The sequence below is a fragment of the Triticum urartu genome, chromosome 3, assembly GCF_003073215.2.
Source record: "Triticum urartu cultivar G1812 chromosome 3, Tu2.1, whole genome shotgun sequence".
In the NCBI taxonomy this organism is placed as follows: Eukaryota; Viridiplantae; Streptophyta; class Magnoliopsida; order Poales; family Poaceae; genus Triticum; species Triticum urartu.
In genome coordinates, this window is record NC_053024.1 from 485,554,212 (window position 1) to 485,626,300 (window position 72,089).

Below are 72,089 nucleotides of genomic sequence, written 5' to 3' on the forward strand. Positions count from 1 at the left end.
CACCTTGCTGCACCTTATTTACTTTTTTTACTTGTTGCTCGTTACAATTTATCTTGTCACCAAATTATCTATTACCACTTATTTCAGTACTTGGAGAGAACACCTTGCTGAAAACCGCTTATCATTTCCTTCTGCTCCTCGTTGGGTTCGACACTCTTACTTATCGAAAGGACTACGATAGATCCCCTATACTTGTGGGTCATCAAGACTCTTTTCTGGCGCCGTTGCCGGGCAGTGTAGCGCTTCTGGTAGGTGGAATTTGGTAAGGAAAAATTTATATATTGTGCTGAAATTTACTATCACTTGTTACTATGGAAAGTAATTCTTTGAGGGGCTTGTTCGGGGTATCTTCACCCCGTCCAGTAGAGCAAAGAGTTGCTCCTCAACCTACTGAACCTATTGAAAATGAAACTCCTTTTGAATTTCCTTCGGGTATGATGGAAAAACTGCTAGCTAACCCTTTTATAGGAGATGGAAACAGGAGATGGAACAAAGCATCCTGATGAGCACTTAATATATGTGGATGAAGTTTGTGGATTATTTAAGCTAGCAGGTATACCCGATGATGTTGCTAAGAAGAAGGTCTTCCCTTTATATTTGAAGGGAGACGCATTGATATGGTATAGGCTATGTGATGATATGAGATCATGGAACTATAAAAGATTGAAATTGGAATTTCATAAAAAGTATTACCCTATGCATCTTGTTCATTGTGATCGCAATTATATGTATAATTTTTGGCCTCCCGAAGGAGAAAGCATCGCTCAAGCTTGGGGCAGGCTTAAATCAATGTTATATTCATGCCCCAATCATGAGCTCTCGAGAGAAATAATTATTCAATGTTTTTATGCTCGGCTTTCTGATAACAATCACACCATGCTCGATACTTCTTGTGCTGGCTCTTTTATGATGAAGACTATTGAATTTAAATGGAATTTATTGGATAGAATTAAACTCAACTCTGAAGATTGGGACCTCGACGAAGGTAAGGAGTCAGGTATGACACCTAAGTTTGATTGTGTTAAATCTTTTATGGACACCGATATTTTCCGTAAGTTTATCACTAAATATGGACTTGACTCTGAGATAGTAGCTTCTTTCTGTGAATATTTTTCTACTTATGTTGATCTCCCTAAGGAGAAGTGGTTTAAATATCATCCTCCCATAGAAGTAAAAGTAGCTGCACCTATTAAAGTTGAAGAAAAAACTATCACTTATAATGATCCTATTGTTCCTACTTCTTATGTTGAGAAACCACCTTTCCCTGTTAGAATAAAGGATCATGCTAAAGCTTCAACAGTTGTTCGTAAAAGCAATATTAGAACTTATACACCTCCTGAGCAAGTTAAAGTAGAACCTAATATTGCTATTGTTAAAGATCTCTTATCTGATAATATTGATGGGCATGTTATTCAGTTCAATGGTGAAACTGCTAGAATTGCTAAGCCTTGTGATAAAGATAAACATAGACTTGTGGTAGGCGTGCCTGTTATTTCTGTTAAAATAGGAGATCATTGTTATCATGGCTTATGTGATATGGGTGCTAGTGCTAGTGTTATACCTTATGACTTGTATAAAGAAATCAAGCATGAAATTGCACCTGCTGAGTTAGAAGATATTGATGTCACAATTAAACTTGCCAATAGAGATACTATTTCAGCGATGGGAATTGTTAGAGATGTTGAAGTCTTGTGTGGGAAAACTAAATATCCTGCTGATTTTCTTGTTCTTACTTCTCCACAAGATAGCTTTTGTTCCATTATATTTGGTAGACCCTTCTTGAACACTGTTAATGCTAGGATAGATTGCGAAAAGAATGTTGTTACTATTGGCTTGGATGATATGATTCATGAGTTTAATTTCTCTAAATTTAGTAAACAACATCGTGAGGAAGAATTGCCTAGTAAGGATGAAATTATTGGTCTTGCTTCTATTGCCGTACCTCCTAGTGATCCTTTAGAACACTATTTGCTAGACCATGAAAATGATATGTTCATGAATGAAAGAAGGGAAATAGATGAAGTATTCTTTAAACAGGAACCTATATTGCAACACAATTTGCCTATTGAAATTTTAGGGGATCCTCCTCCACCCAAGGGTGATCCTGTGTTTGAGCTTAAACCGTTGCCTGATAATCTTAAATATGCTTATCTTGATGAAAAGAAGATATATCCTGTTATTATTAGTGCTAACCTTTCAGAGCATGAAGAAGAAAGATTATTGAAAACTCCGAAGAAGCATCGTGCTGCTATTGGATATACCCTTGATGATCTTAAGGGCATTAGTCCCACTCTATGTCAACATAAAATAAATTTGGAAGTAGATGCCAAACCAGTTCGTGATCCTCAATGACGTCTGAATCCTAAAATGAAAGAAGTGGTAAGAAAAGCAATACTCAAGTTTCTGGAGGCAGGTATAATTTATCCCGTTGCTGATAGTCAATGGGTAAGTCTTGTCCATTGTGTCCCTAAGAAGGGAGGTATTACCGTTGTTCCTAATGATAAAGATGAATTGATCCCACAAAGAATTATCACAGATTATAGGATGGTAATTGATTTCCGCAAATTAAATAAGGCCAGTAAGAAAGATCATTACCCCTTACCTTTTATTGATCAAATGCTAGAAAGATTATGCAAACATACACATTATTGCTTCCTAGATGGTTATTCTGGTTTCTCTCAAATACCGGTGTCGGCTAGAGATCAATCAAAGACTACTTTTACATGCCCTTTTGGTACTTTTGCTTATAGACGTATGCCTTTTGGTTTATGTAACGCACCTGCTACCTTTCAAAGATGCATGATGGTTATATTCTCTGACTTTTGTGAAAAGATTTTTGAGGTTTTCATGGACGACTTTTCCGTCTATGGTTCCTCTTTTGATGACTGCTTGAGCAATCTTGATCGAGTTTTGCAGAGATGTGAAGAAACTAATCTTGTCTTGAATTGGGAAAAGTGTCACTTTATGGTTAATGAAGGTATTGTCTTGGGGCACAAAGTTTCTGAAAGAGGTATTGAAGTTGATAAAGCTAAGGTGGATGCTATTGAAAAGATGCCATGTCCCAAGGACATCAAAGGTATACGAAGTTTCCTTGGTCACGCCGGATTCTATAGGAGGTTCATGAAGGACTTCTCAAAAATCTCTCGGCCTCTGACTAATTTATTACAAAAAGATATACCATTTGTCTTTGATGATGATTGTGTAGAAGCATTTTAAATACTTAAGAAAGCATTAGTCTCTGCACCTGTTGTTCAGCCACCTGATTGGAATTTACCCTTTGAAATTATGTGTGATGCTAGTGATTATGCTGTAGGTGCTGTTCTAGGGCAAAGAGTTGATAAGAAATTAAATCTTATTCATTATGCTAGTAAGACTCTAGACAATGCTCAAAGAAATTATGCTACTACTGAAAAAGAACTTTTAGCAGTTGTATTTGCTTGTGATAAGTTCAGACCCTATATTGTTGATTCTAAAGTAACTATTCACACTGATCATGCTGCTATTAAATATCTTATGGAAAAGAAAGATGCTAAACCTAGACTCATTAGATGGGTTCTCTTGCTACAAGAATTTGATTTGAATATTGTTGATAGAAAGGGAGCCGAGAACCCCATTGCAGACAACTTGTCTAGGCTAGAAAATGTTCTTGATGACCCACTACCTATTAATGATAGCTTTCCTGATGAACAATTAAATGTCATAAGTACTTCTTGTAGTACTCCATGGTATGTTGATTATGCTAATTATATTGTTGCTAAGTTTATACCACCTAGCTTCACATACCAACAAAAGAAAAAGTTCTTCTATGATTTGAGACATTACTTTTGGGATGACCTACATCTTTATAAAGAAGGAGTAGATGGTGTTATTAGATGTTCTATACCCGAGCATGAACAGGAACAGATCCTACGCAAGTGTCACTCCAAAGCTTATGGAGGACACCACGCTGGAGACAGAACTGCACATAAGGTATTGCAATCCGGTTTTTATTGGCCTACTCTCTTCAAGGATGCCTGTAAGTTTGTCTTGTCTTGTGATGAATGTCAAAGAATTGGTAATATTAGTAGACGTCAAGAAATGCCTATGAATTATTCACTTGTTATTGAACCATTTGATGTCTGGGGCTTTGATTATATGGGACCTTTCCTGCCTCTAATGGATACACTCATATTTTAGTTGTTGTTGATTATGTTACTAAGTGGGTAGAAGGTATTCCAACTAGTAGTGCTGATCATAACACCTCTATTAAAATGCTTAAGGAAGTTATTTTTTCCGAGGTTTGGAGTCCCTAGATATTTAATGACTGATGGTGGTTCGCACTTTATTCATGGCGCTTTCCGTAAAATGCTTGCTAAATATGATGTTAATCATAGAATTGCATCTCCTTATCAACCACAGTCTAGTGGTCAAGTAGAATTGAGCAATAGAGAGCTCAAATTAATTTTGCAAAAGACTGTTAATAGGTCTAGAAAGAATTGGTCCAAGAAACTTGATGATGCATTATGGGCTTATAGAACTGCATACAAAAATCCTATGGGTATGTCTCCGTATAAAATGGTTTATGGAAAAGCATGTCACTTACCTCTCGAACTAGAACATAAAGCATATTGGGCTATTAAAGAGCTCAACTATGATTTCAAACTTGCCGGTGAGAAGAGGTTATTTGATATTAGCTCACTTGATGAATGGAGAACCCAAGCTTATGAAAATGCCAAGTTGTTTAAGGAAAAAGTTAAAAGATGGCATGACAAAAGGATACAAAAGCATGAGTTTAATGGAGGTGATTATGTATTGCTATACAACTCTCGTTTAAGATTTTTTGCAGGAAAACTTCTCTCTAAATGGGAAGGCCCCTACATTATCGAGGAGGTCTATCGTTCCGGTGTCATAAAGATCAACAACTTCGAAGGCACGAACCCGAAGGTGGTAAACGGTCAAAGAATTAAACATTACATCTTAGGTAATCCCATAAATGTTGAAACCAATATTATTGAAACCGTAACCCCGGAGGAATACATAAGAGACACTTTCCAGACCGTTTCAGACCCCGAAAAGGAATAGGTATGTGGTATGGTAAGTAAACCGACTCCAAAACAACTTTAAGGCAATATTTCTCCATTTTGGAATATTTAGAAAAATAGAAAAATAAGTAGCAGTCTGGGAAGGACACGAGGGCCCCACGAGGGTGGTGGGCGCGCCCCCCTACCTCGTGAGCACCTCGTGTGCCCTTCGGACTCCGTTTTCTTGCATGATACATATTTTGGTCGGTAAAAATTCATTATATAATCTCCCTAAGGTTTTGACTCCCATATCACGCAAATCTCCTCTGTTCTTGTTTTGAGCTGTTTTCTGTCAGGGTTTTCAAGGCTAGGCATCATGTCGTCCCCCTCCTCCAACAATGGTGACAACGATGCTTGGCTAATGAAGATAGATCTGAAGAGGGAAGAACCCATGAAGGCCAACAAGGATGAAAGGATCAAGAAGGCCACGGAGGATCAAGCTCCGGCAGCAAAAGACATCCTTCAACTTGATCATAACCTTCTTACCCCAACTGAGATCGAAGCTTTCAAGATGATTGAGTTAGCTCGTATACAGAACAAGTATCTCACACAAGAAAATATTTTGTTGAAGGAGCATATTGTCGCACTCAAGGGCACTATCCGCAAGCTGGAGGACCTCTTACGCTCGATGTGCGATTATCCATCACCACCACCTCCTTCACCGACAAAGGAGACATAATCACATGGGTATGGGCACTCCCCTTGGCAACTACCAAGCTTGGGGGAGGTGCCCCGGTATCGTATCACAATCACATCTCCTATCTTTACCGTTTTTCTTAGTTCGATCCTATTAGTAGTATCTTGATCTAGTAGAATAAAGTTATGGCATGATCTAGTTTTGAGTTTTGCTTTATGATCCCTTCTTTTTGATCTAGGAAGTAATAAGGAAAGAGAGGTTTCACATATAGATATATTATCATTGACATCTTTTATGATTGGGAGCACTCATTAAAATATGACATGCTAAAGAGTTGATGTTGGACAAGGAAGACAACGTAATGAGTTATGTCTTTCCTATATCTGAGATAAAGTATGTTGTCATGGATCCTCTAACTTGTTGAGCTTGCCTTTCCCCCTCATGCTAGCCAAATTCTCAGCACCAAGTAGAAATACTACTTGTGCTTCCAAATACCCTTAAACCAGTTTTGCCATGAGAGTCCACTATATCTACCTATGGATTGAGTAAGATCCTTCAAGTAAGTTGTCATCGGTGCAAATCAATAAAAATTGCTCTAAATATGTATGATTGATTGGTGTGGGAGGAATAAGCTTTATACGATCTTGTGATGTGGAAGTAATAAAAGCGACAGACTGCATAATAAAGGTTCATATCACAAGGGGCAATATAAAGTGACGTTCTTTCGCATTGAGATTTTGTGCATCCAACCATAAAAGTGCATGGCAACCTCTGCTTCCCTCTGCGAAGGGCCTATCTTTTATTATCTTCTACCTTATGCAAGAGTCACGGTGATCTTCACCTTTCCTTTTTCATTTTATCCTTTGGCAAGCTCAACATGTTGGAAAGAACATGATATATATATCTAATTAGATGTAGGGGAGCATGAATTATTATTGTTGACATTACCCTTGAGGTAAAAGGTTGTGGGGCAAAACTATAAGCCCCTATCTTTCTCTGTGTCCGATTACAACTCCGTAACCACAAGTATTGCGTGAGTGATAGCAATTACGAAGGACTAGATGATAGTTGAGTATGTGGACTTGCTTTTTAGCTCTGACATAGACTCTTTCCGATGTTATGATAAATTGCAATTGCTTCAATGACTGAGATTATAGTTTGTTGGTGCCCAATAAGGTTTCTGATTCATACTTTTGCATTGTGAGTAGATCATCACTTGAACATAAGTAATCATATGATAAAATCTATATATGTTGCAGTTGTGAGAATAATCATGATGCCTTCATGTCCGTATTTTATTTTTATCGACGCCTCTACCTCTAAACATGAGGACATATTTATTGTTATCGGCTTTTCGCTTGAGGACAAGCGAGGTCTAAGCTTGGGGGAGTTGATACGTCCATTTTGCATCATGCTTTTATATCGATATTTATTGCATTATGGGCTGTTATTTCACATTATGTCACAATACTTATGGCTATTCTCTCTTATTTTACAAGGTTTACATAAGGAGGGAGAATGCCGGCAGCTGGAATTCTGGGCTGGAAAAGGAGAAAATATTAGAGACCTATTCTGCGCAACTCCAAAAGTCCTAAAACTCCATGGAATATCTTAAAATAAATAAATAAAAATCCTCGCCAAAGATGAAGTCCAGGGGGCCCACACCCTGCTCACGAGGGTGGGGGGCGCGCCCCCCTCCTAGGGTGCGTCCCCTACCTCGTGGGCCCCCTGGTGGGTCTCCGACGTCCATCTTCTGCTATATGAAGTCTTTCGATGAGAAAAAAAAATAAAGGGGAACTTTTCGGGACGAGACTCCGCCGCCACGAGGCGGAACCTTGGTGGAACCAATCTAGAGCTCCGGCAGAGCTGTTCTGCCGGGGATACTTCCCTCCGGGAGGGGGAAATCATCACCATCGTCATCACCAACGCTCCTCTCATCGGGAGAGGGCAATCTCCATCAACATATTCACCAGCACCATCTCATCTCCAAACCCTAGTTCATTTCTTCTATCCAATTCTTGTCTCAAAGTCTGGGATTGGTGCTAGTAGGTTGCTAGTAGTGTTGATTACTCCTTGTAGTTGATGCTAGTTGGTTTATTTGGTGGAAGATCATATGTTCAGATCCTATATGCATATTAATACCCCTCTGATTATGAACATGAATATGCTTTGTGAGTAGTTACGTTTGTTCCTGAGGACAAGGGAGAAGTCTTGCTATTAGTAGTCATGTGAATTTGGTATTCGTTCGATATTTTTATAAGATGTATGTTGTCTAACCTCTAGTGGTGTGAACATCGACTACATAACACTTCACCATTATTCGGGCCTAGAGGAAGGCATTGGGAAGTAATAAGTAGATGATGGGTTGCTAGAGTGACAGAAGCTTAAACCCTAGTTTATGCGTTGCTTCGTAAGGGGCTGATTTGGATCCACATGTTTCATGCTATGCTTAGGTTTACCTTAATACATTTGTTGTAGTTGCGGATGCTTGCAATAGAGGTTAATAATAAGTGGGATGCTTGTTCAAGTAAGAACAACACCCAAGCACCGGTCCACCCACATATCAAATTATCAAAGTACCGAACGCGAATCATATGAACGTGATGAAAACTAGCTTGACGATATTCCCATGTGTCCTCGGGAGTGCTTTTCCTATTATAAGAGTTTGTTTCGGCTTGACCTTTGCTACAAAAAGGATTGGGCCACCTTGCTGCACCTTATTCACTTTTGTTACTTGTTGCTCGTTACAATTTATCTTGTCGCCAAATTATCTGTTACCACTTATTTTAGTACTTGTAGAGAGCACCTTGCTAAAAACCGCTTATCATTTCCTTCTGCTCCTCGTTGGGTTCGACACTCTTACTTATCGAAAGGACTACGATAGATCCCCTATACTTGTGGTTCATCACCTCCTGCTCCTCCCGCTCCGCGGCGATCTGCTCCTCCGCCTGCAGGTGCTCCTGGAGGAGATGGTGGTTGTAGGCGGCGTCGGCCTGCCCCTCCCGGAACTGCTCCTGACACATCTGCCTCACACTGTCCATATATTGGGCATGGGCCTCGCCGATGGTCATGGTGCAATGCACCGGCAAGGATGGCGCGGAGGAGGGGGTTGGCGCCGGATCGTCGACTACCATGTTCTCCATTGGGACGTCGTCGTCCTTCGGCTGCCTGCCGGCCATCCGGTCGGCAGCAATGGCTGCCATCTCCTTGTGGTCCCTCATCCGCCCGTCCCGAAGAGCGCTGGAGCGCGAGGAAGCCATGGTGGGCAGTAGTGGTGTGGACAGGAGAAAGGGAACGGATGCGGATGACTGCGGCTATGGCCGGCGCAGCAGTTTATATAGCAATGGTGGGTGGGCAGAGGGACGGACGTGTGGCGCCGGAGTAGCCGCCTTGGCAACCGTGTATCATTAATGTGGGTGGCAGATGGACGGACGGACGACACTTGTGTCGTTTGAAGGCCGAGCAATCGCCTGCATCGGGAAGCGGGGCGCGCGATGCTGACTGTTTCGGGCGGAAGGCATGCATGGGCGAGGAGATGACTTTACTTGGAGAGGATGACAATGGGGACCCACCAGGTCCATAGCCTCATGTATGCAAGTGCCTCCTTATTATATATATATATGTATAAAACTATACTCCCTCCGTCTAGGTGAATAAGTCATATTAGAAGGTGCATCCCGACCTAGGTGCAAGAAGATTGGTGGAAAAGAAGAATATTTCTCTCTTCTAAACACAACATTTAATCACAACAGTTAAGAGGATGCCTTATTAGGTACCCATGCAGGCCATCGTAATTCATAGCATGCAAAGCGCTTTTATTTCTTGCCTATTAACCGCATGGACGTGCTGCATGCATTGGTCCTTGCCCGAGCAAAAAAAGGGAGGAAAGGGGTTTCCACGGGAGACAACGAGGCAGAGGTGGAAGCGTTCGCTGGAGTAATTTATTTTGCTTCCTCCTGGTTTCCTGACATCACGGTCCCACACCATTGTCAACCTATGTAGTAGTCAATAAACGAGAGAATTGCACAAGAAGCGGCCGACAGCTAGGACCAAGCAGCTCGAGCAGTATTTGTGTTTTTGAGGTGTGAGCACTGCAGAGTTTTTCGATGTTTAGCCCTGATATTAATTTTTCTCCTCTGAACAACAACGAAAACATCGCTCCAGGTATTAACTGGGCGGGCTGTGGCCCGTCTAGCCCAGGCTAGATATCCAGCCCAGGCTAGATATCCAGCCCAGATATTAATTTTTTTCAAGCTGAAAATGGCTAGCCCAGCTATACTTTTTTTTAGGAATACCCAAGCAAGGTCAAGTTGTTATTCTCCGCCCCGCTGGGCTGCAAATCTTTCCTAGGAGGGATGCATTTGGCTTAACAAGAAAATGGGCTTTAAGAAATATTAAATTGGATGTAATTATAAAAACTGGGCAGTAACTATAAAAAAATGCACCAAACACGTGATTACTTTATAAAATATTATTTTTGGATATTGAAAATTTTAATTTCTTTAATTGTTGCGAGCGCAATGTTTCGTTGGATTTTTACGTAATATAAATTTATATTGAAATTGTATTTAATCTGACTAGAAATTTCGGGATAAAAATATTTTGGATCCCATCAAAATGTGGGAAATTTTATTGAATTCTGTTTTGAACGGTTGGTTGAAATGGGCTGTACTTTTAACAAACTGTAAATGGGCTGTAGTAAATTCCATTAGAATTCAAAAATGGGCTACACATTCTTACAAATCTCAAATGGGCTATAAGTTCTCTGCCACACACTTCTGGCCTTACTAAGTTGACGCGTCCCCTAAAAAAATAGAGTTGACGCGTATGCAAGGCTTTGTCAACTTATAGTCAACACACGGTTCTAGCAGCAGTGGCCGTTGGATGTCCATCCAACGGATGCCATGGTTCTTCTTCAATCTCGGATATTCTAGCTTCACCCACCTAAAAAATGATTCCTCCCACTGACATCTGGGGCGCACCGTTTCGGAAGCTGACCTGTGGGCCTACTAAGTTGACGTACCAAGGGCTTTATCAACTTAGTCAATATAAACGATTCTAGCTGCAGTGACCGTACGATGTCCATCCAAGGGCCGTAGTGCTTCTTCAACCTCTGGTCTTCTTGCTCCAGCCGCCCAAAGTAGCGCCGGTCATGCCGCCTGCTCCTGCCACCCATGGCCAGCTGTGCTGCCGCGGAGGCCTCACCGCCCCTACTATTCCCACTGCTGGCCAGGCCCTGCGGCAACGGCAGCCTCACACCGCAGCGGAACGAGTGAACCCTCATACTCCTCTCCGTGTGGGCTTCCACTACCGCATCTTCACCGGCTCCGCGTCGTCCCCTTCCTAGGCCTCGCTGTCGTTCACCGCCCTGGTGCTCTCGGTGCGTCGTGGTCAACGTGGTCAAGGAACGACTTCCATCCAACTGTACGTGGAGAGGCTAACAGCTAGGTCCACGATGGCAGTAAGGAAGTGCCTCCTTATTACGCGGAAAATAATGATTCCTCCACCTGACAGCAGGGACCCACCGGACAGGCCACCGTATTTCATGAAAAAATATTTCCCCCCTGACTGGTGGGACCCACCAGCTACACCTTCGCATGCAAGGAAGTGCGTTTGGGCAAAAAAAACAAAACAATTCCCCCCTTGACTGCTGGGACCCAGCAGCTACACCTTCGCACACAAGGAAGTGCGTCCGAGCAAAAAAAAACAATTCGCCCCCCTGACTGTTGGGACCCACCAGCTACATCTTCGCAGGCAAGGAAGTGCCTGACGGTCAGGACCCACCTGGTTGAAGCGTACGTAGCGTTGTCATTCTGCTCGCGAACGTGTACGTACATATATACTGGTCGATGTAGAGGCGCGCACGTGTCGTAGTAGTGGCGCGTACGTGTCGTAGTAGAGGCGCGCACGTAGCATGTACACGTACGTACAACGGCCAGGGTGCAAGAAAGAAAATACGACCACGTGCGTACATACGAGCAGGGTCTCGAATGCCTACTCGCACATACGTAGGCCAGGGCTCGTGTACATGGCTGGGTCGGAACGGAGAAACAGCGTCGTCGTCGTGTTCATGGGGAGGAAACGGAATGCATCGTGTTCATGGGGAGGCAACGGAATGCGTCGTGTTCATGGGGAGGCAACGGAATGCGTTGTGTTCATCGGGAGGCAACGGAATGCGTCGTGTTCATCGGGAGGCAGTGGAATGCGTGGGAGCCAACCGGCTGGGTCGGAACAAAATGCGTGGTCGTGTTCATCGGGAGGGCTTGGACGGAACAGGTGATGGAAACAAGGCCTGGCGTACCGCAGAACGGAGGAAACAGACCTCCTACGATCGAAACGGGGTCCTGTTGATCGGGAGGGGTGTGGCGTACCGCAAAACGGACGAAACGGACCTCCTACGGTCGAAACGGGGGTCCTGTTGATCGGGAGGGGTGTGGCGTACCACAAAATGGACGAAACGGACCTCCTATGATCGAAACGGGGGTCCTGTTCATCGGGAGGGGTGTGGCGTACCGCAAAACGGGACTCCTCGAGATACTGTTCATCTCCACCGTCGACGTCCTCCAGCCTCCACGGGCTCCTGTTCATCCAGCCTCCACCGCGCGCTACTCCACCGGCTACTGTTCAACCACCCCTCCACCGTCTACTGTTCATCCAGCCCTACACACCACGGGGTCCTGTTCAACCACCCCTCCACCGTCTACTGTTCATCCAGCCCTCCACACCACGGGGTCCTATTCAACCACCCCTCCACGGGCACCCCTCCACCGTCTACTGTTCATCCAGCCCTCCACACCACGGGGTCCTGTTCATCCACCCCTCCACGGGCACCCCTCCAGCGTCTACTGTTCATCCAACCCTCCACCACACCACGGGGTCCTGTTCATCCCGAGGCAACGCCACCGCTCACTGTTCATCGAAACCCCCCCGCAACGCTCACCGTTCATCCCATCGATCGGCTTCAGTTAGCAGTAGTAGCGAAGGAATCGCTCGATCGGGTTTAGTTAATAGCCATCAATCGATCGCTCGGATTCAGTAATGTGTTGCCTGCAGTGCAATCGCTCGGGTTCAGGTAGAGCCCAACGCCTCGCTCGGGTTCAGTTAGAGCCAACGCCTCGCACACACGCGCGTACGTGTACGAGAGAAACGCCCATCGCTCGGCCCCCGACCTCCCACCGTAATCGGGTACTCCCCGAAATTTTCCTCGCCCTCGCTTCTACCATGGTTTTTTCCGTCATGGACGGCCCAAAGAATGTCATGCAGCTGCGTCTCCGGCCCGCCCAGGACGAAAAGCCCATTTTCTGTCATGATTTTTTGTCATAGAAGTAGGAGCCCACCACATCTATGATGATACCGGGTTTTGTCACAATTATCGTCATAGAAGTGTCATATGTATGACAGAAAAAATTTGTTCGGCCCAAAATGTCACGGATGTGTCTTTTTTTGTAGTGGCCCCTGGTGCTCTGTTAGCGCGAAGAAAAGCCGAATATAGGATCGAATAATAACCACAGGAGTATAATCCAAATATGTCAATATGCGTGTGCAGGCTTCACTATTGGCCGCTGCCGCACATACTGCGGAGATCGCCGCACTAAAGCTGAACCTCGAGCGGTCCGAGGAAGAACTCAGCCATGCCAAAAAGCAGCTCGAGGATAAAAAAGGTAAGTAATACCTTGCCTATTTATATAAAAGAAATTTGGATGCAAAATAATAGGATCATCATGGATGTACCAGGGTCCACAACCGAAGTGGCGGCCCTGAAGCTGGCACTGTCCGAGGCCAAGGAGTGTATCGAGCGAGAAAAACAAGAGGCCCGAGCAGGCGAAGGGCAGCAAGAGCTCCGAGAACTCGTGAAGAAGCATGAGTCCTTGGAGCGTGACTCGAAGGCCCGAGAGTCCGAGCTTTCCAAGGCCCTCGAAAGCGCAAAGCATGCCAAGGCCAAAGCCCAAAAGGCCCTCCAGGAAATTGAGGCGGTGAAGAAGATAGCAGCGGGTAAGGCATTCATTATGCAAAGCAAGCATGCGAAATAAAATAGCCGATAGAGCGGAACGTAAGGCGGCCGAACACAGGAGCCAGGCAATCCAACATTTGACCAAAATCATGATTCGGAGCTGATGCATATAAGGCCAAACTCGCGACGCTGAACACTCCCGAAGGTATTCGGTCTTTATGAGAGCGGGCGAGGTAACGCTCTTAGGTATAAGCCCCTAGTGTCCAGGTAGGCGTAGGAATTCTGACGTGGCCACATGCCAAGACGCCAGCTCTCCTCCTTGGTCATAGAACCAGGGGATGTGTATCAACAAGAGACAGTAAAAAAGGTTTACGCAGGGTCTTAATCTGAAAAGAATCCTTGGAACGGGTCCCTACTGCACGTCTGCGCCTGTGTCTCCGTTGTGCCGTATCCTGGACGGGCAGGCGGCCGAACAGGCCATGAGGGGCCTTATAGCCCGGATGTGGCCTGGCAATTCCCTTCCCAACAGCTACTTCGGCTTGGTGAGGCGGCTTGTTGATGCATGCCCACGGCTGGAAGTCATAAAGCGGTCCGTCTGCATCGAGGGTGCCCGTAGGGCTTTTGCCTGTTCGAAGGTGCACTGGGCCAAGATGGACGCCGAGAAGCTGGTGAAGGAGGGGCCTCCGCAGGGCAAAGAGCATTGCCACCCTGAAATGTATTATGAGGGTGTCCTGAAGGGTGCCCGGCTTGTGGCAGACGAGTGTGCGAAGGATGTAATTTTTAAATAAACTTTCTCATGTGATCTTGTATTATGGAAACTAGTTCACCTGCACTATGCAATGCTTTCGAATTTAAAATATTACCTTCTGTGCGGCCGTATATAAAATCTGAGAGTTGCTAGTCGTCGGCTTCAGCCCCCATGCAGCTAGTGCTGGGGTGTTCGGGATAAATCTGGGCACTCTTTTTCCCATTTATGGGTCCTTCGAGGGAGGCAATCAGACTATAATGCTTTATCGCTCTCACTTAGCCATAGAAGTCTACAATTTTAAATTTTGGCAAAGCCCCTAGTATTCGGAGAGCCGAAGTTGGGGCGCTAGACACGCCTAAGCCAGATAAGGCCGACTCCTCGCCCGAAGCGGAAAAAGTCTTTAGGGACTTGAGACCTCGCGAACAGCGACCAGCTCTCGCCTCATCATGACAGTCAGTTTTAGCTTTCTCTACTGAGGTGCTCGGCCGGAAGAACCGGGGCACAGTCGCAGTAGTTCTCCCAATGCTACCTTAGCCGATACAGCGGAACGTAAGGTAACAAAACATGGGAGGCAGGCAAACCCAACTATTGACCCAACAAACATGATTTGGAGCTGATGCATATAATGCTATAAGTTCGGGGTGCCGCACTGTCGAAAGTGTTCAGACTTCTCACGCCGAATTATGGGGTATACGGAAGCCCCTGGTGTATTGGTCGTACCAGAGTGTACGGGTGCTGATTGTCATATATGAACATATATATGTAAAACAATATAGAATGCAATAATAGACTAGTGCTATGCATTGTTTATTTAAAAAGTGCGTCAAAGCATACTGATACAAGCAGTGCGATAAGCAAAAAGTAGGACTATTTGACATGTCTCGTCCAAGGGCAAGCTGCGAACTAGTATTTAAAGTAGGTATTTCACTCGTTATCAGAGACCACCTGGGGATTCCATTGTATGACGTAGCTTCCTGCCTCCTTGGGTGTTGTATCGTTTTTCCGGCTATCGTGCTGCCGGATAAGGCTTCCAGAGAGTGAAGTCCTGAAAGAGAGAGAATGATAACAGTAATAAGCCCCTAGTGCGGTTGAGCCGCATTGTGGGACGTGCCGTGCTCGTGCCCCCACCGATACCCATGGTATTTTCAATGCGTAGTTATGTACGCGTGGGACGGATTTAGCCGTTGTACTGAGACTAGGGTGGGGGCCGAATTTCTAGGCGAGATCTGAACGTGCCAGGCGATCCTGTTGCAGTTTACTCCGGATGCGCTTGACGGTGTCCGGGGGCTTGATCGCCGAACTGGTGGATTGCCTTAAAAGGCTGCTTTGTGCTTCTGTTGCGAGGGCCGCAGTGTGCTCCTCCATACGGAGCGAGCGCTCTGTGTTTCCTTTGACTGTGATGACCCCCTTAGGTCCTGGCATCTTGAGCTTGAGGTATGCATAATGTGGTACCGCATTGAATCTTGCAAATGCGGTGCGCCCGAGCAGTGCGTGATAGCCGCTGCGGAACGGGACGATATCGAAGATTAATTCCTCGCTTCGGAAGTTGTCCGGAGATCCAAAGACCACTTCCAGTGTGATTGAGCCCGTACAATGGGCCTCTACACCTGGGATGACGCCTTTAAAGGTCATTTTGGTGGGTTTGATCCTCGAGGGGTCTATACCCATTTTGCGCACTATATCCTGATAATGCAGGTTCAGGCTGCTGCCGCCGTCCATAAGGACTCGGGTGAGGTGAAATTCGTCGATGATTGGGTCTAAGACCAATGCGGCAGATCTGCCATGACGGATACTAGTAGGGTGGTCCCTGTGATCGAAAGTGATCGGACAAGAGGACCATGGGTTGAACTTTGGGGCGACAGGATCCATCGCATATACGTCCCTTAGTGCACGCTTCCGTTCCCTCTTGGGGATGGGGGTTGCGTATATCATGTTCATCGTCCTTACTTGCGGGGGAAACCTCTTCTGTCCTCCCGTGTTCGGTGGCCGGGGCTCCTCCTCGTCATCGCTGTGCAGCCCCTTGTCCTTGTTTCCGGCGTTTAACTTGCCGGCCTGCTTGAACACCCAGCATTCTCTATTGGTGTGATTGGCTGGTTTGTCGGGGGTACCGTGTATTTGGCACGAGCGATCGAGTATGCAGTTCAGACTGGACGGGCCCGGAGTGCTTCTCTTAAATGGCTTTTTCCGCTGACCGGGTTTAGAGCCTCTGAATCCGGCATTGACTGCCGCATCCTCGGCATTATCGCCATTATTGCGGCGCTTATGTTTGTTGCGACGTGGCCTGCCGTTGCCATCCTTGGCATCCGAAGTGCCAAGGTTTCTTGATATGTTGTTGCTGCGAGCCAGCCAGCTATCCTCTCCCGAGCAAAAGTGGGTCATGAGCATCGTGAGGGCTGCCATGGATTTCGGGTTTTCCTGGCCAAGGTGCCGAGCGAGCCACTTGTCACAGATGTTGTGCTTAAATGCCGCTAAGGCCTCTGCATCTAGACAGTCGACAATTTGATTCTTCTTGGTTAGGAACCGTGTCCAGAATTGCCTGGCCGATTCCCTTGGCTGCTGAATTATGTGGCTCAAGTCATCGGCATCTGGTGGCCGCACATAAGTGCCCTGGAAGTTATCGAGGAATGCGTCTTCCAGATCCTCCCAACAGCCAACGGAGTCTGTTGGCAAGCTATTCAGCCAATGCCGAGCTGGTCCTTTAAGCTTTAGTGGGAGGTACTTGATGGCATGTAGATCATCGTCGCGAGCCATGTGGATGTGGAGGAGGAAGTCCTCGATCCATACCGCGGGATCTGTTGTACCATCATATGATTCGATGTTTACGGGTTTAAAACCCTCTTGGAATTCATGATCCATTACTTCGTCAGTGAAGCATAGGGGGTGTGCGGCGCCTCTGTGTTGGGCTATCTCGCGGCGTAGCTCATATGAGTCTTGCCTGCTGTATTTGGCCCGGCCGGATTCACCTTTACTGTATCGGGTGTGACGGTCACCGTCCCGCGTAGGGGCATGCCCTCATGATCCGTAGATCGATCTTGCGTGTTTTGCCCTGTCTTCCAATATGTCTCGCAGGTCTCGCGTGTTCCCCGGTGCCTTGGTATTTTTGTTTGAGTGGCGGCGGGGTGCGGGCTGAGCTTTTGGCTGAAATGCCTCTCTGTCTCGGCCACGAGGTGGCCGATCAGCCGCGTCATACGCTGGTGATGTAGGTTTTAATGCTTCCTCCTCAAGTCGGGGTAGCAACCTGCGCTTTGGGTGACCCTTGGAGGTGCATTCGAGTTCGTATTCCTCGGCCGCAAGGACTTCAGTCCATCTATCTGCTAGCAAGTCATGATCAGCTCGAAGCTGTTGCTGTTTTTTCTTCAGGCTATTCGCTATGGCTATAAGCCGGCGCTTAAGCGCTCCTGCTCGACGGGATCCTTAGGTACGACAAATTCTTCATCGTCGAGGCTTACTTCGTCTTCGAAGGGAGGCATGTAATTGTCCTCCTCTCCCTCTGCCGCTTGGTCCGGAGGGCTGGCTTGTTCATCCTCTAGCTCTAGATACTGCTGCAGGGGATCGTCTTCGGCACTGTCCGGAGTACTGTTATCTCCTGTGCCGGTATCACCGCTTTTACTGTGGCGAGACTTAGAGCGGCGCTGCTGACGTCGGCGCTTGGGTTGCTTCTTGGAGGGGTCATCCTCCGCGGTCTTGTCACCATTGCCTTCTTCGGGTGTGTCCACCATATATATGTCATATGATGAGGTGGCGGTCCAGTGCCCCATGGGCAGTGGCTCCTGTTCGTCTCCTTCATCGTTGTCCATACCATCGATGTCTTCAGAGTCGAAGTCGAGCATGTCAGTTAAATCATCGACGGTGGCTACTAAGTGGGTGGTGGGTGGGGCATGAATTTCTTCATCGTCCGCATCCCATTCTAGCTGGACATAGTTCGGCCAAGGTTCTCCTGACAATGAGAGAGACCTTAACGAGTTTAGTACATCGCCAAAGGGCGAGTGCTGAAAAATATCTGCGGAGGTGAACTCCATGACCGGCGCCCAGTCGGATTCGACAGGCGCGGGTGCAGGCGGTTCAGAGTCTGTGGCCGGAGACGAGTCTATAGGTTCGGCATCACGACTCTCGTGAGGGGTAGGGTCAGTATCCGGCTCTATCACCGCTGATAGTGCGGCCTCCATGGCGGGGTCTATCCACCCAACCTCGGATGGTGCAATATGTTCCGGATTGAAGGCCGAAGTTGTTGCTGGTGCGATCTCCTGAACATCATCCAATGGCAGAGCTACATCATGCTCGTCGTGATCGTGCGGCGCACCTGGCATGGGCTCGAATCCGTCGAAGATCAAGTCTCCGTGGATGTCGGCCGTGTATTTCAAGTTTCCGAACCTGACCTGGTGGCCAGGGGGGTAGCTTTTGATCTGCTCCAGATGGCCAAGCGAGTTGGCCCGCAGTGCGAAGCCGCCGAATACAAAGATCTGTCCGGGGAGGAAAACCTCACCTTGGACCGCATCGCTGCCGATGATCGAAGGAGCCATCAGGCCGTATGGTGACGACATAGTGGAACTCTCAATGAAAGCACCAATGTCGGTGTCAAAACCGGCGGATCTCGGGTAGGGGTTCCCGATCTGTGCGTCTAAGGCGGATGGTAACATGAGGCAAGGGACACGATGTTTACCCAGGTTCGGGCCCTCTCTATGGAGGTAATACCCTACTTCCTGCTTGATTGATCTTGATGATATGAGTATTACAAGAGTTGATCTACCACGAGATCGTAGAGGCTAAACCCTAGAAGCTAGCCTATGGTATGATTGTATGTTGTCCTACGGACTAAACCCTCCGGTTTATATAGACACCGGAGGGGGCTAGGGTTACACAGAGTCGGTTACAAGGAAGAAGATCTACATATCCGTATTGCCAAGCTTGCCTTCCACGCCAAGGAGAGTCCCATCCGGACACGGGACGAAGTCTTCAATCTTGTATCTTCATAGTCCAACAGTCCGGCCAAAGGATATAGTCCGGCTGTCCGGAGACCCCCTAATCCAGGACTCCCTTAGCCCACTCAAGATATATAAGTCGACGCCAGTGCAAGAGCTGATATGAGAAGGATAAGGAAAAGGTCAGAATGGCTGGCGGGAAGGGCCGAGGCGGCGGAGCAAGCCGCCGGCAAGGCTCCTCAGAATAAAGGAAAACCCAGGGCGTAAGAAAGAGGATTGCAATGATGAAGAGTGAAGAGGAGATGAAGAGGAAACCAGTGAGCAGGAATTCCAGAAAGCCACTGACGCCCTGTGCATTGACGGGGGTGCATCGCTGCACTCCTCTCACCGCCAACTTAAACAGTGGGCGTGAAGTCAATGCCATGGAGCCAGCGGCAGATTCTTGGAAGCCGCTCAAGTGGTCCGCACGCCCATCATCTTTGACGAAGAGGACCACCCTGACCGCACCACTGCAGTAGGGTGCTTGCCGTTGTTGGTCTCACCAACAATCGCAACCTCAAAGTCACAAAGATGTTGGTTGACGGCGGGGCCGGGTTGAATCTGATTTCTCCAAAGGTCATCAGCAAACTCAGATAGCAAGACAAACTGACGTTACGTTTCAAGGAGTTAACCCCGGGAGGAGTCGCTCCTAATGGAAGATCACTTGCGGTGACTCTCAGCGAGAGTTGAACTGACTCGAGTTGTGACCACACAAATGTCATGGTTGCGCAGGTGGGAACGAGTCTGACAGTAAGAGTAGGAGGTACGTAGGAGGAGGCATCCTAGCTACGGCGAGCGATGTACACACAAATTTATGAGTTCAGGCCCCTCTCGGAGGAGGTAAAAGCCCTACGTCTCGGTGCTGAGGCTGGCCGACTGGATGTGTGTTGAAGTTACAGGGGGTGCGAACCCTTGTGCCAGAGGAGGGGGTGGCTTATATAGAGTGCGCAGGCCCCTCCAGCCCTCGGTTACACGGGTTCAATGTGAGTTAAGACTAGGGGCGTTACTGGTAACGCCAGCTATTAATGATCTTTATGACTACGGAGTGAATGCCTGCATTGCCATCCTGGGGTGACTGTAGGCCTTCTATGCTCCGAGTGTATTGTATGGTCGAGTGGAATTGGGATATCCGAGTGGAATCTCCGTCGAGTGGATTGCACTTCAGGTGATTTCAGTCGGTATCTTCCTTGTACTTTGTATGTCTTGACTTAGGGCAGTGTCCTTGGGTAGGGTGTCTAGGTCAGGCCTAAGACCCTACCCTAGGTACATGTCATCTCATTAGCCCCCGAATGGATTGAGGACCGAGTGAAGAAGGGTTGAAGTTGGTTCCGACTCGATTCAATGCTTTAGAGGCGTTTCATCAAAATCTTGAAAGCATACTGGTACTTTAACCCTGCATCAGTCGCCTGATCGATTCTGGTCTCTGAGATCCCGATGAATTATGCCTGAACAAGCTCGAGAGTTGGAATGTTATTGCCCAATCGAGTCATGGGTTGAAGGAAATATGCCCTAGAGGCAATAATAAAGTTGTTATTTATATTTCCTTATATCATGATAAATGTTTATTATTCATGCTAGAATTGTATTAACCGGAAACTTAGTACATGTGTGAATACATAGACAAACAGAGTGTCACTAGTATGCCTCTACTTGACTAGCTCGTTAATCAAAGATGGTTAAGTTTCCTAGCCATAGACATGAGTTGTCATTTGATGAACGGGATCACATCATTAGAGAATGATGTGATTGACTTGACCCATCCGTTAGCTTAGCACTATGATCGTTTAGTTTATTGCTATTGCTTTCTTCATAACTTATACATGTTCCTATGACTATGAGATTATGCAACTCCCGAATACCGGAGGAACACTTTGTGTGCTACCAAACGTCACAACGTAACTGGGTGATTATAAAGGTGCTCTACAGGTGTCTCCGATGGTACTTGTTGAGTTGGCATAGATCGAGATTAGGATTTGTCACTCCGATTGTCGGAGAGGTATCTCTGGGCCCTCTCGGTAATGCACATCACTATAAACCTTGCAAGCAATGCAAGTAATGAGTTAGTTGCGGGATGATGCATTAGAACGAGTAAAGAGACTTGCCGGTAACGAGATTGAACTAGGTATTGAGATACCGACGATCAAATCTCGGGCAAGTAACATACCGATGACAAAGGGAACAACGTATGTTGTTATGCGGTTTGACCGATAAAGATCTTCGTAGAATATGTAGGAGCCAATATGAGCATCCAGGTTCCGCTATTGGTTATTGACCGGAGATGAGTCTCGGTCATGTCTACATAGTTCTCGAACCCGTAGGGTCCGCACGCTTAACGTTCGTGACGATCGTATTATGAGTTTATGTGTTTTGATGTACCGAAGTGTTCGGAGTCCCGGATGAGATCGGACATGACGAGGAGTCTCGAAATGGTCGAGATAAAGATCGATATATTGGAACGACTATATTCGGACATCGGAAAGGTTCCGAGTGATTCGGGTATTTTTCGGAGTACCGGAGAGTTACGGGAATTCGCCGGGTATATGGGCCTTATTGGCTTTAGGGAGAGAGAGAGGGGTGCCTAGGGCAGGCCCCCCAAGGCCTAGTCCGAATTGGACTAGGGGGAGGGGCTGCACCCCCTCCTTCCTTCTCTTCTCTCTTCCCCTTCCTTCTCTCCTACTCCTACTACTTGGAAAGGGGGGAATCCTACTCCCGGTGGGAGTAGGACTCCCCAGGGCATGCCATAGTAGAGGGCCGACCCTCCCCCTCCTCCACTTCTTTATATACGGGGGAAGGGGGCACCCCATAGACACACAAGTTGGTCATTGATCTTTTAGCCGTGTGCGGTGCCCCCTCCACCATAATCCATCTCGGTCATATCGTCGTAGTGCTTAGGCGAAGCCCTGCGCAGGTAGCTTCATCATCACTATCATCACGCCGTCGTGCTGACGAAGCTCTCCCTCGAAGCTCTACTGGATCGTGAGTTCGCGGGGCGTCACTGAGCTGAACGTGTGCAAATCACGGAGGTGCCGTACGTTCGGTACTAGGATCGGTCGATCATGAAGACGTACGACTACATCAACCACGTTGTCATAACGCTTCCACTTTCGGTCTACGAGGGTACATGGACAACACTCTCCCCTCTCGTTGCTATGCATCACCATGATCTTGCGTGTGCGTAGGATTTTTTTCTGAAATTACTATGTTCCCTAACAGTGGCATCCAAGCTAGGTTTACGCGTAGATGTTATATGCACGAGTAGAAAACAAGTGAGTTGTGGGTGATACTAACCATACTGCTTACCAGCATGTCATACTTTGATTCCACGGTATTGTTGGATGAAGCAGCCCGGACCGACATTACGCGTACGCTTACGTGAGACTGGTTCTACCAACGTGCTTCGCACACAGGTGGCTGGCGGGTGTCAGTTTCTCCAACTTTAGTTGAATCGAGTGTGGCTACGCCCGGTCCTTGTTGAAGGTTAAACAACACATACTTGACGAAATATCATTGTGGTCTTGATGCGTAGGTAAGAACGGTTCTTGCTCAGCCCGTAGCAGCCATGTAAAACTTGCAACAAGAAAGTAGAGGACGTCTAACTTATCTTTGCAGGGCATGTTGTGATGTGATATGTTCAAGACATGATGCTAAATTTTATTGTATGAGATGATCATGTTTTGTAATGGAGTTAGCGACAAATGGCAGGAGCCATATGGTTGTCGCTTTATTGTATGAAATGCAATCGCCACTTTATCACTAAGCGGTAGCGATAGTCGTAGAAACAATAGTTGGCGAGACGACAACGATGCTACGATGGAGATCAAGGTGTCGCGCCGGTGATGATGGTGATCATGACGGTGCTTTGGAGATGGAGATCAAAGGCACAAGATGAGGATGGCCATATCATATCACTTATATTGATTGCGTGTGATGTTTATCCTTTATGCATCTTATTTTGCTTAGATCGACGGTAGCATTATAAGATGATCTCTCACTAAATTTCAAGGTATAAGTGTTCTCCCTGAGTATGCACTGTTGCGACAGTTCTTCGTGCTGAGACACCACGTGATGATCGTGTGTGATAAGCTCTATGTTCACATACAACGGGTGCAAGCCAGTTTTGCACACGCAGAATACTCGGGTTAGACTTGACAGCCTAGCACATGCAGATATGGAATCGGAACACTGGAGACCGAAAGGTCGAGCATGAATCATATAGTAGATATGATGAACATAGTGATGTTCACCATTGAAAACTACTCCATCTCACGTGATGATCGAACATGGTTTAGTTGATATGGATCACGTGATCACTTAGATGATTAGAGGGATGTCTATCTAAGTGAGAGTTCTTAAGTAATATGATTAATTAAACTTTTAATTTATCATGAACTTAGTCCTGGTAGTATTAGCATATCTATGTTGTAGATCAATAGCTCGCGTTTAGCTTCCCTGTTTTATTTTTGATATGTTCCAAGAGAAAACTAAGTTGAAAGATGTTAGTAGCAATGATGTGGATTGGGTTCGTGATCTGAGGACTATCCTCATTGCTGCACAGAAGAATTATGTCCTTGATGCACCACTAGGTGACAGACCAATTGCAGGAGCAGATGCAGACGTTATGAATGTTTGGCAAGCTCGATATGATGACTACTTGATAGTTTAGTGCACCATGCTTTGTCAGTGTCCTGGGAACGGGGGTCCCCATACTTGCCTGCCTGCGGCCCACGGCATGGCTCCACTAGCGGCCCCGTATGGCCCATCTTCCCCAACAAACACTCAAGACCCTCGCGAGGGGCCAAGCCTCGCGAGGCGGACGACACAAGACCTCCTCAGGAGCGGCCTCACCAGGCTAGCTCGCGAGGGGCGGAGAGATCAAGGCAAGGGACACCTCGCGAGGTTCAAGTGACGCAAGCCATGACGACTTGAGCCAGGCGGGCACCAGCGCGTGCAGTGTCCTCGTTTCCTCTTTGGTGCTAAAGGGGCAAGCGCAGGCGAGGAGTCCCGAGGCATCAGGCAAAGGTTTCCATATCGGTGCAATGAGACCAAGACCGGCAGGATGAAGGTCACCGTGGAGCCCAAGGAGGCATCACCACCAGAGCCTTTGGCAGGCGAAGACCACCTTTAGTCAGGATAGCTTGTACTAGTTGTCCCCCTTCAAACTGGCCGTTGTGGCATCCCTTCCCGCTCAATAATTGGGGAGAGGACCAGGGCCTCTATAAATAGGACTAGCCACCGCAGTAGGAGGCAACGGATTTAGATCATCCTCACCCACACAAGTCCGCCAAGCACAAGAACACCTCACCTCAGGAGGCTATTCTTCCCTTCTACTGTTCATCCTCAACCCAAGAGGAAATCCACCACACCACACTGGAGTAGGGTATTACACCACAACGGTTGCCCAAACCAATATAAATCTCGTGTCTCTTGTGTTGCAGGTTCGTCGAGCTAGGCTTTGAGATAGCGGTGAGGCTAAGGGCGTGATTAGGTAGGGGGAGATATTCGTGCGCACCCCGGTGTTTGAACCTCGTGGGTTTTGCCGAAACCCGAAATCTGACATTTGGCGCGCCAGGTAGGGGTGCGCTGAAGCTTTCCTTCCGTCGATCCGCGTCCCGTCACTTCGTCGCATCCATGGCGGACGCTCGTCGAGCCTGCGCTGAGCGTCGGGCCGCCCTCGCCGCCCGCATCGCTCAGACCACTCCTGTCGGCGGGCCTCCCCGTCGTTCCCCGTCGCCCGCCGCCAACGCCGCCACCGGCCCGGCGGGAAAAGAGCAGCAAGCGTCCTCGCTGCACCCCTCGGTGCGGCGGGACAGCCGCACCGCCACTCCGTCGCTGACCCCGGCCGGCTCGTCGTCTCACGCTCGTCGCGCTCCCATGGACGCGCAGGTCGCGCTGCTCATGGCACGCGAGCTCCTGCGCTACCGCCCCGTCGACAACCTCTACGAGGACTGGCTGGACCGCATCGCCGAGCTCATCAGCGCCCCAGGGGGCTCCCCAGCGCCATCTATCTCGCTGCCTCGCCCTCCGCCAACTACGGGCGACGTGGCGCACGGGGCGCCTCCACCGCCCCTGCACCAAGACGGCATCCTGGCGCCAAGGCGTGCGGCCCCCCGGTGTGACCCACCATGCCGGGCACCTACGCAAGAAGAGGGAAGCTGCCAAGAAGTTCCTCGTCTGCAAGAAAACGCTCCCGCGCTCCTAGCACCACTACGACAAAGACCGTGCGCCGCTTGCGGCGACGGTGCGCGCACACCAAGGGCGGGATCCACATCAGCGAAGGGTCCCGGTGGCCACCGCGGTTTGCCGCACCTTCGCCCCTGAGCTGCGTAGCGTCGCATGGCCGGGCAAATTCAAGCCAGACCCGCCTCCTCGCTACGACGGCACCCCCGACCCTGTGGAGTTCCTACAGCTCTACGAGCTGAGCATCGAGGCGGCCAACGGTGACGAAAAAGTCATGGCGAACTGGTTCCCCATGGCTCTCAAGGATGGCGCTCGCTCGTGGCTCCTGAACCTGCCCCTGTGCTCGATCTCCTCCTGGAACGAGATGCGCGACCGCTTCGTCGCCAACGGGCACTCGCGACCGCCCTCCGGCCGCGGGTGACCTGCGCCGCATCAAGCTGCAGCCAGGAGAGACCCTCCAGAAGTACATCCAGCGCTTCAACAACGTTCGCCTCAAGATCCCCAAGGTAACGGATGAGGCCATCATTTCCGCGTTTTCTGATGGCGTCCGCGACGTCAATATGAAGGAGGAGCTCGCCATCCACGAGGAGCTGTGCACGACCTTGGAGCTGTTCAACCTGGCAACCAAGTGTGCAAGAGCCGAGGAAGGGTGCCTTTCCCTCCTCGAGCTCCCGGCTGCCGACCCTGAGGAGAAGAAGGCCAAGGCCAAGGACGTGAAGGTCAAGGGAGTGGCCGTGCTTGCAGCGGAGCCGGAGATGAAGTGCGGCCGGGACATTCCTGAGTCATCCAAGAGCAGCCGTCCATTCTGCGCCTTCCACAACGTCCACAGCCACAACACTAATGACTGTTAAGAGCTCAGGGACATTCGGGACGGACGCCTCGGTTGACGCCCCGAGCGCAACGACCGGGGCTATGGCCGAGGAGGAGGACGTGGCGGAGGATGCTGGGACGATCGTGGCCCTCGCCAGGAGTGGCGTGACCAGCATCGCGAGGACCGCTGGCAGGACCAACCTCGCGAGGGCGCCTGGAGGGATTAGCCTCGCGAGGATCGCTGGCAGGACCAACCTCGCGAGGGAGCCTGGAGGGATCAGCCTCATGAGGACCGCCCCCAGGGCAACGCTGGACTTCCTCCGCTGCCGCCACCACCAAGAAGGAACGATGACCACCATCAGGATGAGGGGGCTGGGGGCTTCCAGGAGCCGCGTGCTATCGCCTGCATCTTGGGCGGAGCTCAGGCCCCAGCCTCTCAGCGTATCTTCAAACAGTTTGCTCGCGAGGTGAACGTAGTCCTCCCCAGGCTCGAGGCCACACGCCCGCTTAGGTGGTCCAAGTGCGCCATCACCTTCAGTTCGACAGATCAGCTCAAGTGCGCGGCCACCGCTGGCGCCCTCCCGATGCTTTGCTCACCCGTCATCAGCAACGTGCAAGTCACCAAGACCCTCATCAACGGCGGTGTAGGGCTTAATGTCCTGTCCGTCGAGACGTTTGACAGCCTCCAAGTGCCATACGATCAGCTTCAGCCTACCAAGCCTTTCTCAGGAGTAACTGATGGCTCCACCACCCCGATAGGGCAGGTCCGCAACCCTGTCACCTTCGGGCAGCGCGACAACTACCGCACCGAGCTCATCGACTTCGACGTAGCCCACATCCGTCTGCCATATGATACGTCTCCAACGTATCTATAATTCTTGATTGCTCCATGCTATATTATCTACTGTTTTGGACTATATTGGGCTTTATTTTCCACTTTTATATTACTTTTGGGACTAACCTATTAACCGGAGGCGCATCCCAGAATTGCTGTTTTTTTGCCTATTTCAGTGTTTCGGAGAAACGGAATATCAAACGGAGTCCAAACGGAATGAAATCTTCAGGAACGTGATTTTCTCAACAAATATGATCCAGGAGACTTGGACCCTCCTTCAAGAAAGGAGGGAGGCGGTCACGAGGGTGGAGGGCGCCCCCCTAGGCGCGTCCCCTGCCTCGTGGGCCCCCCTTTGCTCCACCGACGTACTCCTTCCTCCTATATATACCTACGTACCCCCAAACGGTCAAATACAGAGCCAAAAACCTAATTCCACCGCCGCAACCTTCTGTATCCGAGATCCCATCTTGGGGCCTGTTCCGGGGCTCCGCCGGAAGGGGAATCCACCACGGAGGGCTTCTACATCATCACCATAGCCTCTCCGATGAAGTGTGAGTAGTTTACTTCAGACCTTCGGGTCCATAGTTAGTAGCTAAATGGCTTCTTCTCTCTTTTTGTATCTCAATACAATGTTCTCCCCCTCTCTCGTGGAGATCTATTCGATGTAATCTTCTTTTTGTGGTGTGTTTGTTGAGACCGATGAATTGTGGGTTTATGATCAAGACTATCTATGAGCAATATTGGAATCTTCTCTGAATTCTTTTATGTATGATTGGTTATCTTTGCAAGTCTCTTCAAATTATCAGTTTGGTTTGGCCTACTAGATTGGTTTTTCTTGCAATGGGAGAAGTGCTTAGCATTGGGTTCAATCTTGTGGTGTCCTTTCCGAGTGATAGTAGGGGCAGCAAGCCACGTATTGTATTGTTGCCATCGAGGATAACAAGATGGTTTTTTTTATCATATTGCATGAATTTATCCCTCTACATCATGTCATCGTGCTTAAGGAGTTACTCTATTTTCATTAACTTAATACTCTAGATGCATGCTGGATAGCGGTCGATGAGTGGAGTAATAGTAGTAGATGCAGGCAGGAGTCGGTCTACTTGTCTCGGACGTGATGCCTATATACATGATCATACCTAGATACTCTCATAACTATGCTCAATTCTGTCAATTGCTCAACAGTAATTCGTTCACCCACCGTACAATACTTATGCTTTTGAGAGAAGCCACTAGTGAAATCTATGGCCTCGGGTCTATTCTCATCATATCAATCTTCAATCACTTTATTATTGCTTTGCTTTTTTACTTTGCTTTTTATTTTAGCTTGCATCTTTATATCAAAAATACCAAAAATATTATCTATCATATCTATCAGATCTCACTCTCGTAAGTGATCGTGAAGGGATTGGCAACCCCTAATCGCGTTGGTTGCGTTGAGCTATTTGTTTTGTGTAGGTACGAGGGACTCGCGCATGGCCTCCTACTGGATTGATACCTTGGTTCTCAAAAACTGAGGGAAATACTTACGCTAGTTTGCTGCATCATCCTCTCCTCTTCGGGGAAATCCAACGCAGTGCTCAAGAGGTAGCAAGAAGAATTTCTGGCGCTGTTGCCGGGGAGTCTACGAAAGTCAACATACCAAGTACCCATCACAATCCCTTATCTCCCGCATTACATTATTTGCCATTTGCCTCTCGTTTTCCTCTCCCCCACTTCACCCTGCCGTTTTATTCGCCCTCTCTTTTCCGTTTGCCTTTTTCTCGCTTGCTTGTCGTTATGTCTGAATTTGGGGAAATTATTGCCGATATGGACAATAATAATATCATAGAAAATTCTGATGCTCCTGCTGAAGAACCCCCTACCTTGCATACAAAAAGATTGCGAATTGGTAGTGGTAATATTATTGGAAAAGGAGTTATTCAAGATTTCTTTACTTGTGCCGGTGCTTTGCCTTCTATGGGCGGTTCTATTCTCCATAGAACTAGTAGTCTTGCAGACGCTATTGCCATGCTTATCGTTGAACTTGAAAGGCAATTTATGCATATGCATCCTTGCATAGAAAGAATTTTCCTGGAATTCTCTAATATTGAGCATTCTTCTGTTAAGCATGCCACTACTATCTTTTTGGCTAATGAGTTCAAATTTATAATAAAAGAGGCCAAAGAAATCTTTGCGCATTATTGGGTGGACGCTGGCCGTCTTCTCATAGAAGCTATCCTCTTTGATCAAGAAGAAATAATGCGTTTTCAATCTCTAGACTATGTTGCTTTCAATGAAAACCTTAGAAAAAAGGTTCCTACCAATGTTCTAGTTGATAGAATTTCTAAACTTAATGATGATTTGGCTATTCGGAATAATGAGCTAGGATATTCTCTCGAGTATAGGCTCACCAAGTTCTGCCAAAAGAATGCTTATAATGATGAATTGGTTGTGCGATACGAAGGGCCGAAGGAGGAACCTTTACCTCCAAAGATTGATCTTGGGGACTTTTGTCCCATTAAATTTAGCCCTTTAGATTACTTTTGCTTGCCTCAAAGAAAACTTGCTGCCGAACGTAGAGAGTATGAGATGACTTTCACTTATCTATCCTATTACTATGGCAATACCTAGATCTATCCTTGCTTCTCTGCCTAGCTAGGGGCGTTAAACGATAATGCTTGTTGGGAGGCAACCCAATTTTATTTTAGTTTTTGCTTTTTTGTTTCTGTTTAGGAATAAATAATCCATCTACCTTCTGTTTAGATGTGGTTTTATGTTTTAGTTAGTGTTTGTGCCAAGTTAAACCTATAGGATCTTCTTGGATGATAGTTATTTGATCTTGCTGTAATTTCCAGAAACTTTTAGTTCACGAAAACAATTGTTAAAAATCACCAGAACGTGATAAAATAGTGATTACAATTGCTTATGATCAATAAACAAATTTCCTAGGTCGTCCTATTTTGTCTGAAGTTTTGGAGTTCCAGAAGTTTGCGTTAGTTACAGATTACTACAGACTGTTCTGTTTTTGGCAGATTCTGTTTTTTGTGTGTTGTTTGCTTATTTTGATGAATCTATGGCTAGTAAAATAGTTTATAATCCATAGAGAAGTTGGAATACAGTAGGTTTAACCCGAATATAAATAAAGAATGAGTTCATTACAGTACCTTGAAGTGGTCTTTTGTTTTCTTTCGCTAACGGAGCTCACGAGATTTCTGTTGAGTTTTGTGTTGTGAAGTTTTCAAGTTTTGGGTGAAATCTTTTGATGGATTATGGAACAAGGAGTGGAAAGAGCCTAAGCTTGGGGATGCCCATGGCACCCCAAAGATAATCTAAGGACATCGAAAAGTCAAATCTTGGGGATGCCCCGGAAGGCATCCCCTCTTTCTTCTACTCCCATCGGTAATTTTACTTGGAGCTATATTTTTATTCACCACATCATATGTGTTTTGCTTGGAGTGTCTTGTATGATTTGAGTCTTTGCTTTTTAGTTTACCACAATCATCCTTGCTGTACACACCTTTTGAGAGAGCCACACATGAATTGGAATTTGATAGAATACTCTATGTGCTTCACTTATATCTTTTGAGCTTCATAGTTTTGCTCTATGTGCTTCACTTATATCTTTTGAGCTTTATAGTTTTTGCTCTAGTACTTCACTTATATCTTTTAGAGCACGATGGTGGATTTGTCTTATAGAAACTATTGATATCTCATGCTTCACTTAGATTATTTTGAGAGTCTTAAATAGCATGGTAATTTGCTTAATAATCTTAATATGCTTGGTATTCAAGATTTGTAAAACTTTCTTTTGAGTGCGTTGAATACTAAGAAAAGTTTGATGCTTGATAATTGTTTTGAGATATGAAGATGGTGATATTAGATTCATGCTAGTTGAGTAGTTGTGAATTTGAGAAATACTTGTGTTAAAGTTTGTGATTCCCGTAGCATGCACGTATGGTGAACCGTTATGTGATGAAGTCGGAGCATGATATATTTATTGATTGTCTTCCTTATGAGTGGTGGTCGGGGACGAGCGATGGTCTTTTCCTACTAATCTATCCCCCTAGGAGCATGCGCGTAATACTTATAACTTCTAGATTTTTGCAATAAGTATATGAGTTCTTTATGACTAATGTTGAGTCCATGGATTATACGCACTTTTCCTTCCTTCCACCATTGCTAGCCTCTCTAATACCGCGCACCTTTCGCCGGTATCATACACCCACCATATACCTTCCTCAAAACAGCCACGATACCTACCTATCATGGCATTTCCATAGCCATTCCGGAATATATTGCCATGCAACTTTCCACCATTCCGTTTATTATGACACGCTCCATCATTGTCATATTGCTAGCATGATCATGTAGTTGACATTGTATTTGTGGCAAAGCCACCGTTCATAATTCTTTCATACATGTCACTCTTGATTCGTTGCATATCCTGGTACACCGCCGGAGGCATTCACATAGAGTCATAATTTGTTCTAAGTATCGAGTTGTAATTGTTGAGTTGTAAGAAAAATAAAAGTGTGATGATCATCATTTTTAGAGCATTGTTCCAAGTGAGGAAAGGATGATGGAGACTATGATTCCCCCATAAGTCGGGATGAGACTCCAGACGAAAAATAAAAAAAATAAAAAATAGGCCATAAAAGAAAGAAAGAGAAAAGGCCCAAATAAAAAAAATGAGTGAAAAAGAGAGAAGGGACAATGTTACTATCCTTTTACCACACTTGTGCTTCAAAATAGCACCATGATCTTCATTATAGAGAGTCTCTCATTTTGTCACTTTCATATACTAGTGGGGATTTTACATTGTAGAACTTGGCTTGTATATTCCAATGATGGGCTTCCTCAAAATGCCCTAGGTCTTCGTGAGCAAGTGGGTTGGATGCACACCCACTTAGTTTCTTTAGTTGAGCTTTCATATACTTATAGCTCTAGTGCATCCGTTGCATGGCAATCCCTACTCACTCACATTGATATCTATTGATGGGCATCTCCATAGCCCGTCGATATGCCTAGTTGATGTGAGACTATCTTCTCCCTTTTTGTCTTCTCCACAACCACCATTCTATTCCACATATAGTGCTATATCCATCGCTCACGCTCATGTATTGCGTGAAGATTGAATTTTTTTGAAAATGTCAAAAGTATGAAACAACTGCTTGGCTTGTCATCGGGGTTGTGCATGATTTAAATACTTTGTGTGGTGAAGATAGAGCATAGCCAGACTATATGATTTTGTAGGGATAACTTTCTTTGGCCATGTTATTTTGAGAACACATAATTGCTTTGTTAGTATGCTTGAAGTATTGTTATTTTTATGTCAATATGAACTTTTGTCTTGAATCTTTCAGATCTGAATATTCATACCACAATTAAGAAGAGTTACATTGAAATTATGCCAAGTAGCACTCCGCATCAAAAATTCTTTTTTATCATTTACCTACTCGAGGACGAGCAGGAATTAAGCTTGGGGATGCCTGATACGTCTCCAACGTATCTATAATTTTTGATTGCTCCATGCTATATTATCTACTGTTTTGGACTATATTGGGCTTTATTTTCCACTTTTATATTACTTTTGGGACTAACCTATTAACCGGAGGCCCAGCCCAGAATTGCTATTTTTTGCCTATTTCAGTGTTTCGAAGAAACGGAATATCAAACGGAGTCCAAACATAATGAAATCTTCGGGAACGTGATTTTCTCAACAAATATGATCCAGGAGACTTGGACCTTCCGTCAAGAAAGGAGGGAGGCGGTCACGAGGGTGGAGGGCGTGCCCCCCCTAGGGCGCGCCCCCTGCCTCGTGGGCCCCCCTTTGCTCCACCGACGTACTCCTTCCTCCTATATATACCTACGTACCCCCAAACAATCAGATACAGAGCCAAAAACCTAATTCCACCACCGCAACCTTCTGTATCCACGAGATCCCATCTTGGGGCCTGTTCCGGGGCTCCGCCGGATGGGGAATCCACCATGGAGGGCTTCTACATCATCACCATAGCCTCTCCGATGAAGTGTGAGTAGTTTATTTCAGACCTTCGGGTCCATAGTTAGTAGCTAGATGGCTTCTTCTCTCTTTTTGGATCTCAATACAATGTTCTCCCCCTCTCTCGTGGAGATCTATTCGATGTAATCTTCTTTTTGTGGTGTGTTTGTTGAGACCGATGAATTGTGGGTTTATGATCAAGACTATCTATGAGCAATATTTGAATCTTCTCTGAATTCTTTTATGTATGATTGGTTATCTTTGCAAGTCTCTTCAAATTATCAGTTTGGTTTGGCCTACTAGATTGGTTTTTCTTGCAACGGGAGAAGTGCTTAGCTTTGGGTTCAATCTTGCGGTGTCCTTTCCCAGTGACAGTAGGGGCAGCAAGGCACGTATTGTATTGTTGCCATCGAGGATAACAAGATGGTTTTTTATCATATTGCATGAATTTATCCCTCTACATCATGTCATCTTGCTTAAGGCGTTACTCTATTTTCATTAACTTAATACTCTACATGCATGCTGGATAGCGGCCGATGAGTGGAGTAATAGTAGTAGATGCAGGCAGGAGTCGGTCTACTTGTCTCGGACGTGATGCCTATATACATGATCATACCTAGATACTCTCATAACTATGCTCAATTCTGTCAATTGCTCAACAGTAATTCATTCACCCACCGTAGAATACTTATACTTTTGAGAGAAGCCACTAGTGAAATCTATGGCCCCCGGGTCTATTCTCATCATATCAATCTTCAATCACTTTATTATTGCTTTGCTTTTTACTTTGCTTTTTATTTTATCTTGCATCTTTATATCAAAAATACCAAAAATATTATCTATCATATCTATCAGATCTCACTCTCGTAAGTGACCGTGAAGGGATTGGCAACCGCTAATCGCGTTGGTTGCGTTGAGCTATTTGTTTTGTGTAGGTACGAGGGACTCGCGCGTGGCCTCATACTGGATTGATACCTTGGTTCTCAAAAACTGAGGGAAATACTTACGCTACTTTGTTGCATCATCCTCTCCTCTTCGGGGAAATCCAACGCAGTGCTCAAGTGGTAGCACCGTACAACGCCATCCTCGGGGACCCGACCCTGGCCAAGTTCATGGCAGTGACACACCACGGCTACAACGTCCTCAAGATGCCAGGGAGCGGCGGAATCATCACAGTCCCTTGCGAAGAAAGAGATGCGGTGTGCTCCCTCGAGCGCGCCTTCCAAGCAACGTCAATCGAAGACCCAGACAACAATGCAGCAAAGTACCCTCCTGAGGTCGCCCCCAAGAAGAAGAAGCAGCTACTCCGCACAAGGCCTCAGGAGAGCGGCGCCGCAAGTGGAGCCATGTCAGGATCGATGCCTGCTCCTGGGGTGCCTCCCTCCCTCGCATTGGAAGGAGCGCCCGGCGCGCTCCTCGGGCAGGGTTCGGGGGCTCTCTTCTGGAGGGCCTCCGACCTTGCCAATATCATGAGGGAGGCGCTCGGGCACCACATGCAGGCGTGCTTCGAAGCACGTTTCCCTCAGGAGGACACTTGATGAGGAGCGCCCGGCACTCAGGAGTTCTTTGCCAAGACCACTCAGGAACTGCAGGATGCGAGAGCCATGCGCAGCGACCGCCGCTCACCTGGCGCGGCTCCCCATCCAGGCGAGGATGGCGGGCTGCGCGTCTGCATCGACATCCCAAGGCTCAACAGGGCCGTGGCTCAGGATCTCTTCTGGCTTCGCACGTAGGACGATGCGAGGGCCCACCTCACAGCTACGTTCGCATGCCTTTTGGCCTGCCGAGCATGGCGTCCGCCTTCTAGCGCAACCTGTGGAGCATCCTCGGGGCTTAGGAGGCTAGGCGTCACGCAGTCCTGGAGGAGATGGAGATGGTCCTCAAGGAACCGCCTGGACCCCTAGAGCCTCCCGAGGCTCAGGGTCCCGGTGGCTCGTGAGGAGCAACCCCTTCACTACACGTCTTCAGCTACCCCAACATTCCTTCAAAGGCAGAACCAGATGACATTTTCCATGTTTATTTAGCTGGGAGAGCCCCACGGGCTGCATCATTCCCAGGCCATGTGGGTCCATCCCTGCAGCATGTATCCCTTTACATCTTTAGCTTACTCTGTTGGGGGCGCCCCTCGGGCTGCATCATCGCCAAGCCGCTTGGGTCCGGCCCGGCGGCGTGTATCGTTCTTGCGTTTACCTAATACCATTCACTTTCCATGCATAATCTATCTATGGTTATCACCTGCTTGATTGTCACCCACCACGAGAGCTACACACTCTGGCACGGCGCCTGTGCTCGGGTCCATCCCTACAGCACCGACAAATCTAAGTGGTTGAGCTCTGGCTTGCGGCACGCCCCGTGCACGTCACCTCATCAGGCCCTCAGTGCCTTCATCTTCTTTTAGGGCGACCTACGGCAGACCGGCAATCATCGTGGCAATCTTTGTTTTCCCTCATGCTGACCTGCAGGAACCTCCTGAGATGACAGCAGGCGGTACCACGGGCTCCTACTTCTTCTCCCATGCGATTCTCTTGCGCGTTAAAAGGGGGGATCCTGAGCATCGCAACTCAGGAGCTCTTACTGGCTCTCCAGCCCTCACCCCCCGGCCTTGACCACGGCATCGCGACCTGGCATACCAGCGGCGGCTGAGCTCGCTTGAGGGCCGGGACCTGAGGACGTAGAGCACAAAGGAGAGCGTGGAGAAGAGGGGGAAGCACACACGGGCCTAACCTAGCTGCGCCATGGCCGCCTACGCACGAGTCTGGCGCAACACAAGGAAACGACTCCAGACTACCAAGATAAGTTTCACGCTCGGATCAACCAATCGCTACAACACAGGATTCTCACTTGCTGCAGCCCTGTCACGGAAACGTCGCCTCCCTTTCTTACCTCCCGGTGGCCGCTTGCGTGCTAAAGGGGACCTCCTGAGCATCGCATCTCAGGAGCTCTTACCAGAACTTGGGCCGCTCACCTCTTGGCCTTGACCACGGCATCGCGACCTGGCATACCAGCGACGGCTGCAGCCTGCCTGGGAACCGGGACCTATCAGCGTAGAGCACCAAGCCGTCGCGAGGATAGAAAGGGGAGACTGAGCCGAAACAGGACACACGCCCGCACAATTTCATAATAAGGATAATATCAACAAAAGGCGTTACACACCCTTTACACACCCCCACGGGGTTCGTTTCGATTCCTCGCAGGGAACAAAAGAGGGGAGTTCCTAGGAGCCCTATCTACATGCGCTAGCGCAGCCGACGCCATCGTCAATAGTGGGCCACGGGATGCCCGCGCCAACCCCATCTAGATTAGCGACGGCGATGGCCGGACGCTGCGGCCTTGCTCCGGGCCTGGTGAGAGCTCAGAGGCACATGGCTGTCATCGCTCATCTCCGAGGTCTCGTAGAGCTAAGGAGAGTCGCTGGACTCCCAAGCGCCAACGCTGCTGCTGGAGGAGCCAACAGCGTGCCCGACGCTGGCTGCTGCACCATCCCGATGACCCCCTCCGGGGCAGCATTCCAAGCGGCGGCCTTCCGTGTCGAAGACCTTGAAGAACATCATGGAGGCGCAGTCGTACCTGAAGTGGATGGCGAGGGCGCCTTCCGTGCGGCAGACCCAGGCAACCTTGCCCCAGCCACGGGTCATGAAGATCTTTCCTGGGGAGATGGTTTCGACCTCCGCTCCAGTCGTCGGGGCATCGCAGTCATCGTGTTGCAGCCAAATCTCCAGGGGGCCCCTCGGCAGCATCTCGGTGGAGAAGAACTGCGGGAAGCAGATCCAGGTGCGCGGGGGCATCGCCGCCCACATCACGAGCTCGCGTGAGGAGTCCGCGCATGGACTCCTGGGGCGACAGCGTGCGTCACCGCGGCGCGGCAACCATGGCCCCGGCGCGGGCGGTGGCGCTCGTCGCCTCCTCCTCTGGAGCCCTCCGCTTGGGCGTACAGAGGCAGCGGGTACCCAAGCGGAGGTCACTCGTACCAAGGCCTCGTCACCTCCGGCCACACGACCATATCGCGGCGGTGGCTCGGCCTCTTCTTTGGCGGAAGTGGCCCGGGCTCGTCACGGCGGGTTTTCCCCTTTTCGGTGGCCGAAAACCTCCAAATAGTCGCCATGGGAGTCACCACTAGCAATGGAGCAAGAAGGAAGGACAAGGGAGCGGAACAAGAAGAGATGAGCAACGGGGGCTCAGCCTGTTGGGTTTCGTAGTAATTTCAAAAAAATTCCTATGCACACGCAAGATCATGTGATGCATAGCAACGAGAGAGGAGAGTGTTGTCTACGTACCCAACGCAGACCGACTGCGGAAGCGCTGACACAACATAGAGGAAGTAGTCATACGTCTTCACGATCCAACCGATCAAGCACCGAAACTACGGCACCTCCGAGTTCGAGCACACGTTCAGCTCGATGACGATCCCCGGACTCCGATCCAGCAAAGTGTCGGGGAAGAGTTCCGTCAGCACGACGGCGTGGTGATGATCTTGATGTACTACAACAGCTGGGCTTCGCCTAAACTCCGCTACAGTATTATCGAGGACTATGGTGGCTGGGGGCACCGCACACGGCTAAGGAATAGATCACGTGGATCAACTTGTGTGTTCTAGGGTGCCTCTACCTTAGTATATAAAGGACCAAAGGGGGGAGGCTGGCCGGCCACAAGGGGCGCGCCAGGAGAGTCCTACTCCTTCCGGGAGTAGGATTCCCCCCCCCCCCAATCCTAGTTGGAATAGGATTCCTCGGGGGGGGGGGAAGAGAGAGAGGGGGCCGGCCACCTCTCCTAGTCCTAATAGGACTAGGGGAAGGGGGGAGGCGCGCGGCCACCTTGGGCTGCCCCTTTCTCCTTTCCACTAAGGCCCACTAAGGCCCATATGGTTCCCGGGGGGTTCCGGTAACCTCCCGGTACTCCGGTAAAATCCCGATTTCACCCGGAACACTTCCGATATCGAAACATAGGCTTCCAATATATCAATCTTTATGTCTCGACCATTTCGAGACTCCTCTTCATGTCCGTGATCACATCCGGGACTCCGAACTAACTTCGGTACATCAAAATGCATAAACTCATAATATAACTGTCATCGTAACCTTAAGCGTGCGGACCCTACGGGTTCGAGAACAATGTAGACATGACCGAGACATGTCTCCGGTCAATAACCAATAGCGGGACCTGGATGCCCATATTGGCTCCTACATATTCTACGAAGATCTTTATCGGTCAGACCTCATAACAACATACGTTGTTCCTTTTGTCATCGGTATGTTACTAGCCCGAGATTCGATCGTCGGTATCCAATACCTAGTTCAATCTCGTTACCGGCAAGTCTCTTTACTCGTTCCATAATACATCATCTCACAACTAACATCTTAGTTACAATGCTTGCAAGGCTTATGTGATGTGTATTACCGAGAGGGCCCCGGAGATACCTCTCCGACAATTGGAGTGACAAATCCTAGTCTCGAAATACGCCAACCCAACATGTACCTTTGGAGACACCTGTAATGCTCCTTTATAATCACCCAGTAACGTTGTGACGTTTGGTAGCACCCAAAGTGTTCCTCCGGCAAACGGGAGTTACATAATCTCATAGTCATAGGAACATGTATAAGTCATGAACAAAAGTAATAGCAACATACTAAACGATCGGGTACTAAGCTAATGGAATGGGTCATGTCAATCAGATCATTCAACTAATGATGTGACCTCGTTAATCAAATAACAACTCATTGTTCATGGTTAGGAAACATAACCATCTTTGATTAACGAGCTAGTCTAGTAGAGGCATACTAGTGACACTTTGTTTGTCTATGTATTCACACATGTATTATGTTTCCGATTAATACAATTCTAGCATGAATAATAAACATTTATCATGATTATAAGGAAATAAATAATAACTTTATTATTGCCTCTAGGGCATATTTCCTTCACAGCCCCCTCCTCATTTATAGCAGGAGAAGGCCAACCGGCAATCCCCATGATCACAGGTAACGATGGTTTTCTCTGCATGCAGCAGGGACTCGTCAAGTCGGAAAGTTGCCGAGGCAGCATGGGGAAGCGGAGACGCCCATGTCCAATAAATCACTATGCGTCGACGAAGGCCACAGGCTGTTGGGGCCCGTGGCGCTCCGCACTTGCCCTTTGGCTGCGCCTCGAAGCCAAGTCCGACCGCGCCTTGGGCCCGAGGGCTATTGTCGGTGTCCTGGGAACGGGGGTCCCCAGACTTGCCTGCCTGCGGCCAACAGCGTGGCTCCACCAGCGGCCCCGTACGGCCCATCTTCACCAACAAACACTCAAGACCCTTGCGAGGGGCCATGCGTCGCGAGGCGGACGACACAAGACCTCCTCAGGAGCGGCCTCACCAGGATGGCTCGCGAGGGGCGGAGAGATCAAGGCAAGGGACACCTCGCGAGGTTCAAGTGACGCAAGCCATGACGACTGGAGCCAGGCGGGCGCCAGCGTGCGCAGTGTCCTCGTTTCCTCTTTGGTGCTAAAGGGGCAAGCGCAAGCGAGAAGTCCCGAGGCATCATGCAAAGGTTTCCATATCGGTGCAACGAGACCAAGACCAGCAGGACGAAGGTCACCGTGGAACCTAAGACGGTGTCACCACCAGAGCCTTTGGCAGGCGAAGACCACCTTTAGTCAGGATAGCTTGTACTAGTTGTCCCCCTTCGAACTGGCCGTTGTGGCATCCCTTCCCGCTCAATATTTGGGGAGAGGACCAGGGCCTCTATAAATAGGACTAGCTACCACAGTAGGAGGCAACGGATTCAGGTCATCCTCACCCACACAAGTCGGGCAAGCACAAGAACACCTCACCTTAGGAGGCTGTTCTTCCCTTGTACTGTTCATCCTCAGCCCAAGACACTGGAGTAGGGTATTACACCACAACGGTGGCCCGAACCAGTATAAATCTCGTGTCTCTTGTGTTGCGTGTTCGTTGAGCTTGTCTTTGAGATCGCAGTGAGGCTAAGGGCTTGATTAGGTAGGGGGAGATCTTCGTGCGCACCCCAGTGTTCGAACCTCGAGGGTTTTGCCGGAACCCGAAATCCGACATGCTTTATGGCTTAGAATCGGGGCTTCAAAGACGTTTTTGAAACGCCACGGAGCATATGAGATGTTCCAAGAGTTGAAATTAGTATTTCAGACTCATGCCCATGTCGAAAGGTATGAGACCTTTGACAAGTACTTTGCCTACAAAATGGAGGAGAATAGCTCTGCTAGTGAGCATGTGCTCAGAATGTCTGAGTACTACAATCACTTGAATCAAGTGGGAGTTAATCTTCCAGATAAGATAGTGATTGACAGAGTTCTCTAGTCACTATCACCAAGTTACTAGAACTTCGAGATGAACTATAATATGCAAGGGATAACGGAAATGATTCCCAAGCTCTTCGTGATGCTGAAATCGACGAAGGTAGAAATCAATAAAAGCATCAAGTGTTGATGGTTGGAAAGACCACTATTTTCAAGAAAAGGGCAAAGGGAAGAAGGGGAACTTCAAAAAGAACGGCAAGAAAGTTGCTGCTCAAGTGAAGAAGCCCAAGTCTGGACCTAAGCCTGAGACTAAGTGCTTCTACTACAAAGGTACTGGTCACTGGAAGCGGAACTGCCCTAAGTATTTGGTGGATAAGAAGGATGGCAAAGTGAACAAAAGGTATATTTGATATACTTCTTATTGATGTGTACTTTACTAGTGTTTATAGCAACCCCTCAGTATTTGATACTAGTTCAGTTGCTAAGATTAGTAACTCGAAACGGGAGTTGCAGAATGAACATAGACTAGTTAAGGGTGAAGTGACGATGTGTGTTGGAAGTGGTTCCAAGATTGATATGAACATCATCGCACACTCCCTATACTTTTGGGATTAGTGTTGAACCTAAATAAATGTTATTTGGTGTTTGCATTGAGCATGAATATGATTTGATCATGTTTATTGCAATACCGTTACTCATTTAAGTCAAATAATAATTGTTATTCTGTTTACATGAATAAAACCTTCTCTGGTCATACATCCAAGGTGCATGGTTTATTGAATCTCGATCGTAGTGATACACATATTCATAATATCAATGCCAAAAGATGCAAAGTTAATAGTGATAGTGCAACTTATTTGTGGCACTGCTGTTTAGGTCATATTGGTGTAAAGCGCATGAAGAAACTCCATACTGATTGGTTTTTGAATCACTTGATGCTTGCGAACCATGCCTCGTGGGCAAGATGACTAAGACTCCATTCTCCAGAACAATGGAGCAAGCAACTAACTTACTGGAAATAATACATACTGATGTATACGGTCCGATGAGTGTTGAGGCTCGCGGCGGGTATCATTATTTTCTGACCTTCATAGATGATTTGAGTAGATATGGGTATATCTACTTGATGAATATAAGTCTGAAACATTTGAAAAGTTCAAAGAATTTCAGAGTGAAGTGGAAAATCATCGTAACAAGAAAATAAAGTTTCTACAATCTGATCGCGGAGACGAATATTTGGGTTACGAGTTTATCTTCATTTGAAATAGTGCGGAATAGTTTCGCAACTCACGCCACCTGGCACACCACAGTGTAATGGTGTGCTCGAACGTCATAACCATACTTTATTAGATATGGTGCGATCTATGATGTCTCTTACCGATTTACCACTATCGTTTTGGGGTTATGCATTAGAGACAACTGCATTCATGTTAAATAGGGCACCATCTAAATCCGTTGAGATGACACCATATGAACTGTGGTTTGGCAAGAAACCAAAGTTGTCGTTTCTTAAAGTTTGGGGTTGCGATGCTTATGTGAAAAAGCTTCAATCTGATAAGCTCGAACCCAAATTGGAGAAATATGTCTTCATAGGATACCCAAAGGAGATTGTTGGGTACACCTTCTATCACAGATCCGAAGTCAAGATATTCGTTGCTAAGAATGGATCCTTTCTAGAGAAGGAGTTTCTCTCGAAAGAAGTGAGTGGGAGGAAAGTAGAACTCGATGAGGTAACTATACCTCTTCCCTTATTGGAAAGTAGTTCATCACAGAAATCTGTTCCTGTGACTCCTACACCAATTAGTGAGGAATCGAATGATGATGATCATGTAACTTCAGATCAAGTTACTACCAAACCTCATAGGTCAACCAGAGTAAGATCCGCACCAGAGTGGTATGGTAATCCTGTTCTGGAGGCCATGTTACTTGACCATGACAAACCTACGAACTATGAGGAAGCGATGATGAGCCCAGATTCCACGAAATGGCTTAAGGCCATGAAATTTGAGATGGGATCCATGTATGAGAACAAAGTATGGACTTTGATTGACTTGCCTGATGATCGGCAAGCCATTGAGAATAAATGGATCTTCAAGAGGAAGACGGACACTGATAGTAGCGTTACTATCTACAAAGCTCGAATTGTCGAAAAAGGTTTTCGACAAGTTCAAGGTGTTGACTACGATAAGATTTTCTCACTCATAGGATGCTTAAGTCTGTCTGAATCATGTTAGCAATTGCCACATTTTATGAAATATGGCAAATGGATGCCAAAACTACATTCCTTAACGGATATCTTAAAGAAGAATTGTATATGATACAACAAGAAGGTTTTGTAGATCCAAAAGGTGCTAACAAAGTGTGCAAACTCCAGCAATCCATTTATGGACTGGTGCAAGCCTCTCGAAGTTGGAATATACGCTTTGATAGTGTGATCAAAGCATATGGTTTTATACAGACTTTTGGAGAAGTCTGTATTTACAAGAAAGTGAGTGGGAGCACTCACTACAAAAAAATACACTTTCGTGATGATACGTGTTTGTCACAGTAGGTCGCGTTTTTTTTCATGCATGTACATCCATGACAAATTTATGACAGAATCAAGATAGTCATACCTGTGCTGTCGTAGAAGTGTTCCATGACATTACCAAAATTATCATCACGGAAGTGTCCACTTCCATGACGATAAATCGCGCATCACAGAAGTGCTTTCGTCAAGGGTGACCGACACGTGGCATCCACCGTAACAGAACGCCGTTAAGCTATCGGGTCGGGTTTTGGATCTGATAACCCGTTAACAGCCCCGACCAATGGGGATCTTCCACGTGTAAAATCATCATTGGCACAGGTGTCACTCATCCAATGGGCGAGACGCGCCTATGATATGTTGACACGTGGATCGGCCCATCAAGTTTAAATGGGCCGGCCCAACTGAAGGCCCACAAGATTTTACGGACCATAATGGGCCGGCCCAGCTAAAGGCCCACGAGATTTTGCGGACCATAATGGGCTGGCCTAGCTAAAGGCCCACAAGATTTTGCGGGCCATAATGGGCCGATCCAGGTAAAGGCCCACAAGATTTTTGTGTGCCATAATGGGCCGGCCCATGTAAAGGCCCACAAGATTCTTGCGGATCATAATGGGCCGGCCCAGCTAAAGGCCCACGAGATTTCGCCGACATTAATGGGCCAGCCCAGCTGTAGGCCCACAAGATTTTGAGGACCCTAGTAGGCCGGCCCTTTAACTGGCTGCCATGTTTTGGGCCAAATGCCGGCCCATATTTGATCCGGTCCATTAATGCCCTACCACGCTCCGGGCCTAATAGTGGCCCATATGAGATCCGGCCCGTTAAAAGCCTACCACGTTCTGGGCCAAATTACGGCCCATATCAGGTCCGGCCCTTTAAGAGGCTTTGGGCTCAATTATGGCCCATATCAGATTCGGCCCGTCAACTGGACACTATGCTTTTGGGCCCACTTGCTAAAGGCCCACTTAGTAATTCGGCCTGATATTAGTTTGGCCTGTTTAGGGCCCGTTTAACATTTCGGCCCTATATTAATTTCGGCCTGTTAAAATCCCATCATATAGTTGGGCCTAACTACGGCCCGGTTTTCATCCGGCCTGCTCGCAGCCGATATCTGATTGGGCCAAACAAGGACCGAGACAATTTTGGCATGTTAAAATCCCGTGATTTGATTCGCACAATCATGGGCCGGGGTTCATTTCGGGCTGCTACGTAACTAGTAGGAATTAAGAACAAACCTACTCTATACAATAAAGAAATTACGGCATAGTAACTAAGAATAAACCTACACTATACAATAAAGGATTTAAGGTATATTACATCCATTGGGCATCGAAGTTGGCCACCAGTGATCATAAAGCGCAACAAAGAAGCAGATTACAAAAACCGGGCACCATTGCAGCGTAACAAAATAATACTGAACCGAGACCACTTCCAAGACAGTTCAAGAAAGGTTAGCCTTGCAGGGGAACTGCTGCGCGAGCTGCTGAGCAAGGCTGTGAGACCGGCCTAGCATGTTGGTCATAGCTTCCAGGTGTAGCTGTTTAGCGATGAGGTTCTCATTGGTGTTCTCCAGAATCTTTCTTAGAGATAGGACTTCAAGTCGAAGTTGAGTTGCAGAATGCCTTTTTGCTAGAACTTGGGACTGAAGAAGTCGAACTGATTCAGACAACGAATTCTGTGAGCTTGTCTGACTATTAGTCTCAAGTAACTTGAACACTGCATCAAGACAAGACTTTGGGGTTGTCTCACTATCTTCAAGATGTTTTGCCTTCTTTGCTGCAATATATGTTGGGTTTGTCTCACAGCCTTCAGCAGACTTGTGCATGCCATCAGGCATATCACCCTGAAACAAAGCAGAGAGATGACAGGTTTTGCATGTGTATAAACAAAGATGATAACTGTTCTGTCAATTCTATCCAATTTCAAATTAGAAAATAAAGAGTATGTTCAAAATATCAATACCATAATTTGGCATTGTTCATAATGCGGGGAGCTTCACCACACTACTGGGTTACCATGTCAACATAACAAGCATAGATGAAGGGCAAAGAACATCATTGTATCTATTTTGGATAATGTGCATGGCATGTTGTTCATATCATCAACCACATCAGTAAGATAAAACAAGAGATGACAAGGTGCAAACATGGGCTGCTTCACCACACACTGGATTATAGATCCACAAAAAAAAGCATACATATAGGGAGTATTAAGTAATGTGCATGGTATGAATAAGGAATTTGGTTTTACAAGTAAAACTTAGAACTTACAGTTCTTACAAACATGCATTTTGGTAGAAACAGCAAACTAAAAAGTAGTAAATGATAGGGAGTATGAACAAATTAAACAGCAGTTGAGGATAAAGGCTTTAGAAGGACTGACTTACATTAACAGTTAACACCAGCTTTATAATGCCCTTCTCCATGTCAAGGGAAGGATAACTCAAGAATTTTAGCACAGAATCTTGTTCATAAGCATTGCATGTACTCTACATTTTGTAGAGAGTAATTATAGATATGATAATACTGGAAGGGATAGAGGATAGTGAAGATAAGATGCAGATTGATGCTCATAATCAACTACCAATCCCTGGAAGTACAAGCGTTACAGGACAAAATGTACTGACAAGAGCAATGGGCTACACTTCTGCACTGGCATTGTCTGTGTATTCTACTTGTTGGTAAGATTAAATATAGATCTGATCTTTTTTAGTAAATGGTGGGCGAGGGAGATAAGATGCAGAATGCTACAAAATGAACCAATCCCTCTTCCCATAATACAAGAGTGTTTTGAACACTGGTGTACTGTACAAAACGTTCTTATATTATGGGACGGAGGGAGTAGCTATTAATGTAAGTACAGTGATAGGCCACGTTCAGTCCTTACAAGAGGACTGCAGAGCTAAACCTCTTCAAAAGCATTGGGTTGATTCTAAATTTATGTAAGAGTCCATACGGATCTTATAATGTCCACCAAATGGACGATTACGAGGCTAACATGTGAAGTGATGCTACATAATCAAACAACTATGAAAGTAAGTATGGTCATACAGGGCAAGAGGTACTCACAAGAGCAATGCAGTGTGCAGTATAGTTGCGAGATTCTGTGGTCCCTTGAGAACGAATGTTCTTCTGCTAACAGTTTTCGTACAAGTGAGACATTAAGGCAAATGCAGAAATGTAGTTCAAATTGTGATGTGATATCATAGAGAGTACCTTACGCTGTAGCCGAGACCAATGTGTAACAAGATTATTCCAGTCACCGTCGGATAAATGTAGCACCGGAGACATTACAGAAATTTCGTTCAGAGGCTTGCAATCGAAGTGCGCTTGCCTCAGGTAGGAATGATACTTCATCAACGAGTGCTTGAAAAGCGTAGCCAACCCTTGCTCGTCATCACAATCCAGTTTGCTCCTCGCCTATTTAAAAGAATGAAATCTTGTGTCTTCTGTAAGCAGAAACATATGCAGTAATGACCATGAATAACATTAGTACATTACTTACGCGTAAGTTGCGGAGGAAGACTGGAAATTGTTCTGTCTCTGCGATATAATCTTTCCATGAAGGAAAGATGCGCACAAAGTTCCTGACAATAACATAAGCTTCGTCTTCTAAACTAGGAAGAAATGGAATAGGGGTCCTATTTGCTGCAATTGGGGCCCTCTCTGGTTTGAAAAGGGATTTGGCAACTGCATTTGGTGTACTCTTTGCTAGATTGGGGGCTTTGCGTCGTATAGCTAGTGCTATGTCAACTGGCATAATCATACTGTTTGTTGCAGTTGGGGTCTCCTGAGTTGGGGCATTAGAAATGACCAGTGTAGTAGGGCTAGAGTCTGCTAGAGTTGGGGTATTTTGTGGGTCAGGTGATATTGCAACTACACCTAATGGGCTATTTGATTTATCAGGTGCCACTACCTTTTCCAAATACTTTGCTTGTGCTCCTCCACGATCAGCAATCGCCCTCTTCCTTTTGAACGTCTGATACACAAGAACATCATTTGAATGGATAAATATGGTATGATGATAGATGGAATATGTACTGAAAATGGATAGGCAGGGCGTATTCACATACACAATGTGTAAATTAAGCTAATGGCAGTTCAACAAAGTAGAAGCAATGGAAAGCATCAGTTGCAAGATATGTGCGAGCAATGTAACCTTGGAAAGTTAGAGCAAGTACCTTGATGGGTGAATAAGATAGGGCATCTTCCTCTGAATCCTCCACTAGGGAGCTACATTGACTTAGGTCTCCCTCTAGCTCAGAATCACTGTTACAATCATATTCTGAGCATGAATCTATAGGTGGAGAGCGTTTGCATTGCATTGCATCCAGACTTGATTTGAATCCCTTAATGCCAAGTTTGACAGCCATGGCATTGTTCTGCTTTATTCTTTTCATGCGCACAAGCTCATAATCATTATGATGCTGTTCAGAATCTGAGATTCATGAAAACATAAAAAGTAGTCAGATTATCTATGGAATGCATTGCGGATTCAACTCGAAGAGTGTCTCCCTATAAACCCCTGCATATGCAAAGTTCACCTCCCCAACCGTGCTGACCAAACCAAACACAAAAATACAAACCCCTTATGTCTCTATAACAGGGAGGCACACATTTCAAAACTGAAGTAGGAACATTATAATCGTATGAAATTCGTATTTAAACAAATAAACTAACCAATTATGAGTGGCGTAATGTTTAGCTTCAAGGGTGGAGTATTGGTAGTGCAACATGAAGCAAGTAGGCAGATTGTATTCCATGTAAAAGATCGAAACCTATGTAAAAGCTGGAAATGACACTTTCTTTCTATACAATGCAGTGTTCATTACCCACACATGATGGATGAGATCACATAGAGAAATACTATTCACTCATGTCTACGGTTTCAGTATTTAGAAACAAGGTGGTCCACCCTAAAAGAATATTGACAACAAATATGACAAGGCAAGCATAGATGTAGTCAATCAATCATTTACTTGTGAGCTTACTAGGACAAGTATGCAGAATTGTAACTGTAGTAAGAGACTGTCCAAAATCTGAATGAAGAAGTTTGTCTAGCACTTATTGTTTGCAACTAATCGACGTGAATAATTGGATATTATATCGAATGAGTAAGAAAGACAAGTAAAATTGTCAACAAACCTGGCTTCCAGTAGTAATCTGGGTCAATGTCACTATGACCAACAATCCAAAATGACTAGTTTCTGTTCTGAGGGCCGGAATTTTGAAAACCCTGTGAACTTTAGAGGTACTAAAGATTACCGAAATACATCTGAACCATTAAGTGTAGGTAGCACTAAGCACACAACAAACCCTAATGACAGTCCTGCCTAATGAGTAATGAATCAATTAGAAAATGGGTGATGAGGAGTGGCTGCTGAGTGTTGAGGACGTATCTCAGGATAAATCGGGTTGTCTTGGTGGGTGCTGCACGCCTGAGCCCTGAACGTACTGGGAAGGTAGGCACGGCGGCGCGGCCGGGCAGCGGTGACGCTGTTGGGCGAGCGGCTCCTGGCCTCCTGTTAGTCCGGCGTCTCCTCCTAGAGTCATGCCGTCCGGGGACGGCAAGTCGCCGGCGAGGCAGGCGGCTGGGGGCGAGTAGAGATCGGAAGCGCACAGCGGAACAGAGGGGAATCGGGGCCTGGGATGACCCAAAATCCCAGGGTGGGCCGGCCCATCGTGGGCACCCTATAGAGATACACACCCGAGCGGCGAACATGCATTTTCGAAACTAATTTAGGAACATTTAGCTGACCAATTACACACCCAAGTTAAGATCTATTTTCTGGTTGAGATCAAAAAGTTGAGGAGATATGAAGTACCACCTCTCTTGCGGCGCCGTGTAGGCATCGGGGGTGCGATGGCTGTCGGTGGCGTTGAAGCAGATCTGCGACGGTAGACGGGTGCATCGGGGGATAAGTCCCATTGCGGTGGAAGAGAAGGTCGTGTGAGCGGCCCCGGCAAAGAGGACGACGGTGCCGATGAAGCGAGAGGACGCGATGCAAGGCTATTGGTCCGTCGCCGTGGATGAGAAATGTCCATCTCTAGCAGTGGATGACGCGGTCTTGGTAGGTGCTCCGGCATGGTGGAGGACGGTGGCGATGGATGTGGTGGAGGACGGCGGTGATGGATGGGGTGGCGGACGGAGGCTGGTGTGGGGATGGCGTGTTCTAGCGCGGATGGTGTATGAATGGGAAATGGAGGGAGAGGTACGGGGAACCATGTTTTTGGGGCGCGCCTGTCTGAAATATGGGAAAGTTACGAACTTAGCCCCCATTTAAAATTTGGACGTCTCGTCGGTTGGGGATAGGACGGTAATCTCACATCTACCAAATATTTGCCGGTAACAATTTCGGGCGAGGAGAGGGTGTTTTTCCGCCCACGGTTGGCGCCCACGGTGTATGAACGGGGCAGACAGGTAGGGCGGTTGTGTCACGTCTGATGGAAGTTACACATCTGCCCCTATTTCAAATATTAGACTACATTGATTTCGGCCGAGTCGAGTTTGTTTTGCCGCCCACCATGTATGAATGGGGAATGGAGGGAGAAATAGAGGTCTTTCAGACGAGCTTGAATCAAATGAGTTTTGCCGCCCATGTTTGACGCCCACCGAGTTGGAATGGGCTCAGAGGCGGTCGTGTCACGTCTAATTGAAGTTACTAACCTACCCCTATTTAGAGCAGTGGAAATCGGGCCGATGGATTGTCCGTGTAATGGGTAGACAGTAATTTCCATCTCCCAAACACTTTGCTTCGGGCAGCCGACGTGGGAGTGGACATTTTGCTGCTTCTTTCGAATTTTGGGACAATAAGCATCCACGTTTACCTTGGCAACTAAATTCGAATCCATTTTGTATTCCTATATGAATCTTTATAAATCATTCTATGTGTTTTCATATATCTTCAAAAGGACGACAAAGATGTATTCCACTGTCATATATGAATATGGTTTACAAATGTCGATACTCAAATTCAGAAACTAGAATCCAGTTTAAGGTGAATTCGAATATTTGGAACACTTCATGTCCAACTCAAATGTCAATGCAGCTTAATGTGTACTCCCATTTAGATATGTATACAAGCGATGTATCAAGATTCAAATACCGAGTCAATCAACCAAGAATGTACAGAACTAATAGACATATAAACACTTATAGAGTATATGGATCAACAATATCAACTAACATATATAAGCCAGGCCGCTGTACTTTTTTTGGCTACAACAACATCCTTTTTTAGCCAGCATCTTGGCCCTTTCCGATGCGTGTCACTTATGGTCCATCTATACTACTACTATTGCTGAATGCACATTCAGCCCGATTGACATATTTGTAGGTCTGGCACAACAATCCAAATGAAATGTCTCCGAGTCTTATCAATTAATGCAGACTTGTGCTCAAATAAAATTACAAACCAAAAAACAAAAAACAATTATTACATGATCTCTAAAACAAATGGTTTGATTGATTACATGAACAGACAACACAAAGGTTATTCAACTATGGAAAGAACATTTCACCTATGATTTACCAAGTAGGAATTTAATTTCCTTTTTTCCTTCAGGACCTTAACAATCTAGTTACTCTCAGCTTGCTTCATTTTGAAATCCACCAAATATTTAATGGTTGTCTTGAGTACTGCTTGTGATTGTGATGTTTGCTTCCTCAACATGTCAACTTCATCTCTAAGTGCAGAAGCAGAATCTCTTTCTACCACTAGTTTAGCCTCTAGAGCATCAGCAGTTGGCAATTCATAATGCATGATTGGGCTGGTGCCACTGTTGTGGGATGATGCAACGTCCATGGGGACCTCGCTCTTTGATCTTGGGCTAACCTGTTTTGCCATTAAAGTTCCGATTGGATTCAGAAAAGTTGAAGTTAGCAAAACATCTCAACTGGGAGTTATAACAGCAAACCAGTTAAACAAACAAAAATTAAAGAGTTTCAATTGGATGCTGAAAAGTAGTTATTAACATCATTGTAACCCGCTGTTGCAGCAGCAAAGCAGTTAAACAAACAAGTAGATATTTAAGTTTAGGCAAACAGATAATTCTTAACGGTAAGTATCAAACACATAGATAAGCGCAGTCTACAATATTATTAACAGGCTGTGCCATTATGTAATCAGTAGCAAACTAAATTAAGCCAAGCAACATAATTGAACAATTTTGCAATAAGTGGCTAACTAAAATTCCGAGAAGCAGGTAACTGAACTTACGCTAGTTCTTTGTACAGGCACACTGCAACTTCTTTTTCGCTTACAAGGTTGTACGAAGGAGTCCATGGCATCAATTGCTTGGATACGCAGTCCCAATACTTCTTTCTTCCCACACTGCATGGGTAAGTCAAATGGTTAATCTGGTAAGATGGTGCGTCCTTGATATGTTATATGAGGACGTGTAGTCAGACTAGTTGTAGCCAAACACATCACACTGGCTTTTACTGTATATTTCATGCGATTACTTTTGGCATATCGAGATCTAAGCAATCTACAATAGGATGAAAAGACTGGCATCCTTCACATTATTGGCGAACTCAGTTCATAGAAACAAGCATTTCAACCATTCTGTGGGTAAATCAAAAGAACCACTGGAATATTTTTCACTATCCAATCATACACACAAAAAGGCGCGACGCCACCATAGGGGCTGGTATGGGCGGCCGCCTCAGGTGGCTAGGAAGTGTGCACCTAGTTTGAGTCATCCAGGTTGGCCCATGCTAGTTTTGTTCATCCCAACGCACGAGCAGGCAATGTAAAAAATGAAGAAAAATGTTTCAATTTGGATGGGCCAATAACATAAGTGCAAGGAAGGCCCTATAGCAGGCTCGCGGCCCAAACGAACACCTCCCATATCGATCGATAGCAGGAAAAATCCCAATTCAATCGCTCCAGCCTCCAGTCTGGTTCGCTCCTAACCTAGCCGCCGCTGGACAGACCGACATAGCACTTCCTCGCGCCCTCATTGGAGGGAGGTCGCCGGGCTTCAAGCGAACGGAAGGACAAGAAGATGAAGATCCAACCTTGGGTGTAGCGTGCGTGGGAGGTAACGACGGCAGCACGGGCATGGCATCGTGCTTGCGCAAACGGACAGTCACAACTTGCAAGAGTAGCATGCGCAATGAGCAGGTACATCACATCCCTGATTATATCTAATTCAACTCTTCAATTTCTGGCCAATAGTTAAACCTGACGGTGTTGTAAAACTGCTTGTATGTAGGGAATCTATGAGAAAATGGAACCAATTTCTACTTATTTTATAACTCCCCCCAATCAATACTGAACTGACTGAATCTGATGTATGTAATCAAGTTTCCGGTGCAAACATACAAGCTCATGTTGTTCTTGAGCCTGAAGTGTCTAATGAACAGACTGCTAATGAAGGATTTGATGCAAACATTTTACATGCTCCTGGTGATGAACATATAGTGTCTAATGAGGGATCTAATGCAAGCATTTTGCAAGCTCATTGAAGGATTTAGTGTCTAATGATGATCTACTATGTTGAGAGAGACAGAGATTTGCAGACATTGATGACAAGCAAATTATAGTGCATTTTCATCGCTTGAGGAAACGTCGAGGCCATCTACCAGAAAGTCCCCGTATCATGACAACATAGCATAAATACTTTTCTAATCTGTTGTTTGAAACTATTGGCATACTTGTGCAGGATAGATATATTGATATGCAGTTTGCGCACTGGTTATACGTGCAATTACATTTCGATATTTTCAGCCAGAGAACGAATAATTCAAGCAGGTACAGACATGTTTGTAGTCCTTGTACACCATGTTGCATTTTGTGTTTTTTGGTGCTTGCATCATTTAGTGTTTATAATCTGAACTACTTTGGATCATTTGCTGGTTTTCAAAGTGCATGTAGCTTCACATTTCTCAAGTTATGTTGATTTCCGGAGTGCAAGTGCCTTCGTATTTTTTAAGTTAAATGTTCACCCCTGGTAACTTGAATTCGTGGATCAGCCACTGCCCACAAATCATACACGAATGCTAGTACGAATTAAATGAAATGCAGGGACTTACGCTAGCTCGTTGTATAGGCTCATTGCAGCTCTGCTTGCACTTGGGATGTTCCATGTACAAGTCCATGTTACCACTTTCTTGGATGTGCAGGCCTTGTGCTCCTTGCATCCCCCTCTGCATTTTTGACACGGCGAATGGTTGATCAAATAAGAGGAATCGACCTTGATGTTGTACAGGAGGACAGATACTTACAAGGTTATACGGGTGTGCAGGATGTGTACCAGATCCCGTAGCACCGTCATGCTTCGCTAAACAACGGATTCGCTTGTTTCAGATGATATCTCCAGAAGAAATAAAAGTTAAAGTCAGAGTTGCATAGGCGTGTAAGCTAAGAGAGCAGTGAAAGGATATCCAAACATCGTCGGAACAGTGCACAAGGGAGTGATGTGTGGATACCTAGTTCGGGCCGGCATTTGGGCATGCTCGCCTAGCTAGAGTGTGGGTCACTTCAGAGCCCTTGAGGGTGATGCGCTGGCGTTGGCTGGCCGCGCACAGATGCAGATCTTGAGTGGCAGCGGAGCGCTATGATGCGGTGAACGAGACCATTGGTGAAGCCCCAACGGCCTCGGGGGGCGGAGGTGCGACGATGGGCTCGGTGAAGTAGCCCCGGTGAGCTGGGAGATGTCGTCGGTGAAGCGCACCTGATGCGATGGAACTCGGTGTCTGTGAGGCACGTCGGTTGCGGCGGACGACGTTGTCGGTGGACCACCCGGTGCGGTGGATGAGGGCATAGATGAGGTAGCTCCGGTGCGGTGGTGAAGCGCGACCGTCGTCTTCATCGTCATCGTCCGGCACAGAGGTGGGGAACAGTGGGGAAAGAGACGAGACGAGGGGCGATCCGAGGGTTGGCGGCGAATTAGGGATTTGAGCAATCTGGGCGCGGAAGGGGATGGTAGAGAAGAGAGATTTTGCAGGGCTGGAATTGGGGTCGCCAGATATTTCAATCCGAAACGTGGAAGCGCGAACTTATATTGTCGTCGTCCTTTTTTTGGGGGGGGAGGGGGTGGGTGGCTGGGTGCTACGCATCCGTCCAACACACGCGACCACCCCGACAGGACTATGCTTCGGTGCCTTAAGGCACCTGCCAAGCAGTGTCCACCCCGACTTAAGGCACCGAAGCAGTGTCCACCCCGACACGACCCTGGTCTGCCTGGTGCGCCTACATTTGAGAATGCAAACGAATCTTCTTTCATTTTCAAATGAATCTATATGTATTACCATGCCCGTGTTTTCCTTGCAATAATTAGTCATTCGAAACGAGATACTCCATCCGTTCACTTTTGTAAGTCGTTTCAGACAACTTAAAATGAACTGTTTTGCACATTGTCTGAAATGTCTTCAAGGTCTTATAAAAGTGAACAGAGGGAGTACTATAAATTAATTAATGAGGAGTTATTTGAAAAAAATCGAAACGGTACCCACGCTAACGTGGATTAGAGTGTGTGTCACATAATTAGTTATTTAAATTAGAGTGTGTGTCACGTAGCGATCTCCAATTCTAACGTGGATTTCTCATTTCACTGTATCCACGCTACTTTTTAATAAAAATTCATATGTATATGATGAACACCATGGTAGTGAGAAAACTTTTGGATGGATTCAAACATATGACATACAAAATAGCACAACAAACTAAGTCAATGTCAACTTTTCGAAACTTAGTATGGCACGAATTCGAAATAATTACCCATATGCCTGGTCCTCGATTCAAATCTTACAATGTACACCGAATTGAAACATCGATATTAAGTCTCATACTATGTACATTCAAATGTTGTTTTCAGCCCCCCCCGGCACAAACGCTACATAGTTCCTGTATCGGTCAATCTTCCTCTCCCAACCACCCTAGGAAGCTATCAGTTTCCAACACACGTTCATTCTTTCTCTCTATGTTTCGATCTCTAAGTCTCTCAACTACACAACCCCTTTTTCCACTCTGTTACCAAATGTATTTACCTCACACACCCGCCATTGCACCCCATGCCGAGCTCTCTCTCTCCCTCCTCTCTCCCTCTCACCCTCTCGCGCTAAATACATGCATTGCCTATCTAGCCCCCCCAACCTCTCGTGCGCACGCACACACGTTGTATATCTAGGTCACTTCCTCGAGACTGTCTCACTCTTTATTCCGCACGGTGGGCCACAGTCGCTCAATCTCGCTCTCTTTATCTGAGTCTCGGTTAACCTCGTTTTCTTTCACACACAAATGATATATCTCCTTGTTCGGCCTCGATCGACACACTCTATTCTCTCTCACGCAGATTGTCTATCTAGGTCAGTCCATCCAAGCCCCCGCCACTCTTTCGACCTCATGGTGGGCCACACTCACTCAATCTCTCTCTCTCTCTCCATATGTCTCGATTGACCTTGCTCTTTCTCGGACAAAAACGATATATCACCATGTTTGAGCCCAATTCGACCTATTCACATTGTATACTCTCTCACGCACATCGTCTATCTAGGTCACTTTCTCCAACCCGTCTCACTCTTTCGATCACACGGCGACCCTATGTGATCGGTTGACCTTGCTTCCTCCCACGCACAAAATATATCTACACGTCTGTGACTGGATCATCTCTCAAGCTCTATCTTACAGCCCTCACCCTTGCCAAAAAGCTCAATCGGACAATATCTATCCAAAGCATATATATTTGTTCATGAATGTCGAACCACACTCACTTTGTCTCTCTATCTATATGTCTCTCGATTGACCTCGCTTTCTCACACCGTATCTTCCATGCGTTGAAGCTACTACCTCTCCATCCCTCGCAAAGCCGGAGCTATTTACATTGCGAGGGGCACTCCAACCTTGGATTAATTTGTGTAGGCATTTATTCTGGTCGGTTTAGATTATATTTTCGTAGCATTCAGCCTACAACTACTCCAAACACCGTTGCAACCCACGTAACTCCCCTAGTTGATATCCCTCTCGCTCGGTCATCGCTCTCTCGTACGTCCTTTCTCGCCTTCAACGTCGCACCATGGTATTATTGAAAAAACTACGTTGTTCTCTTTAATTATTATAAATAAGCTACAAAACTACACATTGATAGTCCACTTGGAATGGAACAAATTTCGACCCACAAATTAAAGTGCTACAAACTACACACCGAGGGGCCCACATGTCATGAAACAAATTTGGACCCATATTCAAATTAAAAAATAAAGGACGAGGATCGAACATGCGACCGGGCCTTCAAGCCGCAAGTCAATAGGCAACATACGTAGAATAGCAATGTTTGTTGTACCCCCTTTTTTGCGGGAAATTACTTGTATTACTCACGTAGCCGAGCTACTAGCAGAATTACATAGTTTGACGACCTCATCAGGTCCAGATCCGAGCCACACCATGGTACGACCCGTAGTTCTACCAAAAGATGCCAACAAATGGCTTACATTGTTTTGACTACGATAAATGTGAGTAATACAAGAATTTCGTTGATCCATGAGTATTTTGATTTCATGAACCATGAAACTGTTCGCAGATCTATCCAGTTGTTGTACCCCCTTTGTTCACATAATGTTTTTATATTACCACAGCCTAATTAATGGATAACATGTAATATTATTTTTAGTACTATTTGCCTTCACTTACTGGTGGGTTCCATGTGTGCTCTCTCTCTCTCTCCTCCCCTTCTGTGTTTAGACGCATGGGCAAATAGGAAGAACTCGCGGGCGATGTTGCCGTTGACCATATCTGGACGCGTTCACAAGTCACGGCACCAGTTTCATGTACTAGCAGCACTAGTCAGTGTGTACGTGCAATGCACGTTAATTTGGAAGTATATTAAGTGCATGTGGATATTAACTACTAGGATATTATTTGCGTGTTGTCATGTGATTAGCACTATTTTTGGCATGAAATTAACTACACGCTAAACGCGTTGAGCGCTCGACATTGAAGCAGTCTAGGTCGTTGGATGACAAGGAATACATGTGGCTTGATGACGTTTTATATTTAATTTGATATGGCTCTAGTAGAACATTCAATCGATCAAACCATACATTTCGTTCAGTCTGACTCCGACTTTAAATTATACGACGATCGATATAAAGTAAATGGAAATGATAAACTTTCGGATTTTAAGCATGGCAATCCGAATGTTTTTCATGGCAAATTTAGATTACGGAGCGGCGGCGGGGGCGTCTCGCGGTGAGAAGCGGCTCCTCTGCCGTGCTCTGTGTGTCGTCGGGCCACTGACCGACGGTGAAGGCGGCGTCTTGCGCTGTTGTTGGCGTACTCCTCGACGTTGGCCTAGCTTCAATGAAGGCCAAAATGTTTTGGACTTCGGAGCGAGTCAACTGGCGGGAGGAGGCAACTCGCGTTGGTGCAAGGAAGCGATCAACGGCGGCCATCCATGCCGCCGAGGGGGGCACTGGCACCCGCGCGGGGACAGGCGCTGTCAACGCGCGGCGAAGACATTCGTGTGCACGGGCACCGGCACGGGTGCGGACGTCAGTGCACGCGCAGGCGCATGCGCTGGCAGGTGCACGGGCACCGGCACGGTCGTGCGCGTCAGGGCGCGCGCAGGCGCATGTGCTGGCAGGTGCACGGGCGCGTGAAAGTCGGCGGGGACCTCGTGGAACCCCGCAGGATCAAGCTCGGCGACAATGTGCGGCTCCCAGCCCATCAATGCCACGGGGATGGGCGCTGGCGCAGTCGGGGCGACGGGAGCCAGAACGGGAGCGGGGACAGGCGCGACGTCTTCCCACAAGGCAAGTTCAAGCTCGTCCCAAAGCGCCTTATGTTCTTGAGACTCCGACTGGATGTCTTCCTGAGGAAACTGGAACACTAAGGGCAGACCATCGTGATGCGGCATGGCGTACGTTTAGGCCAGGCTAGTTGGAGGTAGACGACAGGAGAATCGGAGAGGAAGAGAGAGGATTGTAGCGATACCGGGTAGTGTGGGGTTTATTTTAAACTGCGGCGCTGGAGACATTAAAAGTGGGAGCAGTTGGGACGACAGTGGGCGGCGAGCCTGGTCAAAGAGCTCGCCTCCCGGTGAGCCTACACAGTGGTCTGCTCGCACGCCTCCCTGACAGTCGGCGCAGCGGTCTGCTCGCACGCCTCCCGTTGACTCACACGCTTGCTCGGACGGCACCTGCCGATGAGAAGTGGGGACTCGTGGCAGCACGTAAACGCCCATGGTTTCAATAGTGAAAGCGTTTGCCTTAACGTGACAGGTCTTTGTTCCAAAATACCTTGGCTCTTCATTTGTGCAACTTGTCATAAGCAGCTGGTCTCAAATTGAAGAAAAAACTTACGAAGTAATATTTGTGCCATATCACGTGACCATGCTTAGTTTCAAGAATTTATGCTCACTTTTGGATTTTCTGAAATTTAAGATCAAGGATTCGAAACAATATCATAACCTGCATCATGCAATAAATTTTCAAGCCGTACATTTGTCCTGTTGTATTTCTTAAGAAAGGATTTGGTCAAACATTTTGCTTAGTTAACTTCAGACAAGTTATATATGCAGAGTAAAAGGATAATCCCTCCGTACCAGTGCATTGCCTTATATATGCAAGGTTGGAAAAAGCGGTAGGCGTAAGCGAGGCGGTTAGCCTTCGCCTAGTGCCTAGGCGGTGCTTAAGCGCCCTAGGCGCAGCCTAGGCGGTTATATAACTTTTACTATCAGAGTGTATATGTGGTTATTATCTATGTATTTTATTAATTTAGGGCATATAAGTATGTTAACTACGAGCTACTACGATTGGAATATGGCCCTTTTGGCATATCAGTGCAATATGGCATGATTTCTCGCTTGGGTAGAGAATTTATTACTTGCTCTGCCTAGACTTCAGCTTATGCCCTAAGCGAGGCGTTTGGCCATTGCCTAGTGCCTAGGCGTGCCTAAGCGCCTCCTAGGCACTGCCTTTTCCAGCAGAGAGTACTAGGCACGAACAAACGAGCTCAATTCTGTGCTCATCCTGGTGTAGTAGTAGTAGTACTAGGCAATGCAGTTGACGGGTGACCTTGACGAGCGGCGACCGAGGGAATTGAACCGTGCTCGGCACGGTAGGTAACATTGTCTAGTTACTAAAGCATCCCTCCATTGTTCATCATTAGTCATTATGGACCGGGGACATGAGGGGAATTTCCTAGGGCTGGAATTCTGGCCGCCAGATATTTCGAATTGAAACACTGAGGCTCGACTGGTTGGGGTTGCCTAATGTGCATACCACGCACGCCACCAAAGGACAAGAGCCCGGTTTTTTTAGGATCAACATGAGCCAAGATCTGGCTGGTACGCTGTTGGGTCCTACCATTCGAGAATACGGAAGGAACCTTTTAAATTGCCGAACGAATCTATGTGTATTACAATACTCGTATTTTCCTTGCAAATACTAATCTCAATGTGGTAATTGATTTATGACGAGTTGTTGAGTTAGAGTGAGTTTGTGATATAGTGATCTCAACGTGGATTTCACATTTCATGGTATCGCTAGTAAGTTTTCCAATGCAAATTCAAATTTAAAAGATGAATAATATGGAGGTGAGAAAAATTTGTGTGTATCAAGCATATGACCACACACACAGAGACACACATGCACGAACACAACAACAATCCAATAAGTATAGTGCATCTATTTTTTCAAACCATGTATGTATGACACGAATTCAAAAATACTCCTTCTATTCCTAAATATTAGTCTTTTAGAGATTTCAACAAGTGACTACATACGGAGCAAAATGAGTGAATGTAGACTCTAAAATATGTCTATATACATCCGTATGTGCCAGTCCATTTGAAGCCTCTAAAAAGACTAATATTTAGGAACGAAGGGAGTAAAATGTAAGACATCCATGATCCTCAGTTCAATATTTAAAATGAACATGAGACTGAAACATGAATATTAAGTCTAGTACTACCGTACATGCAAATGTTGTGTTTAGGCGGAGCTATGATTGTCGGGGGTCAACCCCTCGACCTTAGATAAATTTGTGGAGCTCTATTTAGGGTTGTTTAGATTATATTTGTCCCCACCCTCCCAGCCAACGATTGGTTGTGCACCACCACCCCTCCTCCCCGGGAGAATATCATGTGCCCCCATACCTTAGATGCTATATGCCGATACGAGTTGCTTGGAGCTTGTAGATCTGAGATATAGCAGCTCACATGATGTGTCTTAATATTTTTGCAGGAAACCTTGATGAGTTTGAGAATTGCACACAATTTGTACAAAAACTACTTAGATGCCCTTTGATCCCATATCCAACGACCTCGAAGCTCGTATCACCGTAGCACCTAAGATGAAGGAGGACATCATATTCTCCTGTATGTAAGAATATCATGTGCTACCACACCTTAGATGCTTTGGTGATACAAGCTCTTCATAGGCGTTGGATTTGTGACCCAACACCTCCTCGGTGGTTCGAATGGTTTTTTGCAAAAAAGCCCCAAAAGAGTTCGGCCACTGCTTACAAGCACAAAGACTGCTCAGATGCCATTGGATCTCAGATCAAACGACCTCCAAGCTCGTATCACCATAGCATCCAAGCTGCGATAGCACCTTATGTTTTCTGGCACGGGAGAGTATGAGGTGCTCCCATACCGTAGATTCTATGGTGATACGAGTTCACTGAGATCTAATGGCCCACAGTAGGAGGTTTGAATGTTTTTGAAATATACAGCTGATAGAGCTTGGGAAATGCGCAGAAAGTACAAGTACTACGCATGTGCCATCTGATCACTGATCATACGACCTAGATGCACATATCACCGTAGCGGGTAATTAAGCTACGGGGAGCACCTAATATGAGCACCGGGGAGCCGTTGGATCGAAGATGCAGTGGCACACACGAGGCCTGAATGTTTTATTTGCAAAAAAACCTTTAGAGAGTTTGGAAATTGCGCATAATTACAAAGACTACTCCCAAGCCATTGGATCTCACTTCCAACGGTGTAAAAACTCGTATCACCATAGTATCTAAGCTACGGGGTGGATGTGATATTCTATGCCGCTGTCATTTTTGTTCGTAAACTTGCAAAATACGTGTAACTCGTGCCGTTACTTGTCTAACCGCGCAAAGTGTTTGTTCAAAAAAACCATCCTACACTGAAATATCGAAACAACACACGGGGGTCCCACTTGTCATTAATCAAATTTGGACCTAAAACTAACAAATCTGAAAGACGAGATTCGAACTGGCAACCTGGACTACAAAGCGTAAATCGATAGCCTGAAAAAACGAACGGTTGTTGGCTTTGTCCCATAACTTGATTTTATACAGTACTTGCGTTGAGTAGAGTAGAGGGAGTGCCTCGTCAACACGTGCATGATCGTTGTCTCACTTACTGGTGGGTCCTAGGTCTGCGATCTCAATCTCTCTTCTCTCCATCGTCTAACCTTTGCACGGGCACACACGAAGAGCAGCGCTAGCTTGCCGTGGTGTTATTACAACTAAAAAAAGCTTGGAAAATATAAGAATCGCCTAGAACAAGAGACGTTGTGGCTGGTCGAGACGGAGCTAACCACATCTATCCTCCGTGCCACGTTTGCATGATGAAGCTGTGTGGCTAGTGGGGTGTGTTCGACCGACTGGCTGGGTCCCGAGGTCAAACCATAGGTACTACGTCTGATACAGTATATTTTTACACGCACATTTTTCCTCCGTGCCGAGATGTGGCACACCCTACCGCATGGTTTCGGGGTCCTCCCGGGTGATGCACGCATATATTCTTCCTGACGTGGGACGCCCTACCACGCGTTTTCTGGGTCCTCGGTCGTAGCGCCGAAGCAAGTAAATGAGTCGTCAAATCACGAAAGACCACCTTTCCCGCCGAGTACATCAGTGAAGCACGGTGGCTAGCTAGTTGGGCTAGTTCGACCGATTAGCTAGGCCTCCACCACATTTGTTTTTTCACCCCTTTTTTTATCTACTTGCCGGCACGTAAATTTAAATATCCACCGCGACGTTTCTCTTGTGTTTGGGTGCGGCAGGATTTTAATTTTTTGATTGACGGGAGTAGGCGCGGCAGGATTTTTAATTTTTTGATTGACGGGAGCAAGCGCAGCAGGATTTTTAATTTTTTGATTGACGGGAGCAGGCGCGGTAGCAATTAGTCACGATGACTCCGCCAGTAAAAACCCACTGCTCCCTGATGTGAGAAGTCGTCAACTGGTGTTTTACCGTGGTGAAAACCAAAAGATTCCCCGCTCCCTCCGCCTTCCCGTAGATTGCATTGCCTTTCAGCGGTTTCGCCCCCTTTGATTCCTCTCCCCATTGCTTCTACCTGGTGCCATGGCGGCATAGCAGAGCACGGAGTCCGAGGTGAGGCGCCTAACATAGGAGCTCCATGCCAAGGATGTGGAGCTCAGGGCCAAGGACGTGGAGCTCCCTGAGCTCAAGGAGGAGAGGAGTGCCATGCTCCTCTGTTATGTGCGGGAGTTCACGGAACTTCAAAAGCAGTAGACGTCCACCACAAAGATGCTCGAGGCGTCGGCGGCGTTGCTGCAGAAAGCGGGAGATACGATAGGCCGTCAAAGAGCCGGCTGGAGCGCGAGCGGGCCGATCGTGACGAGGTCCAGGATCGCCTCAGCCACTTGGTGAACCAAGTTGCCACGCACGTGTTGCGACTACGCAATGCCTACCGTCGTGCCAGCGCAACGATGCCGGCCGTTGGGCTAAACCCGTTCGACCACCCGGTCGACTTCAACGAGCTGCGGCTTCCTCACCTGGTCTCCTTCTTCACCTATATCTCCGAGGAGCTGAGCCGTCTCCGCACGATGGTGGGGGCTGAGCTGGACAAGGAGGGGTTGCGGGCTTCCGTCGCCGTTGCCGGGCGAATCCTTTCAGGGCTCCGTTACCGGAATCCATTTGTGCGATTGGACGTCATCTTTGACGAGCTGGCTCCCGTCGACCGGGAGTGGGCTCTGCGGGCGGTTGCACCCTGCATCACCAACGTCGTGCGCCTTGAGAAGCAGAGGGACTTCGGTGGTGTTTAGGCGCCCTCTGCATGGGCATGTCCATGTCTCGGCGCAACATGACCGTTGTATCAAACTCAGACGGTGCAGATCAGTCACTGTAGCACAAAGCGTGTGGGTGTGTTTGGTTGCATTCTCATCTCAATATAGTTGTTTCCTCTTCATGTATTTTTGTCACCCTACTAGTGTGGACTCATGCACCCTTCATGCACTCTGCCAAACACCCAAAAGTGGATCGAGAAGGGAACTTTTTCTCCCATCCCGTGCACCCTTCATACACCCTGCCTAACACTATTCGTGCTTCATATGGTTCATGTTTCGTGGAGTACTGTAGGACCGTACTCTCTGTGCGCTGTGGCCCTAGTTCTGTTAACATTGATCTCACCGTTCATTCTCGACCGGACAGTCGAAAAAGCGGTACTATGTTACATATAGGAGTAGTTGACATGCGCACAACATCATTTGTTATCGTCATATCTTACTACACTAGCAACAAGATTGTGTAGTACTGACGTATGAACCACTGCACATGCCTAGTAGTAGGAGCACTGTGTATGTTCAAGTGGATGCTGTGTTTCGCACTCCTCCGTCGTAAGAGTGGAAACGCTTGCTGTAATCATTTTTTTCTTCAGAAAAACAGTGGACACGCTCTACCGTGCGGATCCTCCTCCAGCCATGCACTAAATTACTCACTTTCACCGACGTGTGGGACAGCCAGCACCTGGGTCCACCAGCCATGTACTAAATTACTCCGTAGTAGAGTGACGGTAGACTACCCCGATCGAACCACCGCAGTAATGCCCAATGAGCCGTCAAATCACAAAACCCCCTCCTTTCCAGCAGTAAGTTGGACGGATGAAGCAACCATCATTTCACTCTTCTCTCTCAGCTTCCTCTCTTGAAGAAAACCCCCACTCGCTTCGCTTCTCCCTCATCTCGTTCCTCCTTTCACTCTTCTCTCTCAGCTTCCTCTCTTGGATGGACGCCGGAGCACCGGCCGACATGATGTCTATGGCTCTGGCCAAAACCGTCGAGGCTCATGGTACGAAGAAGCGCAAGCACCCCTCCGAGACTACCGCAGACAAGCTCAAAGCCATCGCCCTGTCCAAGCCCCCCTCTCCGGGATCCCTCATTAAGCTAGTCCAGGTAATGCTCTTGTTGACGATCTTTTTCTCGATCTTGATCGTGTTTTTTCATCTAATACGCAGTACTAGTACTGGTAGTACAACTTTCTGGGTGATCTTGCATGTGATTTTAGTGTGCAAAATGACGGTTCTAAATTCCTCTTTTGACCAAAACATGCGAGAGGTTGACACTGATTTCTTATAGATTACTTTCAACTACTCCCTCTGTCCCAAATTTCTTGTCTTAGATTTTTCTAGATATGGATGTATCTAATACTAAAATGTGACTTGATACATCCGTATCTAGACAAATCTAAGACAAGAATTTTGGGACAGAGTGAGTACTTTATGAACATCAATGCTACCTTTTAAGAGGGTATATTTGCCTCAGTAACTTATGTTATGGATATTGCATGTAATCCCTCTGCTCTCATGCCTTTGAAGACATGTTGTAGTGTCTTTATTCACTCATTTCTGTGCGTATATGTAGTCATATATGGAGTATAATATCGAAAATCATCTTACATTTCTGAACGAAGGTAGTAATAAAATATGGTTTCTGTTTGAATTAGAACCAGGTCCGCGGTGGATATGAAGTTCTCAAAGTCATGCCGTGTGAACTGGAAGACTTGATGATGAGTTCTACTATTGAACTATCCAGCTGCAATGTCCTTGTCGCCACGTGTCCTGAACTAGTGTTTTCCTGTAGCATTGTTGTCAGGCGTGTTCTTGAGGCTGTACTTGACCACAACAATTTCCTGGTTGTGCCTTCGATTACGAAGGGTGTTGTTGGGGATATTACTACTGGGCGTAAACCGGCCAGGACAGGCCGGGTTAACATCATCAGTAGTCAAGTATGTTTGAAGCCCGTGAGGATATTCTATAAGGGCCCAAGGCCCGGAACCGGGTTAAGGCCTGTAGCCCTGAACCGGCATTAGTATATAACTTGTGTTGTAAGTTAGAGATAGTAGAGACCGAACCGGACATGTCTATGAGCCGGTCTCGGGACTCTGTAAACTGACGGGCGTCACCCATGTATATAAGGGGAGGACCCGGCGGCGGTTCAAGGAGAACAGATAATAACTCGAGGACTAGGCGAAGCATATTCGCTCACTGGTCATCGAAACCCCATCAATTCCATCACAACTAGACGTAGGCTTTTACCTTCATCGAAGGGGCCGAACTAGTATAAATTCTCTTGTGTCCCTTGTCCGCTTTAACCCCTTCAAGCTAACCCGTAGCGATAGCTCCACGACTAAGTCCTTTCATGAGGACATCTGCCGTGACAAAACCACGACAGTTGGCTCCCACCGTGGGGCTATCGCATGATGGTTTCGAGTTCTTGGAGGGCAACTTCGAAGGACTCAAGGGCTACGCTGTGGGCCAGATAACCAAGAGTCGTCGCGGCAAGCTCTACATCGACGATGCAGGATGGGGCCCCGAGGCCGGCTCAATCGAGTACGGGTACTGGGTCCCCTTTGGTGGCATACACGTCTTCATCGGCAAGATCGGTGAACCGGGCCCTGAGCCGGACATATACACCGACCTCGTCGAAATGGCTCAGCGCGCACGGTCTGCCCGGGTCAAACCGGCCGTAAAGCGTGCCTTCGTGGGAGTCATCCATGGAGGGGAATACGAGGATAGATCTGAATCTGGTGGTGAGACCGTCATTTATTCCGGTGACGGGTCATCAACCGGAGAGACCAAGTCGTTATATCAATTACAAGATGGTCGGCTTGGGGGCTGTTCTGATGGCGACAGTATTCTAGACCCCTCTGATCTGCCGAGCCGGGTTGGAATATTCATGGCCGGTACACAATTGGCGATCCACTCTTCGACCGCAGCAGCAATGATCTCCGGGTCAGTAACGGCGACGGCAGACGGGGCAGGAGGCCCTGTGCGCCCGCCGACTCAGGTTTTGTCTGATCTATTTGACGCGTTGGCTACGCTCATGGCAGAGGCTAATCCGGCAGATCAGGATGCCCACAATGCGGAAATCGCAAAGGTGAAGGATCATATCACTCAGGCCAAGGCCGACCTAGCGGCTGAGAATGCCAGGATGACCGCAGAACGGGCCGCTTTGGACGCACAGGCTTATCGACTTATGCTGGATCAGAACGCATCGCATGAAGTCCTGAAAAGGAAGCACCGGTCCCGCCTACCTCCGGTTTACGAAGCAAGGGACCTCTTCAACACCCTAGGAGCAGGGACCAGTAACCTGCCGGTGGTAAACCGGGCGGAAGCGCCTGGAGCAGGCGCGCCGGTTCAGCCACGTTTGATGGATCCACCTTGTCAGAACAATATTGTGCCTCAGCCTGTCCCGATGCCTCCGGGTCATTATTCTAATCCGATGGACAATCTTGTTGCGGCCGCTTCATGACTGGAGGCCATTCCAATTGAAGGTGATTCTCCGATAGCGGTGGAGACGCGCCGGGTTAAGGAGCTTCTTCGGACAGCCTTGATTCAACAGGAAGCTTATTCATATAGCCGTGATCGAATTCACTCCACCCCTCGTCCAAGCCGGAGTTACAGTAGGCGTATGGAGGAGCCGACCGTATCCAGCAATGCACGGAACCGTGAAGCGCCCCGTGACAATAACCCGGCAGGTGGTGCTGGTGATGCTCAGGAAGTTGTAGATCGGGGCCGAGCGCGCAGGGAGGCCAAGTTAGCGGCGCGGTATGGAGCTCGTCAGCTTATGCCGGTTCGTCCGACCACCTCAGTTGAGCCCGGAGTTACCTCTAGCTCTTTGGGGGTACCATGCCTTGTCCCCGCTTTACGCAATGTGCGCCTGCCCAAGGATTTCAGGGGCCCGCACAAAGTGCCAAATTACACTGCCGACTTATCTCCAGAAACGTGGGTGGAGAGCTATGAGATGGCCATGGAGATGCTCGATGTGGATGATGCGGCATGTGCGAAGTATTTCACCATGATGCTAGAAGGGACTGCTCGTACTTGGTTAAAAAGCTTACCGGCCAACTCTATCAGTTCATGGGCCGAGTTGAGAGCCCGGTTTATCTAGAATTTTAAGGATACATGCAAGAAGCCCATGTCGATAGTGGACCTAGCGGCCTGTGTCCAGGAGGAAGGAGAATCAACGACCCGTTGGGTGCGCCAGGTCTCGAAAATTTTGCATTGGGTAGACCGCATCAATGCCGATACAGCAGTCATAACCTTGGAAGGCAACTGCCGGTTTGAACCTTTGAAATTGAAATTGGGACGGCTAAAGCGCCATTGGAACGATATGGAAACCCTCATGGACGCTTTAGTAAAATATGCTGACTCTGATAGTACCAAGGATCCCGTGTCTGATGATGACAAGACAGGGAACGGAAAGAAGAACAGCAATGCCAAGGGGCAGCCCCACAACTCGGCAGGCCAAGGGAACGGCGGCAAGCGTAAAGCGGATAGCAGCATGGACTTCGTGGCTAATACTAGTGCATAGGACAAGGGCTAATGACGAAAGGGTAAATCGCCGAATCGCAGCGGAGCACCTAATCCTAACCCAGACCGTCTGTCTTACCTATTAAACCAGCCCTGCCCAAAACATGGGACGAAGGAGATGCCGGCCAACCACCTTTGGAAGGACTGCTACATCATGCAAGAGTTCAAAAATTCTAATGATTTCCGATATGATCACGGATCAGGTGGCAGGTCAGGATCCGGATCTCATGGGCCAGGTTATGGTGGAGGAAATTCTGGTTCAGGCTTCAATGGTAATCTGGGCGGAAATAACAATCAAGGTAACCAGAGCAGCCAGGGTGGCTACAATCAGCAGCAGCAGCAGTCGGGTTATCAGAGCAACCCAAAGCAGTTAAATAGTGGGCAATATCATGTTTCCACCACTAGTTTGGACAAGCGTGACCGAAAGGTTCATAAGCGGGCGGTGAACTCTGTTGAACCAGCAGTGCCCCGATACTTACGCTGGTCTGAGCAGCCAATCGTGTGGAGCAGAGAGGATCATCCTCCCCGGGTTGACAATCGGGTCAACTGGCATTGGTGGTGGTGCCTCAGGTGGGAGGTTATAAGTTCACCAAGGTACTCATGGATGGAGGAAGCAGTATCAACATCCTCCGTCGTATGGGGTTAACAAATAAAAATTTTAAACCATCCAATGCGGTGTTCCATGGCGTGGTACCTGGTAAGTCAGCATATCCTATTGGAAAGATAGCTCTGGAAGTGGCCTTTGGAGATGATCGTGATTCCAGGTCTGAAATATTGACCTTTGAGGTGGTAAAGATCCAGAGTCCATCTCACGCCCTGTTTGGACGGCCGGCTTATGCCAAATTTATGGCACGGCCCAGCTATGTCTATTTGCAGCTCAAGATGCCGGGTCACAAGGGAACAATAACTGTCCATGGAAGCCGCAAGGTCGCTTTGGAGTGTGAAGAAGGTGATGCGGCCTATGCAGAGTCGGTTTGTGCCACGGAGGAGTTGAAATATTATAAGGATAATGTTGATCCGGCAGACATGACTCCGTTGAAAAAGCCAACTACGAAACATGATCCGGCCCTGAAGTTCAAATCGGCCGCTGAGACTAAGCTTGTTGACTTCGTACCTGCTGATTCGTCCAAGCAGTTCAGCATCAGTGCAAACTTGGATTCGAAATAGGAAAGCGCGATCATCGAGTTCATCTGTGAGAATCGGGACATCTTTGCATGGAAGCCTTCTGACATGCCAGGTGTACCGAGGGAACTGGCTGAGCACACTCTGAATGTTGATCCTAAGTACAAACCGGTGAAGCAGTTTCTCCACCGGTTCAATGAAGAACGACGCAAACCTATTGGAGAAGAGGTGGCCAGGCTCTTAGCGGCTGGATTTATCGTTGAAGTTTTCCATCCTAAATGGTTAGCTAATCCGATGCTGGTCCTTAAGAAGAATGGCACCTGGCGTATGTGTGTGGACTACACAGATCTTGACAAAAGCTTGTCCAGCAGATCCTTTTGCTCGTCCCCATATTGATCAAATTATTGATGCTACGGCGGGTTGTGAGCGCTTGAGCTTTCTGGATGCATATTCCGGTTATCATCAGATCAAGATGGAGGTTAAGGACCAGGAAAAGACGGCCTTCATAACTCCCTTTGGAGCCTTCTGCTATGTGTCTATGCCCTTTGGGCTCAAGAGTGCCCAGGCGACCTATCAACGGTGTGTGCAGAATTGCCTTCATAAGCAAATCGGTCGTAATGTTCATGCTTATGTGGATGATATCGTGGTCAAGTCAAGGAAGAAGGAGACTCTGGTTGATGATTTGAAGGAAACCTTTGATAACCTACGGACTTACAAGATGATGCTTAATCCGGCCAAGTGTGTTTTTGGTGTACCGGCAGGCAAGCTGTTGGGGTTTCTGGTGTCTAATAGGGGTATTGAGGCTAATCCGGAGAAGATCACAGCCATCACCTCCTTGGCTAGACCAAAATGTGTCAATGATGTCCAACGCTTGGCTAGCCAGATTGTTGCGTTGAGCCGGTTTATGAGCCGCCTCGGCGACAAGGCAATTCCTTTATATCAAATGCTGAAGAAAACCGATAACTTTGTTTGGAGTTCGGCTGCAGATGAAGCGTTTGAAGATTTAAAGCGGCAGCTGGCTAATCCATCGGTTCTTGCTGCTCCAATTGACAAGGAGCCACTGTTGTTATATGTGGCAGCCAACGCTCGAGCAGTCAGCGTGGCTATTGTGGTGGAGCGCAAGGAAGCAGGCAAGGAGTATCCAGTTCAACGTCCGGTTTACTATATCAGTGAGGTACTTATTGAATCCAAGCAAAGGTATCCGCATTGGTAGAAGTTGGTGTATGGAGTTTTCATGGCAAGCCGGAAGCTTAAACAGTACTTCCAAGGGCATCCCATCACAGTGGTCAGCTCTGCTCCTTTGGGAGATATAGTCCAGAACAGGCAAGCAACTGGCCGGATTGCTAAGTGGGCTATAGAGCTTGGGCCTCATGGGTTGAAATACGTACCTCGGACAGCGGTCAAATCTCAGGCACTTGTGGATTTCATCAACGATTGGACGGAACTACAAGCACCTAAAGAGAAGCCGGATCACACCTACTGGACTATTCATTTCGATGGATCCAGACAATTGGAGGGCTCGGGGGCTGGAGTCATATTAACTTCCCCACAAGGTGATAAGTTCTGTTATGTTCTCCGCTTGATGTTCCCATGTACTAACAATGCAGCTGAGTATGAAGCCTTGCTCCATGGTCTTCGGATGGCTAAGGAGATGAATCTAAGCCGAGTTAAGTGCTTCAGTGACTCGGACCTGGTGGCTCAGCAAGTGTCTGGCACTTGGGATTCTAAAGATCCACTCATGGCAGCATATCGTCGTGAGGTGGATATTGTTGCAGGTCACTTCAAGGGTTATCAGGTGGACCGTGTGGATCGACGGAAGAATGAAGCGGCGGACGCTTTGAGCCAATTAGGTTCTCAACGTAAACCGGTCCCGCCTAATGTCTTCTTGGATGTTCTACATAATCCATCCGTCAAGCTCCCTGGTGAAGAGGATCTAGCTATTCCTGATCCGGAAGCTCAATTGGTGGCGGCTCTTCATGTTATCCTGGATTGGATGGTTCCTTATCTCGCGTACATGAACCAGGGTGAGTTACCAGAGGATGAGACTCTAGCCAGGTAGATAATCCGGCGGTCCAATTCCATGACTATTATCAACGGAGAGCTGCATCATTGTAGTGTGTCCGGGGCGTTTCAACGCTGTGTGTCTCCTGAGGAAGGCTGTGAAATTTTGCCTGAAATTCACGAAGGGGATTGTGGTCACCATGCCGGTTCAAAATCTTTGGTGGCTAAAGCGTTTCGCCACGGTTTCTATTGGTTGACTGCTCATGCTGATGCGGAGGACCTGGTCAGACGATGTGTTGGCTGTCAAAAGTTCTCAAGACGCGCTCATGTGCCAGCTCAAGAATTGAGGATGATTCCAATTACTTGGCCGTTTTCAACTTGGGGGCTGGATATGGTTGGGCCCTTCAAGAGGTGCAAAGATAAGAAGACCCACCTCTTGGTGGCGGTTGACAAGTTTACAAAGTGGGTAGAGGCAGAGCCCGTTAGCAAGTGTGATGCAGCCACGGTGGTTAAATTAATCAAAAAGTGATTTTCCGGTTTGGCTTTCCACATAGCATTATCACTGACAATGGTACCAATCTGTCCAAAGGTGCCATGAAGGAGTTCTGTCAATGTGAGCACATCCAGCTTGATGTATCATCAGTGGCTCACCCACAGTCCAACGGCCAAGTGGAGAGGGCCAACCAAGAGATCTTGCAAGGTATCAAGCCCCGGCTTATGGTTCCTTTGTAGCGGACGCCGGGTTGTTGGGTTGAAGAGCTACCACCTGTGTTATGGAGCATCAACACCACACCCAACAGATCGACAGGATACACCCCGTTCTTCCTGGTTTATGGAGCGGAGGCGGTTCTCCCCAGTGACATTTGTCATGACTCACCTCGTGTATCGGCATATGTTGAAGCGGACAACGAGGAAGCACGACAAGATGCTCTCGACTTGTTGGATGAGGAGCGCGACATAGCAGCTGCCCGTTTGGCGATTTATCAGCACGAAAGGTTCTGGTTCTAACGGGTCATATTACCTAATCGATATTCGAGAGCGCAAGGACTCACGCACATCGGAGGAGGAGACAAACCAGCCGTGGAACATAGCTCATCTTCGGCCTTACTATACTTGAGCCATAGGCTGTGCTTATGTACATATTATGACAATGTATATATTATGATCAATACAATAAACCAGAACCTCAGCTAAAGCGGGGTCTCTGTTACATGGATTTTCAGTCCTTAAAGTGACGTCCGGTTTACCCCTTGAGTTAGCTTTTCAAAAAGCTTTATATTATGTCACTTGGGGGCTTGGTCGTGTCCGAACCATAGCAATACCTTTTGATAGGCGTAACGCCACAGCATCACTTGGGGACTTGGTCACGTCTGAACCATAGTCACGCCTCTTGACCGGCCTCGTGCCATAGCATCACTTGGGGGCTTCGTCGAACCCGAACCATAGCTACACCTATTGATCTGCGTAATGCCAAAGCATCATTTGGGGACCTGGCTGAT